Source organism: Crocuta crocuta, unplaced genomic scaffold (genome assembly GCF_008692635.1).
Source record: "Crocuta crocuta isolate KB4526 unplaced genomic scaffold, BGI_CrCroc_1.0 scaffold124, whole genome shotgun sequence".
Taxonomy (NCBI): Eukaryota; Metazoa; Chordata; class Mammalia; order Carnivora; family Hyaenidae; genus Crocuta; species Crocuta crocuta.
Window position 1 is genome coordinate 11,457,956 of NW_027551573.1, and position 72,089 is coordinate 11,530,044.

The 72,089-nt window shown below is 39.1% G+C and overlaps 1 protein-coding gene across 1 annotated transcript; it reads left to right on the forward strand.

Annotated features, from left to right (window-relative positions):
• Positions 1-5,816: 5,816 nt before the first annotated feature.
• SHCBP1 (SHC binding and spindle associated 1) lies at positions 5,817-32,845 on the forward strand. The gene is made up of 13 exons (XM_077751307.1): positions 5,817-5,930; positions 8,847-9,014; positions 9,192-9,307; positions 10,741-10,949; positions 15,879-15,971; positions 18,922-19,155; positions 19,242-19,410; positions 19,715-19,835; positions 22,997-23,128; positions 23,764-23,882; positions 29,511-29,597; positions 29,974-30,115; positions 31,698-32,845. The coding sequence occupies exons 1-13, from the start codon at positions 5,822-5,824 to the stop codon at positions 32,021-32,023; spliced, it is 2,025 nt and encodes a 674-aa protein (XP_077607433.1). The 5' UTR covers positions 5,817-5,821; the 3' UTR covers positions 32,024-32,845.
• The last annotated feature ends 39,244 nt before the right edge of the window (positions 32,846-72,089 follow it).

The window sequence follows — 72,089 nt, forward strand, 5'->3', positions numbered from 1 at the left end:
TTGGAGAACTAAATGCCTGACCTGTTCTCTGCAGAGTTTTGAAGATCAGGATATAAGCGTCACTTTTACTTGATATATATTAGACAAATATAAATAAATAAATAATAAAATAAAAATATATATGTATAAATACATTTATATCTATCTACACATATCATGTAATATGTATTTGAGCCATACGGCTAAAGTCAAGATTTAAAAAGCCCTGAACTGGAAGTCCAGCAGACCTTGGTTAGAGTCCAGGCTCCCCCATTTATGGATCCTTCTGACTTTGGGCAACTCATGAGAACTCACTGAACAAATTTCCCCTAGGTAAGTATCTCATACTAGTTGGAGAAGGGGAAAGAAATTGGGCAGAGGGCTGAGGATCAAATGAAATCACTCTTGTAAATTGGAAAACACTGTGCAAATGTGGGGTGTGCCTGTTAGTTTTACACAATCTATGTAGGCAGGTAGCAGATGTACCAAAATACCAAAGTCCCTCTACAATGCATCTCCATACAGCAGCCAGAATGCTCTTGCTAGAGCACCAGTCAAATCACCTCTTTTTCCCTGAAGCTCATCAATGCCATCTTATTACATGTTGAATAAAATTTGAACTACTTATGAAGGATGGCCTTTGAGGCTTTGTTACCCCAGCAGTCTCCTTGCCAGCCACTTCCTCACACTCTGTGCTGAAGCCTCAAAGATGATTTTCTGTCTATGCAACACACTAAATTCTCTCTTGCCTCAGAGCCTCTAGAGCTGGGACTGTCCTCTCCTTGCATCATCTGATTCTCCTTCCTGAGTTTCTGTGTCTTCCTGAATATCCTGCCACCTCCTACCATGACTGCTTTTGCCTTATCCTGAAGGTTTCAGCCCAATATCTTCCCCTCAGTGAGGTCTTCTTATGCCTCCCAATGCAAAGAGGTTCCTGCTCTGGGATTCTCTCTCCTTGATCGTAATTGTTCCAGGTTCCGACTCTACATTCACTGGATGTTGTCTTGTTTAATATGTGTCTCTCCCACCAGACTGTGAGCTCCGTGAGGAAAGAGCTAGGTTTATTTGTTCCCTTCTCATCCCCAGAGACTCACACAGGGCCCAGAGGCTCAAGAGGAAACTTGCTGAAAAGAATTCAAGTGTTTTACCAAGAGCTAAAGAGTCATTTTCTTTTGAAAGTTTAAGCTGCCCTCTAGTGGAAAATACAGCCTAAAATTTGGACCTGGCTTTGGTTCTTTGTTTCTGTTTTTGCCAATGGGGCCCTAGACTTTCAAATCAGAGTAGCAGGACCTAGCAGGTCTCTCCCTGCAGTAGAGTGGACCTTGTGGAATACCTACCTACCCTGGGCCCACAAGGAGCTCCCTACAATAGCAGGTGGAGGGACAAGCTTTCCCCAGAGGGAATCCTCCCAGGGTCTGGGGGCTCCCCCTACCTTTCTGTGATGGTCAGAATTTGTACACTGTATCCTGATTTCTGTTTGCTTCCAGAAACCTATGCATGTGGATGTGAGTTAAATTCTATATTGAGATAGTGGGACTACAATGGGTCCCTGACTCCCAGAGGCTCAAAGCCCTCAACTATACAATGAATCACTGCCACAGAAGTGTTTCTATCCTTGGGGAAGCTAGTGGACTGGTTTGGGGGCAGAGGGCCCCCAATACAGGTAGCTTTCAGTGACCCTCCCTCAAGAAATAGGTTAATGATGAATCTGTGGTTCCAGGAGGTCACCGGGCAGCAGCAGCAGCAGGAATGGTCCAGGACCCTGGTCACTTGATTCTCAACCAGAGCCTTTGGCTAATGACATCAAAATATTACATTTATTAAAAAGCAAAATTCAATTGAAAAAAAATTAAGATCTTATGGGCATCATTCAGCAATCATGAATTGAGCAACATCCTATCTATCAGGGAGGAGCTCCAATGAGCTGAACAAAATGGGAGGCTTTATAGGCAGTAGGGGTCTATCAGGTGGATTACCTCACTAGTGCTAACCAGGAAGTTCCAGATTTAATGGTTTAAGATTACAGTCCTGGGGGAGGTTGAAACTGCAGATAAATTAGGTAATTAAGACCCAATTTGGTGATATGGATTTAGCTCAAGTGACTCCATTTGGGGCCTGTTTTCTGTCTGTCTGTCTCTTAACACATTACATATAAAGGGAGCAGTATTCATTTAGTTTGTCCCTTTACTAACAGAAGTTTAGTAATCACTGCCAGCAATAAAAAGATGAATATGGTGAGGTACTTGTCTTCAAAGAACCCATAGCAATGTCACAATTAATCTCAGAAGTTGCAAACTGATGGTCTACATATATGTTTATTTGGCTGGCACAGTGTTTAAGTTTTTAAATATTAGCTGCCAACCTTTTAATAAAGGAGATTTCTTACAAAAATCTGGATTTCTGGCTCTCTTGGAAAACAAACATGGCAACATTGGATCTATACTCACCACTTTCCATGGGACTTATACCAGTGTCCACTTCTTTACTTAGATCACTTGCCTGGCCATTCTGGACATTTACCCTTGAGACCCTCTAGTAGGAGCAGCAAGAGGGGAGCAATTAATTTTGGAAGCAAGTGAGATGGTGGGTAAATTCTTCTCAGATTGCGTGACTTTCCAGATGCTTTCTTGACAGCCTGATTGGGAGATGGTAGAGGCCATATGAGGCTGTGGCAGGGAAGGTGGGATGAGATGAGTGTCATATAAGCTGGCAAGTAAACTGCATTTGGGTTTGGCTTCATGGCACAGTGAATGTGAGTCATGGACAGTAATTCCAGGTCAAGTGTTCCAGCAGTAAGATGAACATTGAACTAACCTCAGGAGAGAAGTTAGGTTTGAAGGCCTTTGTATCAAATACAAATGCTATTGTTTGGGGACTAGGGATCTTTTTGAAATGCAGATTTCCATCCACCAGATCTGGGGGAGGGGAAGAGACTCTGCATTTCTAACATACTCCTGGTCCCTGGGCTACATTTTGAGCTGTTAGGGCTTAGAGCACTGGCTGCAATATAGTAAGCCATGGGCCAGATTTGGCCTAGGAAATAAGCTTTTCTGGGTTCCATAGTGTTTACATTTAAAAAAAAAATAGTTGTTACTTGAAAATCAAGCATTTTCACATAAAAACATGAATTTGTCTTCTTCACTCATCATTCTCTATCACATACTAAATTTTATTTTATTTTTAGTATTTTTCATAATAGACTTTTGCTTGTGTTTTTCCTGTTTGTTGTGCATTCTCACTAGGCTGTGAACTTCATGCAGACAGGGGCCTTACTTGTTTTGTTTACTCATTTGTTTACTAGTCTTCTTTGCACACAGTTTATAGTCTGTATGTTTATTATTTGTCAAGTGAATTAGCAAATCCACTCTCCTGTGTGCTCCAGTGATTGCCACAGTCCACACTCGGCCCTCTTCGCTCACTTACATTGCCTCCTGAGAAAGGTGGAGTCAGGATATGTCCTTGGGAATCCCTTAGGTTTAGGGAATCTGAGGGGAGGGAAGAGGACCAAGGGCAGGAAGGAAGACTAAGAGAGTATGGGCCCAGAGGCCAAGGGAGAGAAGACTATGGAAGTGGAGTGTTTGGCATCAGTGCTGCTTGTGAGGTTGGAGGGAGCTACTGGCCTTCAAGAAAGCAGGGGAGAGGGGCGCCTGGGTGGCTTAGTCGGTTAAGCATCCAACTTTCGCTTAGGTCATGATNAGGGGAGAAAGGCATTATAGAGGAAGAAAGCATGTATCTTAGGATTGTAACTGGGATTTAGGAAGTTTTTTTGGGGAAGAGAGCTAGTTCTGAGCCTTTGCATAGACAGAGTGTAAGGACTTAGTGGAGAAAAAGAGAGCAAAGATACAAAAAAGAGTGGGAATAATGGGTGCCATCCCAACTTAGGGTATGTGGAAGGTGGAGATGGGCCCCAAGTGGAAAGGAAGAAGGAAAAAAAATCCTTCCCTTAGGATATGAGGGTGGGGGCAGAGAAGGCAAACTCCCAAGAAATGTGTACTTCTTATAGGTCTCCATTTAGGGGAAAACTCTAAAAACTTTTAATATAATCAAACAAGTAATAAATAAAGAATTTTTCCTTAATGGACTTTACAGCAGCATAGGTATTTTGTCTCTGATTCTACAGCCTCCTGTTCCTTTCAAGAGTTTTCCAGTAGCACTGGTTTTGGTAATACCTTGATGGTTGATGAAATATTTGGTAATTGAACAAGAAGAAAACTATGTTGTCTCCAGGGCTGAGGAGGAAAGGTGAGAGAAATCCTGCCACTTTTGGGGTTTGTGGGCGGGAGGGTTAAAAGGACAATAATGAGAAAGCTAGCTTAATCTTCAAGGCCTGGTGCTTACCTTGATTTTATTGTTTTGTGTGTTTTCACCTCATGGAACTCAATAAATCTCTTCTCTGTGAATGAATAAGTATAAGGTCAGATGCTGTACACTAGAATCAAAGAAACTGTATTTCCTGGAAAAGCTAGTGGAATTAAGTGCAGGTTTCCACAGTTGCCTCCCCTGCCTCCCACTCCATTCCATTTCAGTCATAGGGATCTGAGAGGCTTTAGCCCAAGGTCTTCCTTCAAAGCAGTAAGTGGATACACTTTCCTTATGAGGAGACTGCACAGCCTGTCACAACCAGACTGTTGGCCGTCTGTGAGACTCAGCCTAGCTGGTGTTCTGGTAATCTCTGCTATCACTGGCCCATCTCAACTCTGACTAGTCAACTTGCCTGGCTGAGGGATAAAGGGGTGACTTCAGGAGTTTGGCTGGTTTGTAATCTTGGCTGGGCTGGGTTAAATTGGGCAAGTTATTTTACTTCTTGATGAATTTGTTTCCTCACGTGTAAAATGAGAATAATATTATTTCGTCTCATAGGATTTTTTTGGAGATTGTATAAAAATAATGTATGAATATACAACATAACTATAGCTAACACTACTGTATGATCTACAGAAAAGTTAAGAAACTAAATCTCATCACAAGGAGAAAAATTTTTTTCCTTCATTCTTTTCTTCTTTTATGTTTATTGTATCTATATATGAAGACAGATGTTAGAGGACCTACTGGGGTAATATTTTCACAATATTGTTATGCTGTATGCCTTAAACTTACAGAGTGATGTAGGCCAATTATTTCTCAATAAAACTGGGGGAAAAAAGAGTTAAGGTAAAGCATGCAAGGAGGGTGGGGTCTTGCACACAATACTCAAATTAGCTGTTATTGGAGATTACAGTTGGGTTTGATTAATAAATATGGTAAAGCATAATTTTACTTGCTAAATTTGACATCCTTTGAAAATATTGCGTGTGTGTGTGTGTGTGTGTGTGTGAATGTGTTGTGTGTACATAGTAAATAAGAGAGAGGGGATGGGAGGGGCTGAGAGATAATGAGGCTGGTTTGTCGCGGTGAAAGATTCGAGGCCACCTAGGCAGATACACTATTACAACAAAGGATGCCCCAAGAGGTGAAGTGATTTATTCAAGGTAATAACCACTAGTAATGGCTGAAACATGTCTAAATACTGCTTTTTGATCCCCAATTCAGTGCCTTTTCTAATAGCCATTTCCAGGCATTACTTGTTAGTGTTTCGCAAATCTTCCCAAATTATATTCCAGTTCAATTTTGTCCTAGTAAACAAAAGACCGAGCTTGGACGAGAACAACGCTCCGCTCGCCCAGTAGGTGGCGCAAAGGCGCTGTTTCCGGGGTTAGTGGAGCCTGGAGGGGGAGGAGCTCGTTCGGAAATTAGGCAACGTAAGCCTTCCTTTAATTGGCCCAAGAGCCTCGGCCCACTATCCAATCAGAAATGCCGGCGTCATCCTGTTACAGGGCTAGGCTGCTGCCCGCGGAAATTTGAAATGGCTGACGGGTTGCTGGAGGGTGGCGAGCTGGGGTCGCAGGCGATGGCTCCGCAGCCAGAGCGCATAGGCTGGGCAGTAGAGGAGGAAACACTGCCTCTGGAGAAAGGTGAGCACCTGTTACGCCGGGCCCGAGGAGCCGCCTCCTAGCGGCAGACCATTTCCGCGGGGGCCTGGGGCGTTGGGACCCTCAAAGGGCGCCTGGATCTTATTTGGGCTTCCGGACCCAGCTAGCAAGGGTGGCTGTGGTGACAGTGCGAGTCTCCGACCGCCGCTCAGAACGCCAAATTCGGGAGGTACCTTGGGCATCTCCCCTTCTCCCCGTCCCATCTGGCTTCTGCTTCTGCGAGATTGGAGGGAGTTGAACCAGGCCAAGAATTCCCAACCTGGATGTCTGGGTGTGTTTCCGGGTGTTTTGTGTGTGTTCAACTGTGGGGAGATGTCTCCTATTTTTCTTCTCCATCTCAAGGTAGATCATGAACCACTCTCCCCTTAACTGAAAGAGAAGAAACTTGAATCTTTGGCCTAGGTAGCCCTGCCCACTGAGAGTAGGTGACACGCCCAAGGTTAGAGGAGCCAATATGGGACAGTCTAAAAATAGAACCGAAGTGTAATTCTCAGTCCTGTCTAACTCTTAATGGAGATTTCCATTATTATTATTATTATTATTGTTATTATTATTATTTGTCCTGATATTTTTAAGCTGTTCAGAATTTTCCTTTACCGTTTTCAGTTGGCTTGTATAGTGGAAAGAGTCTGGTAAAGTAAGAAAATATATGTATGACTTAGTTCCACTACTAATCCCTCTTATGACCTAGCAGAAATCACTTGACTTCAGTTTTCCTATCTGGAAAACAGAGCCAACGGTCTTACAGAATGTTGAAGATTAAGTGAAATAATTTGTGAAAAACAATACTCTCAAAGTGGCGGTAAAGAATTGTGCTGAAGTAAGGTATCCTTTGCTTTTTTATATTTTGTTAAAATACACATAAAACGAATTTAACTGTCTTAATAATCTTTAATTGTACAGTTCAGTGGTATTAAACATATTCACACTATTTTGCAGCCATCACTACGGTCCATTCCCATAACTCTGTCATCTTGTTTTTTGTTGTTGTTGTTTTACAAATAGTTTATTGTCAGCTTGGTTTCCATGTAACACCCAGTGCTCATCCCCACAAGTGCCCTCCTCCATGCCCATCTCCCCCTCTCCACCCCACACCCATCAGTCCTCAGTTTGTTCTCAGCATTCAAGAGTCTCTCATGGTTTGNAGTTTAACTTCTTCTTTAACTCTGTCATCTTGTAAACTGAAACTCTATTCCTACTGAACAATAATTTATCATCCTCCTCTCCCTCATCCCCTGGCTATGATCATTATACTTTCTGTCTTTATGATTTTGACTAAGTACCTCATTATCAGTGAAATCATATAGTATACTGGCTTATTTCATTTAGCATCATGTCCTCAGGGTTCACCCATGGTGTAGCAGGTGTCAGCATTTCCTTCCTTTTCAAGGCTGAATAATATTCCATTGTTATGTATATATGACACTTTATTTATCCATTCATCCATTGATGGACACTTGGATTGCTCCCACCTTTTGGCTATTGTGAGTAATGCTGCTATGAACATGGGTGTACAAATATCTTTTGGAGGTCCTGCTTTCAATTCTTTTGGATATATACTCAGAAATGGAATGGGTCATATGGTTCTTCATAGCAACTATACCATTTTACATGCCTACAACAGTGTACAAGAGTTCCTACTTCTCTACCTCTTCATTAACACTTGTTTCCCTGATAGTTTTTCTTGTTGTTTTTTGATAATAGCCATCCAAATGGGTTTGAGGCGAAGGTATTATTTCTTTAACATTTATATATACTATTTATTTTTTACTCTTGTGATTAACAAATAATTTATTTAATTATCTTAATTTAATTGAAATAGGCATGCTGTTTTCATCTTTCTTTTATAGGCAAGGAAACTGAGGCACAGAGAGATCGCCTCACAGCTAGTGAGGTATTAATGCCCTTTGAAGTTCATGTGCATTGGCATTTGTGAGCAGTAGACCCCTGAATATACTGTGGGTCATTTGTGAAGTCAGGTAGTTCTAGTGGCCTGAACAGAGGCAAAGAAGTCAAAGGAAGGAGAAAACACATGGATCTGGGGAGGTGGGGTGGGAAGACTGCTGTTAATAACAGTCTCAGATAAGATACCCTCCCTGAAACAACCTATGGATATTATTTTGCCAGCATAAATGCTACCCTCAGCATTGCTTATTTAGTAGCCATTTTGTCTATTAAGAACATCGTATTAGACAGGATTAGATATGCCACTGGCCAAATCATGCCTTATAAAACATAAGTACATACAGCCCAAACCTAATGTGATTAGCATTTTCTAATCTTTTCCTTAGACATAGTCACTAAAATTAGTGAGGAGGAACCTAGTAGCTTTAGCAAAGTAAACCTTATGCGTTATTAAGAATCTCTCATCCTTGTTTATTGAGGGGCCATTGACAGACTGATATTGAAGAAAATAAAGAGAGGCTTCAACTAGTTTTGAGAAGGTATATAGGAAACCTGCTCCTAACTTTAATGCAGCTTTAGGGAATTGTTTTTGGAAAAAAAAAACACTATAAGATATTTGACCATTATAAGTTGCCAGCTATAATAAGAATCACAGCTTAAAGATCCTTTAAAGTAGATCTTTGGTGACTTCTAGTGAATAAAAAACAACCCTCTTCCTCTGCCTCTGTGAAAAACTGCACAGAACAACAAAGACCTAACCTATGAAAGATTTTAAGTTCTTACTGTTTCAAAGTAGAACTTGGTTTTTGCGGTATTTTCAAGTTTGGAAAACTGGTTTCTTCTGATAGTGATAAAGGTGAATAAAGCATTGCTCCCAAATCCTTGTTTATATATTTTTTGGAACTTCTAAACAAGGGTATGAAATTAGAAGCAGTCCCTAACACTGGAAGTGTCTGGGGTAGTTAAGCCTGATTATTTTTATTGTTCTTTTAGGTCTATTCCAAGATGAAGATTCATGCAGTGATTGTAACAATCATGATAAGCCGGGTACTAATTTACAAAGTTTTGTGCCTGAAGGAAAGACTCATTTCCCAGAAATATTCCAGACAAGTCAACTTTTGTTCTATGAGCGATTTAGAGCTTATCAAGATTACATTTTAGGTAAGTAGGTTTTTTTTTTTCTTCTTTACTGCTTTTATCTTTTCAGTTTACAAGTAGATTGTCTATCTCAGTCCCCCAGACTGCCAGTTTGTTCTGAGAAAGTGGATTTAAGTAGATTTATTAATTTTTCTCTGCTTTATGCAGTCTTAATTCTTATTGTGTTTATTTTGTTTGTAGCTGACTGCAAGGCCTCTGAAGTAAGAGAATTCACAGCTGAGTTCTTGGAGAAGGTCCTTGAACCATCTGGATGGCGGGCAGTCTGGCACACTAATGTGTTCGAGGTGCTGGTTGAGGTAAATTTAATTCTGTTGTTAAGACATTTGTCTCTAGCTAAAAGCACTTTCCTTCAGACTGTTACAGCCAAAGTGCTTATTTTTAATTAAAGTTTATGAGCTGATTGAAAATAGCATGTTTTTCACATCTAATTGTCATGGTGCATGGAGTGTTCCACAAATTTTAAAGGCAGCCAAAGAGGAGCTACCAGGGAATTGAGGTGGTGTAAGTTTCAGTGTCCTTTGACAAGGGGAAATGGATTATAAACTTATGAAGTGGAGGAGGTATTTGAGACCATTTAAAAAATAAAGAGCCTCATTATGAAGTCAACGGAGTTTCAATTAATTTTTTACCTTCTTAGTTGTAGCCCATTAAGTAACTCAAACCCAACAGGCATTTTAAAACTGGCCTATTTTTTTATGTTACAAATTTGTAGATATGTGGTTAATCTCTTGATAATGTGTCCCATTGTCAAAAGTAAAAACAATCTTATTTTTCAACTTTTTACACTAAATTTGCACTCTAATTACAGCTATGAATTTTTCTCAATATTTGTTAACTGGACCACAAAAAAACCTGTTCCACTAAAATGTTAAACCATGAGTGAAAATACAAGTTGTTGCTGCAGCTACTTTAGAAAATGACATCACTTTCTGCAGAGATTATGTATGAGGCAGTGGATTGCAGCTGTTCATGGGGACTCTTAAATTTTGGATTATGCTAATATCTTGGTTGCAGTAAAGGCCTATTAATTTGATTAGGATACCATCGTCACCATCCATTCTTCCATCCATGTTCAATCTCCCATCTCCATCCTGATTCATTCTCTAAGTTGTCAGAGTCATTGTTTTAAAAGAGAAATGTGCCATTCCTCTGCTTAAAACCTCTAATGCATTGCACTTACTACAGCCTTGGTGTTGGCTTTGTGGCTTCTCATTGTTTAGAGAACACAAAATCCAAGTTCCTTCCAATGCCCTTTCTGTCCTGATCTCCTTGCCCCTCTCTCTCACTTCATCTCCTGCTGCCCCCTCCCACGCCCATTTTTTCCCTTTGGTTCCAGCAAGAAATACTGCCTTTCTGCTTGCCCCAGCAGCCAAGCTTGTCTCTGCCACAGGGCTTTTTCACCTGCCTGATCTTCAGATGGCTGCTTCCCTTTCATCCTGTACATCACAGCTAAGAAGTGACTTCTCTTCACCGTCCCAGCAACACCAGACCATCATCTCTGCTAGTTATGCTTTGTCATATCCTCATCACTGTCTTGTTTGTTTTCTTCTCAATTCTCAATTACAACGTAAGCTCCATATGGGTAAGAACCAGGCCCTTCTTGTTTATTTTTATACTATGGAAGAAGGCTCCCTGTTCCCATTTCATGCTTTAAAAAATCAAAGCTATAAGTAGTGTTTTATATTTGTCTTAATTTTGATTTCTATGTAAGTAATATTTTGAATTTCAGGTCACAGATGTGGACTTTGCAGCCTTGAAGGCAGTAGTGAGGCTTGCCAAGCCGTACCTCTGTGAATCTCAAGTGAGCACTTTTACCTTGGAGTGTATGAATGAGCTCCTCGATCTGAAGGAACATCGGTTGCCCCTGCAAGAGCTGTGGGTGGTGTTTGATGACTCTGGAGTATTTGACCAGACAGCTCTTGCAATTGAACATGTCAGGTAGGAAGATAGTTGATAAAAATAACCTCATGGCCTGAGACTTCGATTGAAATGCAGTAATTCTGGTCTGCATTATATACCTACATTTAAAACTCAAACTATAAAATTGGTCATTGCAATATTTTAAAATGTTCAAAGATAGGGAATTTTTTTTAATTAAAAAGATTTTAAAAGTATTTTATATTTTCATTTTGAGATAATTTCAGACTTATAGAAAAATTGGAAAAAAAATACAAAGAATTCCCATATGGCCTTAATTCAGTGTCCTCCACTGTTAACAAAAAATAAGGGATTCTTCATTTGGTTTGTATATGTTTAGAAACTCTTAAAAGTTCTGGAGGCTAAGGCTTATGATTAAAGTACTTGAATATGAGGAAAGGAAAGAAAGTGAAGGAGGTGGTACATCATCTCTTGTACACCAATAAGACACACTTTTTTTTTAAGAATGTGTCTGGCCAAAGATGTTTTCTCAGGCCACTTCCAGGATACTTAGGGGATGTGTTCATGCCTTTCAACCTTTTTTGGCATACCTGATTTCCACTTGAACATATGCAGTCTTTGTCCCTTAAGTGAGAAGGAAAGTCCCTACCTGGATTAATTGGTATGCTTTAAAAAAATTAATTACAATATAGTTAAGATACAGTGTTATATCAGCTTCAGCGTACATTATAGTGGTTCAGCAATTCCATATATCACCCAGTGCCTATCAAAAGTGCTGTCCTTGAAGCTTAACAGAAGACCATGGGGAAAGGGAAGGGAAAAAAAATAGTTACAGAAAGGGAGGGAGGCAAACCATAAGAGACTCTTAAATGCAGAGAATAAACTGAGGGTTGATGGGGGTGGAGGAGAGGGGAAAGTGGGTGATGGGCATTGAGGATGGCACTTGTTAGGATGAGCACTGGATGTTATATGTAAGCCAGTTCAACAATAAATTATATTTTTTAAAAAGTGCTCTCCTTAATTTCCACCACCTATTTCACCCATTCCCTCCCTCCCCTCCCCTCTGATAACCATCATCAGATAAATCTTTTGTCAGATAGTTCCTGATATAGATAATTCTTTTGGGTCTTCTGTATTATAAGTATATTCACTAAGGAAGGTTGACTTTTGGCAATTTAAAAATGGACTTCTATTCCTCTAGGAACTGGGAGACTGGATAATATAATGATCATGTTAATAGCGTGGCACAGTGTCTTGTGGTTTTCACTTTTTATACCATTAGTGAGTGAACCTGGTTTTGCTGAGCTTAATTTCAATGCTCCACAAAGAAGCAGAGTGTTTGGGGCCCTGCTTTCAAGATCTTATGGAAAATTTCTAATTGTACATAAGAACTTTTAACCATAGATATTCAGTATTTGCCCAAGCAACATACATCTAAAGAACTGGCTTCTGTTCAGAACCAGAATAATTGTCTTATGTTTCTCTCCCTAGAAAAAAAAAATCTGTCAACTGAAGCCTTTGAAGGTAAAGGGATAATTGATGAGTTTAGGAAATTAGGAATCAGAGAATCAATCTTTATGAGTATTGAAGTTGGTAGAAAGATAAATATCTGGAATTAGTAATGGTATTATTTGAAGGTGAGCCTGGCTAAATTTATTCTTCATTTTGAGGACTCCAATTCTGGTCAGTGCCCAGAAAAGTTCAAATTATTAGGGTTCTTATTTGTTTTTTATTCAATGAATATTCAAGTGCAGGGTCCTGAGTTGAAGGTGAGATTTGGCTGGTGCATGAAACAGACTCAGTCACCATCACCAGGGGGCTTCGTTCTAAAGGTGGGAAATGAATCTTTTTTTTTTTTTTTNGGTGGGAAATGAATCTTAATCACACGAAGGTATAAATGTGATTGGAAACTGCAGTGAGTGCAATAAAGATTTAGAGTGTTCTAAGACTAGGTCAGATGGCTGTTACATGGTTGTCTCCTGAGGAAATGACATTTGAACTTGGGTCTGAAGAGTTGGCTAGGTGAAAGGGGTTGTAGCAGGGGTGGGGAGGGAATGGGTTCAGGAGCTGAGTGAATTTAAGGAAGTGAAAGGCCAGCCTAGCTGGGGTAGCTTAGAGGTTGTCAGGAGTCAGAAGATGCAGGGTTTCATCAGCCAATTAGTCATTTTTGTCTGTAAGAGCACTGGGGAAGCCCCAAAGGGTTTTTATTCAAGGGTGAATAGGATCAGCTTTGTATTTTAAAAGATTTATTCTGGCTACTGTGTGGAAAACAAATGGAGGGAGATGTCATAGGAAGACCAGGCAAGAGAGTGGACTAGAGTGGGGTATAGAGAGGACACATGGAGGCTTACTGAGAAGGTAGGGTAGCTGGGACTTGGTGGCCGAGTGGATGTGGGGGATGAGGAGATATAAGCGAATAAACACTGGAAGGCGTGCAGATGTGAGTGATGTGTGTGAATGCCCAGTATGATAATGGTGAGGATAATACTTGAGCTGGGTCTTGAAATGTGAATAATAGCTTACCAGGTGGAGAAGGTGGACAGCCTGACCAGCATGTCACATGGAGGTTTGAAACAGCTTGTGAAATGGGAGTTTGCATGCAGGAGGTCTGAAAAGAGAGGTGCTCTAGAGCCAGATTGTGAATCCATGTAATACTGCCAGCCTCAGGAATTTGAACTTCATTGTGAAGGCAGCAGTAGGCAGAGGTTTTTTTATTGAGTAAACGCATGCTCAGATTCTTTTTTCTTTTCTTTTCTTTCTTTCTTTCTTTTTTTTTTTTTTTTTTTTTTTGAGATGACTAGAAGGTGAAGAGACTGGCAGTCCAATCTACAAGAATTAAGAGATGGCTTTATTTTCACTGTTCCTTTCTTTTCACAGCAGAACTTCTTGACAGAGTTCTGTATAGTTGCACTCTGCACCTCCTGGCATTCCAGTAATGCTTCTGTCCCATGGTACCACTGATATTATGCTTAAATTTAGTCACCAAAGTCCTCCATGTTCTCCTTCCCAGTCATCTATTCTCTGATCTTATCTTGCTTTCCCTCTCAGTCACATTCTAGTTATATGATCATTCCCATCCTCCTCACACACACACTCCCAGTTTCTTTGTCATCTTGGCTTGTTCTCTCTTGCTCAAAACTTTAAAATGTTGAAGTTACCCAGGGATTGGTCCTAGACTATCCATCCTTCTCTCTCTTTAATCAGCCCTGGAAGCACATTAGAATTACCTTGGAATTGCTTTTGTTTGCTTGTTTTTTAATATTTTTTTATTTTTGGGAAAGTGCAGGCAGGGGAGGAGCAAAGACAGGGGGACAGAGGATCCAAAGTGGGCTCTGTGCTGACGTGCTGACAGCAGCAAGCCCAATGTGGGACTTGAACTCATGAACTGCTAGATCGTGACCTGAGCCAAAGTCAGACACTCAACTGACTGAGTCTCCAGGTACCCCTACGGATTGTGTTTTATAGGAGTAGTCCAACTAATACATGAAGAAAGAATGATAGGATCAGAATATCACTATTTTGCACCTTGCAATAAAATAAAGATTCTAGGCAATAATCATGATTGGCTGCTAAAACCACTGGTGAAAAACTGATGGGAACTCTGTAGTAGATAGATCAGGCTGACAGCACCTGAATCAACTGGTCATTGTTAACTTCATCATCAGAAGAGATGACCAGATATCATACGCTACCTGATGGAAGTACATTGTGTCTCCCTTTAAGTATCCTTGCCAAAATATCTTTCCTAAAGCTGATTAAGTTTTTAGATCTTACTTTCTGTTTACCAGAAGTAAAAGAAACAGAAGAACATGTTAAATGACCCCATGGGGATGCAATCAATAAAATTCAGAGTGTGGGAAATTGTTAAATATATTGCAAGGAGAAAAGGAGAGAGAGATAATCTATAGAATAAATGTGATTTAATTAAATGCAATAGCTGACCCTTGTTTGTATCCTGATTTGAACAAGCCAATGATAAAACAACAGCAACAATAGGGGAAGAGACAAATAGGAAAAATTCAATACCGACTGGATATTTGGATGTTAAGAAATTATAACATTTTCTTGGTATAAAAATTTATTTTACAGCTACATACTAAAATTTGTGATTGTTGTATGTTTGACGTTTGCTTTAAAGTAAATCCAGTATTGGAATCGTGGGGATGGGGAGCAGAGAAGTAAGTGGGTAGGGTAGAGATGAAGTAAAATAGCTTATGTATTGATAATTGTTGAAGCTGGGTAATGCATACATGGTATTCATGATACTATTTGTTCTTGTAGATGTTTGAAATTTTCCATAATAATAGTTTGTTCAATCACTTGGGGGGGATTAAAAAAATATGGATTCTGCACTCAACCCCTTTCCGTCTCCTGCCCTTTGCAAGGGTTCTGATTTATTGGTCCTGGGTAGGTTTGGGAATCAATTTTTAAAAGCTTCCCAGGGGATTCTAACATGCAGAGCCAGGTTTGAGAACTGCTGTTTTATATTATGTCCCTAGATGATCTCATCTGTTGCTTTAAAGCTATCAGTATTCTGACAACTCCCAGATTAATGTCTTTAGCCCTGATCTTTCCCTTGAGCTTTGGGCTTATATATTCATATTTACTCTTGACATCATCCACTTGGAGGTCAGATAGGCATCTCAGTTCAAACATGGAGAAACAGAGCTGATATCAACCCCAAATCTTTTTCTCTCCCAGTCTTTCCTATCTTAACAAATGACACTACCATCTACCCAATTACAGATGGTCAATAAGTAGTTCTTATTATTTAAAAAAGGTGATAATGGAAACAGTGTTGTAGAAAAACTTCTTTAGCCAATCCAGAAAAGTTCTTGTATGACTCACAACTATCAAGTCTAACATTTATGCAGCATTCTGTACCATTGCTGATACAGTTGTTGTGGTTTATTCTTTAAGCTTGCACCCCTCCAGAACCCTAATACTGAGCCAGTGATTGAATTTGAATGATATGAATTTCCTTTTCAGGTTTTTCTATCAAAACATTTGGAGAAGCTGGGATGAAGAAGAGGAGGATGAGTATGATTATTTTGTCAGATGTGTTGAACCTCGGTTGAGGTTGTAAGTATTTATTAGTGACCTTGTCTGTGTTGGAAAAAGAGCTATCCATGGTTTATTTTATCTGTCTGGTGTATGTGTACTCCAAGGGCCCACACATAGTAGCAGGCTGCTCTGCAAATAGGATAACCCGTTGACGAGTTATTAAATGAAACTTGTACAAGTGCAGAGAAACCTATTTTTAGTGTTTATACACTGAGTCTAAAAGCAGAGTTCACGGACACTGAAATTAAACAACTCATTGTTTTGTAAGTCTGAATAAAACTCAGTTTAGTGAATGTGTTTAAAAGAAACCCAGTGTTAAATTCAAAGACAATTGTTTGAAAAATAGTGAAGTTAGTTGAATTATAGAAGATTTCTTTTGCTTTAACTTTTTAAGAGTACTTTAAAAAATATTTGGCTTTATTCTAAGTTCCTACAGTAAAACACACTAGGCTAAACTAACAATTATCTCAGGATGAAAACAAGGTCAAGTTCTTGTCCTTAAATCTTATTTGACAAATGGATAAAAATACTAAACAGTTAATATTGGTGGTGCATAAAAATTTCCTAACTACTGAAACACATTCTTCTTCTAATTTGTCATATTTTTAAATGGAAAAACACATTACAAAAAATCTAACTTAACCATACAACATACATAGTATTCAGATTTACACTAGATGGTACTCTAAGACCAGGTAATTTTCTTGTATTCATAAGTGGTAGTTTAATAGGCAGTGCTGCAATAAGAATAAAATTAGAACTTGCACTCAAAAAAAAAATTGTAGAAGGTGATTTTTTCCCCTATGTGAAAGGTGATTTTGTTACATAGGTAAGACAATAAGTAATCCTTTACTTTTTTCTGGAACCCAATTAGATTTAGTAAGTTTCTCTTGATTTACATAGTAAATAATAAGTAAAAATATGTGAAAAGTACAGTTAATGGGTCTTCTTGGTTTAGAATTATGTGTGATTTCTATTTAGCCTTTCCAGTTTTTCTATCATGTATTTCCTATTTTCCCATAATATATTCAATAAAATGCCAGAATTTCAATAAGTTTGCATATTTTCTAGTTTTGTTATGCTTGCTCTTAGAGAGCAATGATTGGTTTTGATTGAAGTGAAATGTAATGGTAGGTGAATAATATGTATTTAGCAAATTTGATCTTTACTTGGAAAAGACTATTCTGATTTGACAGCTTTACATGTTCAGACGAGAGATGATTTACATACATACCTTTTACATGCCTGGCAGATGGGAAAGCATAATGGAGGAATTTTGCTTTCAGTTATGGAGAAAAAAAAACTATGGTACTTGATGGGGAAACTAGAATGTTATCAAATGTAGGCAGACTCTTTAAAAAGGTCCCTGGGCAAAGAGAGGAGTAGCGTTATCACTGTGCAAGATTTAAAGGGAATCAAACCATATTGTCTTGATTTTGCACTGTGAGGTAAATATTTTTCCTTTTTAATTCAAAACACTGTACTTCAAAGCTTATGAGTCTGAGACACAGATGTTGGTTCATTGCTTCCAGACCACAAAGTATCACTTTAATGAAAAGAAATAAGCTGATTGGCATGGATATTGGAAATGCTAAAAACTTATTTTAAAATTTGAGTCTTAATCTTTATAACTTAATAGACCTGATCAAGCAGTCAGTGGTTTAGTTCCCAATTTTTTGTTTGCAAAGTGGATTTCTAGAATATCTTTAAATGAGTATGGATTAACCAAAGCAGACAAAATCCTTGCTTTTCAAGCTTCACCTAATTTACTTACTTGAAAAGTGGAAAAAGAATATTTTTTATTCATTTTAAGTACTGTTTGAATGTTAACTGTAATTTCATGTAAATTTGTTTAGGATGTGGTTCTGTTTTTCCCCCTATCTTATTTAGAGCATGACTAAGTTAGAGAAGCATCATCTAAGGCAATAGTTTTCAACCTTGACTGCACATTAGAGTCCCCAAGGAACTTTTAAAAAAAACCTCTCTACTTCTAGAGACCAATTTAATTGGTCTGAATGGGAACCTGAGTATTTGTATTTTTAAAAGCTCCCCAGTTATTCTAATATGCAGCCAAGGTTGAAAATTATCTTCTAGCCTCAGGCATAGCTAGTCAATATACTTTTAACTGAGAAATAAAGCAATTATTTTAAAACACGAGGTAATGACAATAATATTGCAGTTTATTTTCAAATCCATTAATTTCATATGCATTAACTTGATTGTACATTCATAAATTATTTCATTGCATCTAAAAATACTTTTTGTTCTGTCTATATATTTGAGAAGGTATACAAACTAATAATAAATTTTAAGTGCCAATAAGGTTATCCAGTACAAGGTTATTTTGTTTTAATCATGCTCTAGTTTAGTAATGGCAGCTTTATGTTTTTTTCTGAGAATCTCAAAGGCTTATGTTTTTGAAATACTGTTATAATCTTCCTAAGGGAATATTCAGCATAATTTTGTGCTGTAGTGCTTTAAATGTGAGGAAGGACTAGATGACTTCAATCATTTTTATTTTTCAATCTTATAAATATGGTAATCTTCAACATTGTTATGAAACTACTTGAGATACTTCCCTTCCCAGCCACACTCTCAGATTGCCTTCTGACATTCACTTATTAAGATTTTGAACCTAATATATGAGAAAATAATTTTTATTAAATAATGATTACAAATTGTGAAACATGAACTTTCAGTGTTTGTAAATCACAAATGCTTGGATCTGAGGGCAAAACCTAGCAACTCCCCAAAGCAAGAAAAGCTAGTGACTTTAATAAAGTGGTCCTTAAAACTTTGAATAGCTTCCACTTACAATAGAGTACTTTTCAGAAAGACTTAACATGTACTGAGTTATTGTATTATAAAATGCTTTTCTTCCTGATCTTTGAGGACTAACTGCACTGCTTTGATGATAGGAAAATGTGTCAGAAAGACAGTGTATTTCAATTTGCTTTTAAACTTTCAGGCATTATGACATCCTTGAAGATCGAGTTCCATCAGGACTTATTGTTGATTACCGTAATTTGTTGTCCCAATGTGAAGAGAGCTACAGGAAATTTTTAAATCTGAGAAGCAGTTTGTCAAATTGTAACTCTGATTCCGAGCAGGAAAACATCTCCATGGTTGAAGGGTTAAAATTGTATTCCGAGATTGAACAGTTGAAACAAAAGCTAAAACTCATTGAGAATCCTTTGTTGAGGTATGTGTGTCTTTGTTATTCTTAGTTGGCATCTTTTCTAACAAGCTATCTTACTGAGAACTGATAGGTCTATTGGTTTCTCTAAGATACGTGTTTGGTTATCAGAAGAATTCAAATATCCAAGCAAAGGGCATTCGTCCAAATGGTCAGAAGGTCACGCATGTGGTCTCCTCCACCATGATGACTGGTCTGCTGCGGTCTCTGCTCAGGGACAGGCTTTGTCAGGAGCCTTGTAAGGAAGAAACAGAAATTCAGGTAAAAGGAATTTTTTGTCCCAGGTGGCTTTTTCTCTTCTAATTCATGCCAGATTTTACTGAATTCTACAAAGCATTTATAAGAGCTTCCCAGAGTTGATTTATTGTGAAATGGGTAGTAGTGAGAACCCTGCTTTTCATCAGCATTAGTCACTTACTGAGCATGTGTTGGGTTCAGTGCAGTAGCCAAGGAGATATTTTTAAGTATGTGTTTTTGGCACTTTGAAAGTGAAACATGAGGGTAGCTAGATGATATGTAGGTTGCTTTTGGGGGTGTATATTTCCAATATGTTGTTGTTTTCTAGTTCCATAGTGATCCATTGTCTGCTATAAATGCCTGCTATGAAGGTGACACTGTGATTGTTTGTCCTGGCCATTACATGGTACATGGCACATTCGCCATTGCTGACTCCATTGAGTTGGAAGGTGAGTCTGGAATATCATACAACCAAACTGTCTTGCATGATATGCTTAAGAAAACAGTAAATCACTGATCTTGTTGAAGCTCCAAGAATATAATTAATTCCATTGGATTTCAAATGAATTGCCTGAAAATATTTTGAGTATTTAGGGGCGTCCAGGTGGCTCAGTCGGTTAAGCTACTGACTCCTGATTTGGGCTCAAGTCATGATTTCACAGTTGTGAGATCGAGCCCTGCCTTGGCTCTGTGCTGGGTGTGGAGGCTGCTTAAGATTCTCTCTCTCCCTCTGCCCTTTTCCCACATGTACCCACCCACCACATGTGTTCTCTCTGTCTCTCTCAAAAAAAAAAAAAAAAAGAATTTAAAGTGTATGGGGCATTGACTCAGTGTTTGAGAATCTTGAGGTATGATTTTTTGTGGCATTATATGTGTTGGGAAAACAAGCACATAGAGGAAAAAAAGACTGCTAGGAGGAAGCATATTTTCCAGATTATAGGTGGTTTATGGAAAGGAAACTTCATTTCTAGAATAAAAATTTTCCCTAGGAATATTCTTTTGAAGTTTATTATTTTTTATTTCCTGCCTACTCTTATTTCTTATATGTTACAGATATGTTGATGCATGGTTTTTGTTTTAAATTTAACATTTTTGCATAGGTGTAGGTCCAACTTGAAAGTGGACCAAAAATAGTTATTTTATTCATTCTTTAAAAGCTTGCTGAATGTCAAATCCTACTTTGTATCTTGACCAATGTGTACTTTTGAGAACATTATTGTTGAAAAATTCTATTAAAAATAACTTTTTAGCTGTCATAATCTTATTGTACATTTAGAGTGATTCCTAAAGTTAGGTTACTTTACAATTGTTCTTCTTGGTCCTGTTTATTTCTATAACATGTCAAATTTAGACGCATCTGTTCAACTATTTATCAAAAGAGCTTCAAGTTAGCAATAAAGCTTGTAATGCCAAAAATCGTATATCATTTTGGGACTTGTGCAGCTGTTCACAAACTGCTTAAGCTATGTTCTTTATCTTTATCTTGTCAAAACTTCTTAATGGAAGCAAGGCCGGGAGTTTAATCTCCTGCTGTTCACTAGTATATCACTTCACCCCCTTTTTTGTTTTATGTATGTAATTTTTGTTCTTTCTCCTCTCCAATATTTGATATATAATAGATGTGCGTGTATAAATAACACATCTGCAGGATAAATCACTACAATAAAAACACTTTATTTTTTGGCATAGTGAAAATAGCATTGATATTATAGATTGTATGGTGAATAACCGTTCTTCCTAGATTGGTGAGGAAATTAATAATGAAATTACCAAATTGTCATAAATAACTATATAGGATTCTGAGAATTAAGTGTAAAAAATGACTATAGATTTGCTAATAGGGGGCATTTCTGAGAATTTGGGGAATCAGGTGGTATATCTAATGTGAATATATGGAGTAATTGTTCATGAATAAGATTAAAGCTTATATGATAGCATATCTGACTGATCTATAGCTAATAGTTATCACAAGAGATATATAATTGTGTACCTACCACGTGCAGGGTGTTAACAGCACCTAGTGGGGTTTTTCTTTCTTGTTTAGTACATTTGGTTAAGTGATGGTTTTATGTTTTAAACTGCTATGAATATGTAGCTTGTTAATGTAATAATCTTATTTTTTTCTCAATATGGCAATTCTTTTTAGTTTTTATTTATTTTTGATGATAAACATAATGGTTATTGTAGAAAATGTTCCAACTACAGGCAGACACAAAAGGAATCAGAAAAAAAAAATTCTTATAATCCAGTCATCCAGAGTCCCATCACTGACATCATTCCCAAGTATGGAGTCCCCTTGCATTCTTCTCCAGTGCCCCTGAAGGCTTGTCTGTGTCCTTTGAGTACAGAAAACTTTATTGGTTTTGCCTGCTTAATGTAGTGACTGCTTTCATTTACTCAAGCAAAGCCTCATCTTAGACATTGAGAGTTAGTTCTTACAGCTTTTTTCTATGTGGTTCTGTTTTATTGTGAAAGTCAGGCAACTTCTCTAGTCTTCTGATACTCCAGTTTTTTGCAAGTCCATTCAGAGTTCTGGCCTGCATTATTAGTTTGGAATTTGTAGAGCTCCACTGGTTTTTTTGTTTTGTTTTGTTTTTTTGTTTTTATCTTTTTTAATTTTAAATATTGTCAAGTTGGTTTCCATATAATACCCAGTGCTCATCCCCACAAGTGCCCTCCTCCATGCCTGTCTCCCACTCCCCCTCCCCCCACACCATCAGCCCTCAGTTTGTTCTCAGCATTCAAGAGTCTCTCATGGTTTGCCTCCCTCCCTCTTCCCAACTATTTTTCCCCTTCTTCTCCCCCATGGTCCTGCGTTAAGTTCCTCCTAATCCTCCTATACGTGCAAACATATGGTATTNCACTCTTGATTCCCTTACCTTTGGGGATGTGTCAAGTAAGAAATTGCTGTGGTTGAGGTCAAGGAGGTTGTTTCCTGCTTTCTCCTCTAGGGTTTTGATGGTTTCCTGTCGAGCTCCACTGTTTTTTATTGGTTCACAAGGTAGACCTGTTTTTTCAATAACTGAAATTGTTTTAAGTCCCTTTGTCAGGCTCTAAGTCAGTTTAAGAGAATACTAAAATTTTAAAATCTTTAGAAATGCCTGGTATTTTCAAACCTAATGTGTATTAGGATAATAGGATTTTAGAGTTGGGAGAAAAAACTTGTAAGAGTTAAATGCATTTTTAGGACTTTTTGAACCAGCTGTGAGTATTTAGGATTTTTTGTTTGTTTGTTTGTTTTGGGGTTTTATTTTATTTATTTATTTTTTTACAAATAGTTTATTGTCAAATTAGTTTCCACATATGGATTATTTATTTTTATACAGCAGGTTTTTTTTAAGCAAATTTAGTGCTGAGCTGGTCTGAGATAGTTGATAGGTTAGTCTTTCTGATACAGGGGTAAATTGAGGAGTAGTTGTTATTAAAAAATGTATACCCTGGTTTAAATTAAATAAGATATGTGGAGAGATTAGATTTTACTGAAACGCAATTTGATTGACTGGTCTCAAATATCATTTGTAGTCATTTGAAATAGAGAAATCTACTGTAGCAGTTTTGTGGTTAGACATTTCCCCTCACCCATCTTAAATGCTCTTGCTGTCTTCCTTAGGATATGGTCTGCCAGATGATATTGTGATAGAAAAGAGGGGCAAAGGAGACACTTTTGTGGACTGTACAGGTGCAGATATTAAGATCTCAAGCATAAAATTTATTCAGCATGATGCTGTAGAAGGAATCTTGAGTAAGTATCTGAATATTTCATGTATTATTTTGTTCCAAGCTTTGAAGGAAAACTTTACTTTCCCTGGAAGATGCAATTTAATAAACTTACTCTTGAATATATGGAAGGCTGATTATTTATTTATGTACATAACATGATGACTTAAGGAAGCTTACTCTAAAGTAAAAAATAGTTCAGTCTTTTCTTGAAAATTTGTTAGTTTAATATTGGTTTCTTTGTGATCATTTTTTTTCCTTTTAATCATTACAATATTGTGTTCTTTGTAGTCGATTTAGCCCTAGACTCAACTGTGCTGGTATTTGTTTCCTAGGATCTATATCCCCTTTCTAGAATTGGCTTCCTTTTCTTCTCCCTTCCAGGATACTCATGAAAGTTACCTTCTGATACTTTTTTGGTAGTGAAAAGTGCTTTTTAACTTGATCTCACATTTCTGAGATCAATTCATTCTTTCTTAAGAATGTTGCTTTTAGAATTTTAGTCATTGTTTTGTAAATTATAAATTTGTAATTCCAGTAACAAAGTTTAAATGGCAGCTAGAGAAATATATAGACCACCTAATAATGTCAGCTCTAGGCCATTTCTAATTTGGAAAACACACATTATTTAAAGCATTTGATTGCATGTTTTCATTCTAGTCATTCACCATGGTAAGACCACATTGGAAAACTGTGTGCTGCAGTGTGAAACTACAGGAGTCACAGTGCGAACATCAGCAGAATTTTTAATGAAGAACTCGGATTTATATGGTGCCAAGGTAGGATAATCTCTTGTCTTTTGGAGAAGAAGTTTAGGCTTAAGTTCTAAGTAAGTAAAATGTGGGACTAAGATGTAAAGGTGTACACTCCTGTTCTCTTTCCTCAAAGAAGTTCAGACACTTGTATATACTAAGTCAGCCAGATTCAGTTGTGTAAGGAAGAAAAATAAGAAATCTCACAGTTTCTCTAGGATAGCTTTGAGACTTAGACCCTTCACATTTGTTAATTTTGTAAACAAGTTTGTAGCAATTGAAGCTCAGTTGCTTTTTATAAAATAGACTTTTTATTTTGAGATTATTGCTGACTAATGTACTGTTGTAACAAATTATACAGAATGGTCCTGTACATATACTCTGTACTAGTTTCCCCCTAACTGTAACATCTTGGAAAACTGTAGTACAGTAGCACAGCAGGGTAACATGATTCAGTCGAGTATTTCCACCACTCCAAGGATCCTGCATATTGCCTTTTATTTGTTTGTTTGTTTGTTTATTCTTTTATTTATTTGTTTGTTTAATGTTTATTTTTGAGAGAGACAGAGTGTGAGTGGGGGCGGGGGGTGGGGCAGAGAGAGACGGAGACAGAATCGGAAGCAGGCTCCAGGCACAGAGCCGGATGCCAGGCTTAAACCCACCAGCTGTAAGATCATGACCTGAGCTGAAGTCAGACGCTCAACCAACTGAGCTGCCCAGGTGCCCCTGCATGTTGCCTTTGATAGCCATATCTGCTTGCCTCTCCTTCAGACTTCTTTGATTACTGTTAAACTTTAGCTTCTTCTCCATTTCTATTACTTCATCATTTCAAGAATGTTATGTAAACATAATCTAATATATAAATATAACCTTCTGGGATTGGCTTTTTTCACTCAGCACAGTTCTCAGATACTTCATCCAAGTTGTTGCAGGTACAAAGCGGTTGTTTTTTGTTTTTTGTTTTTTTATTGCTAAGTAGTATTCTGGCATATTACAGTTTGTTTAACTGTTCACCTGTTGAAGGATATCTGGGTTGTTTCCAGGTTTGGGCTATTGTAAATAAAGCTGCTGTAAACATTTGTGTACAGGCTACTATGTGAGCACTTTTCATTTCTCTGGAGTAAATGCCCAGGAGTGTACATGGTAGCTACATGTTTACTTTTGTTTTTGTTTTTTTTAAAGACATGGCCAAACTGTTTTCCAGAGTAGTTACATCATTTTACATTCCCATCAGCAGTGTTTGAGTGATATAGTTTCTCCATATCCTCACCAGCATTTGTTTGTTTGTTTTTAGTATGTTTAATTTTAGCCATTCTGATAGGTATGAGGTTTTACTTTCATTTACCTAGTGGGTAATCATGTTGAACATTTTTTCATATTCTTACATGCCATCCTTATCTTCTCTTCAGTGAAACGTCTATTTATGACTTCTGCCCATTTTCTAATTGGATTATTTATTCTTTTTTACTGTCGATTTTGGAGAGTTCTTTTTATATTCTAGATACTAGTCCTCTGGTGGACTTCTACAAAGAAAAGCTTTATATGTCAGTGAAGTCCAATTTATTGATTTTCCCTTTTATGGGGTAGTTAAGTGTCAGAGCTCTTATACTCTAAAACAGCCCTTTTGCTGTTAAGTATAAGAGCTCTTTGCCCAGCCTTAGATAATCAAAGATTTTCTCTTATTTTTTTTCCTAAAAAATTTATAGTTTACATTTTACATTTAAGGTCATGATCCATTTTTGAGTGAATTTTGGTATAAATATGAGTTTTAGATTAAGTCTTATTTATTTTTTTTACCCATAGATGTCCAATTGTAGCCACACTATTTCTTGAAAAGGCGACTCTTCCTCCAATAACTTCGTTTTGTACCTTTGTCAAAAATCATATGGAAAATTTGTGTAGACCCATTTCTGGGTTCTCCATTCCATTCCACTGCTCTGTGTACCTGTCCTTCCACCGATATCTGCTACTGTATGTTAAGTCTTGAAATCTGATACAGTGATTCCTCCTACTTTGTCTTTTCTAAAAGGGTTTCAACTATTCTAGTTCCTTTGCCTTATAAGTTTTAGAAAAATATTGTCTCTATCTACAAAAATCTTGCTGAGATTTTAGTAGGATTTCCAATAAAACTGTATATCAATTAGAGAAGTATGGACATCTTTTTTTATGTTGAGTCTTTCAATCTTGTGAACACTCTGTCTCTCCCATTTATTTTCATCTTTGATTTCTTTCATCAGCATTACATAATTTTCAGTATATAAGTCTTATATGTGTTTTCTTAAATTTGTATGTAAATATTCCATTTTTTAAGTGATTATAAATCATCTCATATTTTTAACTTCAGTGTCCATGTGTTCATTGCATCATCTCATATCATCTCATATTTTTAACTTCAGTGTCCATGTGTTCATTGCTAGTCTATGATTGACTTTTGTTTGTTTGTCATATATCCTGTGACCTTGCTAACTTTTCTTATTAGTTCTAGGAAGGTTTTTGTAGATTTCTCGGGATTTTCTACATGGACAATCATATCATCTGCAAATAGGGACAGTTTTATTTCTTCCCTTCTGATCTGTATGGTTTTGTTTCCTTTTTTTGCTTAATGGCACTGACTAGATCTTCCAGCACTGTTGAATAATGGTGGTGCGGATGGACATCCTCACTTGTTCTTGGTATTAGGGAGAATGTATTCAGTATTATACCATTAAGCATAAGGTTAATAATGGGATTTTTGTAGATTATCTTTATCAAGTTGAGTAAGTTCTCTATTTCTGTTTTGTGAGAATTTTTGTAATGAATGTGTTTTGATGTTTGTCAGATGTTTTTTCTGCATCATTTCATATGAATACATGATTTTTATTTATGGAAGAAAGAAAATGGTGGATTATATTAATTGATTTTCAAATTTTGAACCAGTTTTGCATCCCTGGAATAACCACAACTTAGTCATAGCCTATATTTTTTAATATATTGCTGTATTATATTTGCCAGTATTTTGTGAGGAATTTTTACATCTGTATTCAGGAGGGATATTGGTCTGAAGTTTTCTTTATTTGTACTATCTTTGTCAAGTTTTGTTATCAGGATAATACCAGCTTCATAAAATGAATTTGGAAGTATCCCCTTCCCTAATTTGTATTAATTCTTTAAATGTTTGGTAGATTTTTCCAGTGAAACCATCTGGGCCAGGAGATTTCTTTTTTAAAAGTTTTATAATTATGAATTCAATTTCCTTAATAGTTGTAGGGCTGTTCAAATGACCTATTTCATATTGAGTGAGTTAACAGATATGATCATAAGTTACAGAGTCCCTGTGGATGGGTGCCAGGTCTGTGGTGAAGGGCTTTCCCGTTTGGCCGCAGTGGTAGCCGTGCCTCCTGGAGCACCAGGTGTTATATGCACCATCTCCCACCCAGCCCATTAGGCCGCAAACCTGCCTGGGGAGGCAGGTGACCATTTCTTCTGCTAAGTTGTCAAATTTACAAGGATAGAGTTATTTGTGTGTCTTCCTTTAATCTTTAGTCTTTTGATATCTGCAGGGTCAGTGCTAGTATCTCATTTCATTCTTGATATTAGTATTTTGTTATAGTCTTACTGGTCCCTGAGGCTCTGTTCACTTTTCTTTTCCAGTGAATTTTCTCTGTGTTGTTCAGGTTGGGAAATTTCTACTGTTCTATCTTCTTAGTTCACTGATTCTTTCCTCCTTCTTTTCCTTTCTGCTGTTGAGTCCATCCACAGAGCTTTTTATTTCAGTTATCTTTGAGTTCTATAATTTTCATTTGGTCTTTTATATCTTCTGGGTTCTTTTGCTGAGACTTTCTATGTGCACCTTTCATTTTTCATATAAGTATGTTCATAATTGCTTATTAAAGCATTTTTATCATGGCTGTTATAAATCACTGTTGTCTAATTGTTAGGTCTCTGACATGTTCGTTTTGGCATCTATTTTCTATCTTATTCAGTTTGACACATTCCTGGCTCTTAGTATGATAGATGATTTTCCATCAAAACCTGGATATCTCGTACTGTAAGATGAGAGTCTGGATCTTCTGTTTTAGCTTTAATGACACCCCTACAGGAAGAGAGGGGATAAAGGGTGCTGTGGGTGGAGGGAGATAGAAGTCCAGGTTCCCCATTTTAGCCTCCATTGATGCCAGTTTGGGACAACTGTTTGTTACTACTGGGAGGGTGTGGAAATTCTGGTTTCCCACATGGTATCCACTGACACTGTGACCCGTGGTGGTGGCCTTGTTACCACAGATCAATGGTGACAGTCCAGACATTCTACCAGGCCTCCTCTGATACTGCTCTAGTGGAGAGAGGGAGTGGCATCTTGTTACTGTTGGGTGGGAGTGTATAGTCTCCAGTGATGCTGGTAGGGCCTTGTTATTGGCTGGTGGGAATGCAGATCCTGGCTTCCTGCTTGGCTTTCTCTGACGCTGCCCCATTGGGAGAGTTGGGGTGTCTTGTTACAGGCTTGAGAAGGTGGAAGTCTATTCTCTACCCTTGGCATTGGCCAGCATAGGCATGTGCCACTGTTTTTGTCTGTGGCGTTTGACTACTGTAGAGCTATAATTTTCTGAAAGTCTTCTGTCTTTCTAGACTGCCTGGTCTTTTGGCTAGAGAGTTCAGGCTTTTGGGGAGGCTTTTCTGGTCTGTGTCTGGTGTTTATGGATTGCCAGATTCTTCAGCTTCAAGTCTGGGGGAGAAAGCCCAATTGGCAGATTTTTTTTTTTTAACCTAACAGAGAGTTAGTGTATAGTGGGCCATCTAGGCACTACTAGATGTTCTTGTATCCCCTAAAGGGGGATTAATAATAACTATTTTCTATTGGTATGCTACTACTCTTAGAAAAAAAGCCTCAACATATAAATGGTTAATACCAACTCTTCATGCATGATATTGTGTACTAAATTATTCTAAAAATGATTCCTTAAATAACTATAGAGATTTGAGTAAATTATTTTTACTTCCCAAAGTGCTTAGTATAGTTTCAGGAAATAAGTTATTCCTGTTACTGTTACTTAATTGGTACCATGTGGTCCCAAGGGACAATGTGAAAGAATTGTGCCATGCATGGATCTTTCTGGTTACTTTGTATTATTGAGCCACTTGAATTGGTTGGTAATTTTAACATGTGTGTAATAGTGGAGGCCGTTAATTGTTCAGCTCATAGAAGTGATTTTTAAGTTATGTTGGGATGTTTTAAAACTGGTGTGTTTTTAAAAATTCTTTCTATCCTTAAATTGCAATATTTTACTAGACTCAAATACCATTCTCCAACTAATTTAGTATCTCAGAGAGGATGTTTATTTTGAATAAGTGAAAAATTGGTAAATATTCTATCTTTTTCCTTTGGCAGAATCAGAAAACTGACTTGTCCAGAATGAAAGGGAGTGGAACAATAATCAAGTGTTGATAATCTTAGCCAGTGTTTTTTGTGTGTATCTGTGTGTGGTTTTTGAAAGTGATAAATGATAGACAGCTTGCTAGAAATGGAGCAAATGGAAATGTTGATTAGAAATATCTAATAAAACTTTCTGTAAAACGCTTTGTATTTGTACTGTGTTAAGGTTTAAGAAATGATTAATAAATCTTCTCTTTTAGTCTTGCCTTAAAAAAACTGATTGTGATACCTTGAAATGTAACTTGTAGGGTGCTGGTATAGAAATATATCCTGGGAGTAAGTGCACCTTGAGTGACAATGGGATCCATCACTGCAAGGAAGGGATACTCATTAAGGTGAGTGCACCTGCTAAAACACCCTCTTTCAAAAGGTTAGAATAGTTTCATCTAAGAAATAATTATGTTTTGTTGAATTCCCAAGTTGAGTTCTATTGTTTCTGGGTTTGAAAAGCACAAACAGTACATACATCTTAAAAGTCATCTTGATATCAATAGTTGGTGATTGAGGGTCTTTTGTGAGAATACTTTGCTGTCTATAGACCTGCAGAAATGACAGAGGAATGCTGTGTCATTCAGAGCTCAGACTGTGCTACCACATATTAATAAGCTTAGTTTTCTACTTTTAGAATAGCCTGAAAAAAGTGAGAAGATTTTTAAAGCAGGCAGTGTTGAATGTGACAGTTCCTTAAAACATTTGTTTTCAATGTCATAGGACTTCTTAGATGAGCATTATGACATTCCCAAAATATCCATGGTGAATAATGTCATACATAATAATGAAGGTTATGGTGTTGTCTTGGTGAAACCTACAATCTTCTCTGACCTGCAAGAAAATGTCCAAGATGAAACTGAAGGTATGTTTTATTTAGTGATTTTTAAAAATAAAAATGAGATTCTAGTTTACTTTATTTCAGCATTAAACTCTGATTAAGCATCTGAGTCTTCCTCTTCTCCTTAACAAAGATAACTGGCATATGCTTAGATATGAAGATAAAGAAACTTGAGAAGGTTGTAACATTATAGAATCTCAGGGTGAAAGAAACTTTCAAGGTCAACTAGGTCACCTATTGATTCAAAACCCTGGTATGTGGTTTCTGTGGTACTGCGGTTCCCTTCTTAACATGCTTGGCTTTCTGTGCCTTTATAGAGTAAAACTGGGCATTTGATAGCAATGGTAGCTCCTGCTGGCATTTGTTAAGGATGGAGACAGAGAAATGCATGTGCCTGTATTTACTGGAGGGGATCGGGGAGTTTGTCTCTATTTTTTATTGGCAGAAGTAAATGCCTCCCTGTCAACTGTCTTTCTTGGCAGCAAAGCTGAGCTCAGTAGGAAATTCGTGGCTTTCAAGCCTTGACCCAGATTACTGTGAAATCTCAGTCAGAGAGGGATTAGGCATTGGCATGGATGAGTGGCATGGGTGAGGAAAATAGTCCTCATCATCCATCAGGATCCACTCTAGTTATATGAGTTCTTTTTCTTCTCACAGTACTGTAGGTCAGAAGGCCAGGTGGGCCTGGTTGTATTATGTGCTTAGGGTCTCACAAGGGTGAAATTGAGGGGAATGGGCTTTGATCTGAGAGCTCTTGGTGGGGGAGGATCTGCTTCTGAGCTCATTCATATTGTTGGCAAAATCCATTTCCTTGAGATTGTAGGACTAAGGTCTCCATTTTTATTGCAATTGGCTGAGGATTACGTCAGCTTCTAGAGGCCACTGTCCAGTCCTTGCCCAATAACCCCCTCTGTCTACCCAACCTTTCTCAAGAGAACCTTGCTTAAGACAAATTTTGTTCATGCTTCAAATCTCTCATGTTTTGAATTTCTTCATACTTTCCTCTTCTTCATCTAGCCAGAAAAAAACCCAACTTTTAATGGACCCATATGATTAGATTAGTGGCACTTGAATTATCTTCTTAAAGTCAGTTGATTAGTAACCTTAATTACATGTGCAAAATCCTTTTGCCATTTAACAATCCTGAAAGTAACACCAGGGGGCTGGGTGTCATAGGGGACATCTAGAATTCTGCCCCTCAGTAAGCATTCACTTCTAATGCTGGCATTAGCTGCTAGAAGGAGAGTTCCTTTGGGAAGAGTGGCACTCTTACAAAATCCTTGTGTCTAGCTCCTAACACCATGCTTAGTAGGTAGTCAATATCCAGAAGAGGTATGTTGAGTGAATGAGATTCTAGGATAAAAAGAGAAAAGAATTCAAAATTGATAATCCTGTATGAGGGTCAGAAAACCTTGGTACAAAGACTAAGACAGCTGTTCACTGAAATACTTATGGCAAAGAGTTTGTGGAATCCAGTCAGACGACAGCAGAAATCCTTGGCAGAAAAAACTTGAAAGCTCTAATTAGAATATAGAAATATATATGCTTTTTGTTGGGTTATTTTGTATATTTTACTGTATTTGTTATAATTTGTTTGTTTCTCCAGAAAATAGAGCACTTAAAATTCAGACAAGTGAGGAAGCAGATGCAGTGGAAAGGGTGGATCTAGAAGAGCTGATTCAGTGTGCAACTGGCAGAATGGAGCTTTATGCAAGATCCAACCTTTCCGAGCAAGTGGAAGGTAACTATGAAATTGTAAACGAACTAGTTGCTGCCTCCACACAGAAGGGCCAGATGAAGAAGAAAAGGTTGAGTGAACTGGGGATCACACAAGCTGATGACAACTTAATGTCACAGGAGATGTTTGTTTCAATTGTGGGGAACCAGTTCAAGTGGAATGGGAAAGGGAGTTTTGGCACATTTCTTTTCTGACCACTGTGATGTAAATAGATAGCAAAATATTGGATTTTGCACATGCTGCCCTGAGAATCACTGCTGCTATCATAGTTTGCTTCATGTCTGTATTTTATGCTTGATAAATGTACATCTATTTCTGTCTGCAGGTGTTGCACATGAAACATTCTCTCCTTATATGGTAGGTCATAAAAACATATAAAATAGAAAATATTTGAAGAATTCTTATCTAGAAAATCTTGCTTTCTCAAACACATAGTTCTCCCAGATTATTAAGCCTATCAGTAACTTTCTAGTGTAAATATACTTTTAACCTAGCACTTCAAAGGAGAAAGTCAGAGAATGCAAGATGAGTGCACAGAAATGCAGTAGGTATCAAATGTCAAATATGCAGTGTTATTACACTTGTCTTTTTCTCCTAATTATAGCAAGTCCGAATTCCACGCTATATTTGTATACTTGTCTTAAAATAAGTTTTTATGATTAGGAAGTTATCTGCATAATCAGACTTATTGAGAATTTGAGTGGGATGCATTTTTATGTTAAACTATGTAATCATCAAAATAGTAATAGATAGCATGGCAGTATTGAAACGGATATGTTTATTCAGAGCCAGTGCGTATATAGAACATTTTCACTGTTGTTGAATATGAATGATTAAAAAGAAGGTGTTTTCTTTGACCATAACAGTATTTTGATCAGATTTCAAATATCTTACACATAGTGGTTACTTTACAACCTATATCAGCTCTGTGTTCTTGAATATCATATTGTAAGACACAGCTTTTAAAGATATTTATATTTTTACGAAGTATATGTGACATTAATATGCTTACTGATTAAAATTAAAATGATGAAATAATAAATTGACTCTTGTTCTATTTTTCCACATGCATTATGGGCCATGATAGGCACACAATATTTTTATATATTTTTAGTGTTTCAGAATGAGTGTTAAACTTTTTCTTCAGTATGGTTGTTTCTATTTTATTTTTTTTTCTTTAATAGTGTGTTGTCAACTTGGTTTCCATATAACACCCAGTGCTCATCCTAACAAATGCCCTCCTTGATGCCCATCACCCTCCTTCCCATCTCCCCCACCCCCATCAGCTCTCAGTATTCATGAGTCTCTCATGGTTTGCCTCCCTCCCTCTCCCCAACTATTTTTTCCCATTCTCCTCACCCACGGTCCTCCGTTAAGTTTCTCCTAATTCTCCTATATGTGCAAACATANATGTGTCAAGTAAGAAATTGCTGCAAGTGAGGTCAAGGAGGTTGTTTCCTGATTTCTCCTCTAGGGTTTTGATGGTTTCCTGTCTCACATTCAGGTCCTTTATCCATTTTGAGTTTATTTTTGTGTATGGTGTAATAGAGTGATCTGGTTTCTTTTGCACGTTGCTGTTCAGGTCTCCCAGTACCATCTGTTAAAGAGACTGTCTTTTTTCCATTGGATCCTCTTTCCAGCTTTGTCAAAGATTACTTGGCTGTACACTTTTGTGTCCAATTCTGAGATCTCAATTCTATTCCATTGGTTTATGTATCTGTTTTTGTGCCAATACCACACTGTCTTGATGATGACACCTTTGTAGTAGAGGCTAAAGTCTGGGATTGTGATGCCTCTGTTTTGGTTTTCTTCTTCAATATTACTTTGGCTATTCGGGGTCTTTTGTGGTTCCATACAAGTTTTAGGATAGTTTGTTCTAGCTTTGAGAAGTATGCTGGTGCAATTTTGATTGGGATTGCATTGAATGTGTAGATTGCTTTGGGTAGTATTGGCATTTTAACAATATTTGTTCTTCTGGTCCTTGAGCCTGGAATGTTTTTTCATTTCTTTGTGTCTTCTTCAATTTCCTTCATAAGTTTTCTATAGCTTTCGTCATACATATCTCTTATATCTTTGATTAGGTTTAATCCTAGGTATTTTATGGTTTTTTGTGCAATTGTGAGTGGGATAAGTTTCTTATATCTCTTTCTGTTGCTTCATTATTGGTGTATGAAAATGCAATAGATTTCTGTATGTTGATTTTTGTACCCTGAGACTTTGCTGAATTCATGGATCAGTTCTAGTAGGCTTCTGGTGGAGTCTGTCAGGTTTTATTCATTTTTTTAAAAAATTTTAATGTTTTATTTCTGAGAGAGAGAGAGAGTGTGAGCAGTGGAGGGTCAGAGTGAGAAGGAGACACAGAATCTGAAACAGGCTCCAGGCTCTGAGCTGGCTATCAGTACAGAGTTCGATGCAGGGCTCGAACCCATTAACTGTGAGATCATGACCTGAGCTGAAGTCGGACGCTTAACCGACTGAGCCACCCAGGTGCTCCAGGTTTTCTATATAGAGTATCATGCGTCTGCAAAAAGTGAAAGTTTGACTTCTTCTTTGCCAATTCTCTGCCTTTTATTTCCTTTTGTTGTCTGATTGCTGATGCTAGGACCTCCAGCACTATGTTAAACAACAGTGGTGAGAGTGGACATCCCTGTCGTGTTCCTGATCTCAGGGGGAAAGCTCTCAGTTTTTCCCCATTGAGGATGATGTTAGCTGTGGGCTTATGATAAGTGGCTTTTATGATGTTTAAGTAAGTTCCTTCTATCCCGACTTTCTTGAGGAGCCTCAGTGTGGTTGTTTCTTATATTTGACTAAACTATTCTTATTTTTCAGATGCTACTAACTGTGGAAGAGTTTATGTTGGCTATATTGTGTGACCATTGAAATGCTTTTATTTCCCCCTCGTTTTAAATCCTTTTGCAGAGGTAATGCTCATTAATTCTGCATCAACTTGAGCCAAATACTGATTTAAAAACCATTTATTCAATGTTTAAAAAATTCAAATTGGTTTTCCAATCAAATTTCCATTTTATCTTGGGGTTTAGATTTCATATATTCTCTTGTAACTTGCTGGAGTGTCAAGAGAATGACAAGTAGCAAGATAAGTAAAGTTAATACCTTCTTTGTTCCTTTTTATAGCATTATGGTTTTTAGATTTCATTTCTATCTCAGTTTAAAGCTAAACTTACATTCATTTTTTTTTTAATTTTTTAATGTTTTATTTCTAGGAGAGAGAGAGAGACAGCGTGAGCAGGGGAGGGTCAGAGAGAGAGGGAGTCACAGACTGAAACAGGCTCCAGGCTCTGAGCCGGCAGTCAGCACAGAGCCCGATGCAGGGCTCGAACCCACGAATCGCGAGATCATGACCTAAGCGAAAGTCGGACGCTTAACCGACTAAGCCACCCAGGCGCCCCTAAACTTACATTCATTTTAATTCATATGATAAGTTATTAGTGAGTAGGCCTAATGCATTCTTATTTTTTTTAATGTTTTTTTTTTTTATTTATTTCTAGGAGAGAGAGAGAGAGACAGCATGAGCAGGGGAGGGTCAGAGAGAGAGGGAGTCAGACTCTGAAACAGGCTCCAGGCTCTGAGCTGGCAGTCAGCACAGAGCCCGACGCGAGGCTCGAACCCACGAACCGCGAGATCATGACCAAAGCGAAAGTCGGACGCTTAACCGACTAAGCCACCCAGGCGCCCCTAATGCATTCTTATTTAAGTTACACAGAGTACATTTTGCCTCGGTCGTGAAGAGTTGAACACCTTAGATGACTTAGTACAGAGAGTAAAGAGAAAGCTCTGAAGGATGTGAATTTGACATTTGAAGTGAAAACACTGACCTGGAAAAGAGACTGTCTTCAGTGTTGACTGAATTATCATATGTCCTGTCCTTATGGTCTATTAGCGTGACCTTAAATTCATTGCAGGTAGCAAAGTTCTGTACCTTTATCTGAATATTTTCTTTGAGATTCTCTAGAAATATCTCCTTTGGTTTTCTATTCTGTAATTATGTCATAGATATATACATGAATGTATTTTCATTCATTCAGCCATAGGTCATTTATCTCAAGTGTGTCTATCCCACTTTTCTAGAACTTCTGCAACTTCTAGTTGTAGGAGGTTGAAGAAATATCCACTTTCCAGATTTGGCTCTTGAGAGGGGGGTTGAAGAAACTTACCTATAAAATTTTGATGAGCACCTAGGAGTAATCCCTCTTACGTTGCTTTGTAATTCAATTTTCTGTTTTTCATTCTCTTACTTTCTAGGGAAAAAATTCCATAAATTTATATGGAAATTGATGATTAGGACTTGATGCAAATTTATACATAGTATTTAATTTTATAACATTTTATTCTGTGGTTTTAAAAATTATATGTACAAAATTTCTAAAGTCTTATATGTGTTAAAGAGAACATTCTCTTTTCCCAGTTTTTGCTGTTAATAGAAAAAATATATATCCTTTAAAAACAATACAAAAGGCATAGTATATAATGTTCTGAAAATTACTTTTGCTGCTTTCTCTTAACATATTATAGAAATCTATGTCTATATACAGATCTATCTCAGTCTTTTTATTGACTGTGTTATACACCATTGTCAGATTTCTTCTATTTATAAGTGATTAAAAACCCAATTCAGACAGGCTTAATGAGGGTTGGGTCCTGGAGCCAGGAGGTCTGAAGACAAGAGCTGATATGGGGCACAGTTGGGTGGTTCTATCCTTTAATTCTGCGTTTCCTGGTCTTGGCTTCATCTTCAGGTTTGCTTTAAAGTAAAAAAAAAAAAAAAAAAAAAAATCCTTATTCATGAGTGAAAAAAATATTTGGACTTGTATTTATTTGGTTACTATCATTGATTTGATGTTTTATCATTAACTATATTTTCATGTATCTATTTTTCTGAAAATTGTTCATATCCTTGGCCTATTGTTCTGTTGGGTGGTTTGACTTGTTACTGATTAATAGGAGTTTTATTTTTTTTTTTTTTTAATAGAAGTTTTAAATACTGCATTTTTTTAATCCTCTATATTGCAAGTATATATACACACATATATATAGTATACATATTACATATAAACATACTTAAGGTTATATATAAGAATATATACTTGTATGTAATATATATATTACATGTATTTTATATATATATATAAAATAATTTCTTGAGCTATCTGAGCTTTATGTTTTACTGATTTTTTAAAGTTTTCTTTGTAGTCATATCTACTCTTCTAGGTCTTGTGACTTGTTTACATGGAGCTTACCTATAAGCATATTAAAAAAAATTTTGTATTTTAGTACTTTTATAGCCTTGTTTAATTAATCTTGTTAATTAGTTAATCTTGTTTTTTAAATTTTTTAAATGTTTTTAATTTTATTTTTGAGAGAGAGACAGAGTATATGCTGGGGAGGAGCAGAGAGAGAGAGAGAGAGACCCAGAATCCGAAGCAGGCTCCAGGCTCTGAGCTGTCAGCACAGATCCTGATGTGGGGCTCGAACTTGTGAACCATAAGATCATGACCTGAGCTGAAGTCAGAAGCTTAACTGACTGAGCTACCCAGGCACCCCTAATCTTGTTAATTAATCTTACTTCAATTTACATTTCTAATCCATTTGGTTTTGTGTGTGGTGTGACATAGAACTCTTTTTCTCTAAATGGTTAGTGAGTTCTCTCCATACCATCTACTGAATGGTTCATTCTTTTCCCACTTACTTGGAATCATACCAAATTCCCCTGTTTGTCTACTTCTGACACTCTGGGTTAAATACTACTGGCTAATAATCTCCAGCTAAATGTATATTCTGTTACCAGGATCCAAATCACTAGCACTCAATCAAATGTGACTGGAAAAACTGTTTTCTCTGACTACCCTCCATATATCAAGGTGTTTTCCTAGTGAGATAACTTGAGGAAAATGTAGTCTCAGTCCCACTCCATTCTTATTTTTCAAAACCTTCTTGGCTATTGAGCTCATTTTTTAAAATCAGCTTTTATTGGCTTTTCTGATATGAAAAATTATCAGTTTGGGTCTTGACAATGTCCTTAGTTATGTAACCACCACCACAATCACAATATTGAGTGTTTCCATGATCTCTAAAATTCCCCTCATTTTCCTTTGCAGTCGATCCTCTACCCCAACCCTTGGACCCTGGAGATTATCAATCTGCTTTCTGTCACCGTAGTTTTGCCTTTTCTAGGGTTACTTATAAAAAGAATGACTCAGTAGGTAATCTTTTGTACCCATCTTCTTCAGTTTTGCATAATGTGCTTATAACACATTTATATTGTTTCATGTGTTTGTTTCTTTTTATTGTTGAGTAGTTTTCCATTGTGTGGATAGTTGATGGGCCACATGGGTTGTTTGTGGTGTTTGGTTATTATGGATAACGTTGCTAAGACTATTTGGGAAAAAGTCTTTGAACATATGTTTTTATTTTTCTGGGGGCAAATACCTTTGAGTGGAATTGCTAGGCTGTATAGTAAGTACACATTTTACTTTGTTGGAAAATCCCAAATTGTTTTCCAAAGTAACTATCCCATTTTGCTTCCCTACCATCAGTATATGAGAGTTCTAGTTGCTTTACATCCTTGCCAACACTTGATATTTGATATATCCTTTAAATTCTAAGTGTTCTAATGGGTATGCTGTGATAGCTCATTGTCCTTTCAATTTGCATTTCCCTTATGATTAATGATGTTTAGCATCTTTTTAATGTGCATATGTGCCACCTCTTTTTCCTCAGTGAAGTGTGTATTCAAATCTTTTGCCTTTCCTCCCCCCCCGCCCNGTCAGGTTTGTGTTATCGAGTTGTAAGTTTTGTTTGTTTTTAATTCTGGATACAAGTTTTTATCAAATATTATGTTTTGCAAATATTTTCTTTCTATCTGTGGCTTGAGTTTTCATTTTCTCAACAGTATAATTTGAGTAGCAGAAATTTAAATTTTGATGAAGTCCAGTTAGTTTATTAATATTTTCTTTCATGGTTTGCGTTTTTTATGTCTTATCTGACAAATCTTTTTTTTTTTTTTGCTGCTTTCTTTTGGATTAAGGGTTTAAAAATATTTTTAATGGATCCATTTTACCCTTACTATTGGTTTATTAGCTATACTATTTTTTTTTAAGTTGTGCTCTAGGGCAATAGTTACCAACCACAAGCAAGTTTGCCAAAAGGACATTTACTGTTTTTCACAGCTGGGAGTAGGGTGCTAATAGCATTTATTAGGTAGAAGCCAGGGATGCTGCTAAACACCTGATAATACACAAGACTACCCTCACATTTTGGCCTAAAATGTCAAATGTGCAAAGATTGAGAAATCCTACTTCAGGACCAGGCTTAGCAACTTATTCTCTAAAGAATCAGATAGTAAGTACTTTAGGCTTTGTATGACATATATGGGTTTTGTTTTTGTTTTTATTTTTTCAGTTTATTTATTTATTTATTTATTTTGAGAGAGACTGAGAGAGTGAGTAGGGGAGAGGCAGAGAGAGAAAGGGAGAGAGAGAATTCCAAGCAGGCTCTGTGCTGTCAGCGTGGAGTCCAGTGGCGGGGCTTGAACCCATGAACCGTGAGATCATGACCTGAGCCGAAACCAAGAGTCTGATGCTTAACTGACTGAGCCACTAAGGAGCCCTTATATATATGGTCTTATATCTCCTTTCCACTCTTCACACACTCTGAACCGTAAAAACCATTCTTAGTTCTAAACTGTACAAAAATAGGTAGCGGGCTGGATTTGGCCTGTGGCTTGAGTTTGCTTGAGTTTGTTTACAACATACATGTACTACTTTCAAATAATATTTTATCACCTTATATGTAAGGTCTATTTTCCACTTCTATCCTTTGTGCTATTACTGTCAGATATTGTACTCATACATATGTTATAAGCCCTTCAATATTTTTGCCTTAAACTACTATTCAACAAGATTTTTAAAATATGTCTTATATTTATTAACATATATACCATTTCTGGTGTTTTTTTTCATTATTTTGTGTAGATCCAAAATTCTATTTGGTGTCATATTGTACTTGAATAACTTCCCTTATCATTTCTTTTGGTACAGATCTGCTGACAGAATTCTAGCACTTGTCTAAAAATGCCATTTTGTCTTCAATTTTGAAAGATGAATTTTGCTGCTTAGAGAATTCTAAATTGACAGTTTATTTCAGCAATTAAGGATGTTGCTCCATTGTCAGTTGGCTTACATAGTTTCTGACAAGTAGACTGCTGTTATGTGTCTTTTTCTCCTGGCTATTTTAAAGTTTTTATCATTGGTTGTCAACAATTCATTATCCTGTATTTTGCGTGGACTTCTTGATGTTTATTCTGCATGGATTCATTGTACTTTTTCACTGTGTGAGAGTTTTTCTTTTTCCCAGATATTGTTTTGTCTTTCGGTTCTTTTCTTGACTCTTAACACATGCATGTTACTCTGTTTTATTTTGTCCAATGGGTAACTGATGCTTTATTCATTTTTTGATCTTTTTGTGTTTCATTTTGGATAGTTTTTATTGCTGTGTCTTCAAGTTTACTAATTTTTTCTTCTACAATGTTTTAACTGCTGTTCATCCCATCCAGTGAATTTTCATTTCAGATATTATATCTTTTATTCCAAGAGGGTGTTTTGGGAGGACTCTTTTTAATATATTTTCTTTCTATTTTCATCATGATCATATTCTACTTTCTTGAACATGTAGAGCATATTTATAATAGCTATTTTAGTATCCTTATTTATTAGCTTTATCATCTTGTGGTAGGGTCCTCTCCCTAAGAAAAGGAAAAAAAAGGAGAGAAAAATTCAAGGTAATCTGGTTATGTGCCTATCTGACAACATCCCTCATGACCTTGTAAACTGAGACTACTTAATCAGGCTACATGTTTGTCTGTGTGACCATATGTGGGAAACAAAGAAATAGAAAATGTATAAAAAGCTATGCCACATGATGTTTGGTGCTCAGTTCTTCAAGTATGAACCCAACTGAGTGGTGCTGGCATGAATGAAGTTGCTTCCTAGAAATTAAAAACCTAGTTGTCATGATGTGTGTGCGAATCCTGCTACAATCTCTATTTCTATTGATTGATTTTTCTCTTGATTATGGATCATATTTTCTGGGTTCTTCCCTGTCTCATTATTTCTGATTAGATGCTGGACATAATGAATTTTATGTTATTGCTGTAATTTGTTTTATTCCTTTAAGTAGTGTTGGAATTTTTTCTGGAATGCAGTTATTTGGAATCAATTGGATCCTTTCAGTGTTTGCTTTTAAGCTTTGTTTGGACAAGACAAGAGCAGCTTTCATTCTAGAGCTAAATTATCCCCACTTCCCCCCATTTTTAGGATTATATCTGGTGCCCTGTGTATTATGAGCTCTTTTCTATCTAGCTGCTAGGAGTTAATTTTTTTTTTCTCTTATTCTTTTCTGGCAGCTTTTCCCCAGCCTTGGGTAGTTCTCACACATACACAGGTTGGTACTCAACCAATATTCAAGGGGACCCACTGCAGGTTTCTGGAGCTCTCTGTGCCTCTCCCTCTTCTGGTATTCTGCCTTGGAAAATTCTGGCTGCCTAGTCTCCTAACTCTGTTTTCTGCTTCTTTAACTTCATGAATAAACTGGGGTCTGTTTCCCCTCCCTGTACTGAGGCCTGAAAACTGACACTAAGCAGAAAGCTGTTATAATTATAGAGCTCCCCTTTTTTGTTTTCCTTTTCAAGTATCACAGTCCTGGGTTGCCTGTCGTCTGATGTCTGGAAAGCCATTGACTCATTTGTTGTGCCCAGTTAAGGCAAGAGGGTAAATCTGATACTTGTTATTCAATCTTTACTAAAACTGCAAGTCTTTTTGGATCTTCCTGGTTGGAACCATTTCTAAAGGAAGTAAGGGACTCTGTTAGCAACTAATTGGTAATCAGCTCAAATTTCCAAGTTTCTTTAGCTCATTTCTGTGGAAATCTTTGCTAGAATGTTTGGTATTTGACCATAAAAACATTTTTGGAATATTTAACTAAAGGGGAATGTGGGTGGGTGGTATCATAAGGCATTAACTCTTTCAGCTGAAAACATACACATTCCAGAATCTTACCTACCCCTAATTTGATTTACTTATAGCCAAACTTAAGAGTTTTCTGCATTCAGGCTTATTTGTGTGGGTAAGGTGAAGGCTCTGGTTGGCAAATAACATCGTACCTTACTAAAGAGCCTGTGTGGGGGCGCCTGGGTGGCTCAGTCGGTTGAGTGTCCGACTTTGGCTCAGATCATGATCTCCTGGTTTGTGGGTTTGAGCCCTGCATTGGGCTCTGTGCTGACAGCTAGCTCAGAGCCTGGAGCCGGTTTCGGATTCTGTGTCTCCCTCTCTCTATGACCCTCCCCTGTTCACACTGTCTCTCTCTCTCTCAGAAATAAATAAAAACATTAATTTTTTTTTTAAAAAAATAAAGAGCCTATGTGAGCTCACCATGTGTACATACTTTGGAAGTTTAGCTTTTACTACTTTCAGGCCAGGTGGGCTGACAACTTTCTTACTGCAATATTGGAAATAATCTTGGTGTGTAGCTCTTTAAAGTCCATTTTGAATAAAATTGGACCAATTTAGCAAGCAGTTAAAAACTAATTAGAATCTTTGCATTATTTTCATGGGAAGCATAACACCTTGCAGTTTCTTGTGAATGTTCCTGCAAAATCAAGTATCCCTAATTTATAGTTGGCCCTTGAGGTAGAGGCACCTCTCTAGATAATGGCTGATGATATTTTCCATCAAGGCTTTTAGGAACTCTCATGCTATTTTATTTTAGATCTCTTAAAAAACTTTTCTGAAGGTGTTAGGCATACTAACAGTGATGTGGCTTTTGGTACGTTAATAAAGTGCTCCAGCACTAAGCTTTTCTTCATTGCTTACAAGGTACCAAATGAGCTGCCAAGGAAGATGAGCAGACAGTTTAACACTTTCTAAAGTAATATTAAGTTTTATAGCACTAGAAATCTATTTAATTCCCTGTCATTGAGTCTAAAATGCATTTCAAATCTGTTGTCATTGGTAAAATGCTCACAGTCATTGGAGAATTATTTTTGACTTGGTGTTTATATCTAAAATTTGCTAGTGAGACAAATCCTCTCCAGTGCTGGAGGAAATTAACATTTTGGCTTTTCAACATAGTATCGATATTAGGTTAGAGTTTATGGTTCCCTGGGGTCTTTCAATCTTATGGGTTTAGAAAGGCTAAGGGATTTCATACTCCTTGTTTTTGGAAATTCACATTGTCTTGGTCACAGAGTTTTCCTCTAAAGCCAATATTCTGTTCTTTTATTTTTTTTTAAATTTTTTTTTAATGTTTTATTTATTTCTAGGAGAGAGAGAGAGACAGTGTGAGCAGGGGAGGGTCAGAGAGAGAGGGAGTCACAGACTGAAACAGGCTCCAGGCTCTGAGCTGGCAGTCAGCACAGAGCCCGACGCGGGGCTCGAACCCACGAACCGCGAGATCATGACCTAAGCGAAAGTCGGACGCTTAACCGACTAAGCCACCCAGGCGCCCCAGGCATAGATAATTTTTAAAAACACTTCAGGAGATTCTGATGTGCTGGGAGGATTAACCACTGGTGTAAGTGGTGATAGACAATGGGAATAGTACCTTAATACTTTTAGGCAATAACGGTGGTTGGCTGTACCTGCATTCTTTCTTTTTTTTTTTTTAATGTTTTTATTTATTTCTGAGAGAGAGAGAGAGGCAGGGGGAGCAGGGGGGGGGAGGGAGAGAGGGAGACACAGAATCTGAAGCAGGCTCCAGGCTCTGGACTAGCTGTCAGCATAGAGTCTGACGCAGGGCTCGAGCCCATGAACTGTGAGATCATGACCTGAGCCGAAGTCTGACGCTTAACTGACTGAGCCACCCAGGCGCCCCTATTTCTTAACACTGTATAAGTGATGGGCCTGATTAATATTCTAGTCTAGAAACAGATCTGTTAATCCTTGACCTAACTCTTCCACAGATGTTACATTATTGCCTGGTGGCCATGTTTGCAGAAAGTCAAGAACCAGTATCTATAGTTGCATGAAAAGTCCTTTTTCCCAACTTTTACTACCTGACCTTAAGCATGTGAATAATCCATCTGAATGTTTTCTCATTTGAGAAATGGGAATAATATAGCTTTGCTGATGTGCTTTTTCATAATAATTTCCCAGTATTTCCCCAGCGAACTTATCTGGAGAATGCTCTTTATAAGGCATTCTGCTGGGTATTGTCAGAACATAAAGAATGTGTAAAACACAACTAACAACTCCTGTTTTCAAGGAATTTTGTAGGTAGGGAAACCCCTAGAAAAATGTCACATACTATCTCACATTAAGTGCCAAAATGGCCAATTAAAGTCATACAGAGGAGAGGGCTCCGTAGACTGGGTGGTAGGATGACCAGCCCATCCATGTCTGCCTGGGAATTTCCTGGTTTTAGCACTGAAGGTTTCATGTCCTGAGAAGTGCTTCCATCCTGGGCAGACCAGGCAAGTTGGTCACCCTGCTGTTGCTAAGGCTTGACAGTGACTGGAATGTATCTTAGAGAGGGATTTTAGGCATTGGTAAAAATAATCATTGTCTCTACTAAATCTCAACATATCCCACTCTGCTGCCCGCATGACCCAACAATTTTATTTATTTATGTATTTATGTATTTATTTATTAAAACAGTTTATTGTCAAGTTGGTTTCCATATAACACCCAGTGCTCATCCTAACAAATGCCCTCCTTCATGCCCATCACCCTCCTTCCCATCTCCCCCACCCCCATCAGTACACAGTTTGTTCTCAGCATTCAAGAGTCTCTCATGGTTTGCCTCCCTCCCCTTCTCCCCCACTATTTTTCCCCTTCTTCTCCCCCACGGTCCTCCATTAAGTTTCTCCTAATCTTCCTATACAGGCAAACATATGATATCTGTCCTTCTCTGCCTGACTCATTTCGCTTGGCATAACACCCTCAAGGTCCATCCATGTTGCTACACATGGCCAGATTTCATTCTTTCTCATTGCCATGTAGTATTCCATCGCATAGATAAACCACATCTGCTTGATCCATTCGTCCGTTGATGGACACTTAGGCTCTTTCCATGTTTTGGCTATTGTTGAGAGTGCTGCTATGAACATTGGGGTACATGTGCTCCTATGCATCAGCACTCCTGTATCCCTTGGATAAATTCCTAGCAATGTAATTGCTTAAATTTTCTTATTTAAGAGAGGCAGAGAGAGAAAGTGTGCAAGGAGGGGAGGGGCAGAGAGAGAAGGAGAGAAAATCCCAAGCAGGCTTCATGCTGTCAGCTCAGAGCCAGACATGGGACTTGATCCCATGAACCATGAGATCATGACCTGAGCAGAAATCAAGAGTCTGATGCTTAACCGACTGAGCCACCAGGTGCCCCAATGATTATACTTATTATTTATTATCTATAAATGTTTATTTATTTATTTATTTTGCAAGAGAGGGAGAAAGAGAGAGAGCACATGAGCATGCGCAAATGAGCAGGGGAGGGGCAGAGAAAGAGGGAGAGAGTCTCCAGGAGGCTCCACACTGTCAGCACAGAGCCCAATGCGGGGCTCAATCCCATGAACCTTGAGATCATGACCTGAGCTGAATTCAAGAGTCACACGCTCAAGTCACTGAGCCACTCAGGCGCTCCTATTTAGCTACTCTTGATAGACATTTAAGCTATTTACAAATTTTCACTATTATATTAGGATATAATAGTGAACATGCTAAAGTGAACACTTGTACCCATTCATCACTGTGTACTTGGCTGATTATTTCCTTAGAACAGGATTTTTTAACCCTGGCTCTATTGCCACTTCGGCCTGGACAATCTCTTGAGGGGAGCTGTCCTGTGCATGGTAGGATGTTTAACAGCATTCCTGGTCTCTTTCTGCTAGATACCAGTAGCAGCTCTCTAGTTGTGACAACCAAAAATGTCTCTAGACATTGCCAAATGTTCCCTGGGAGAAAAAGTTTCTTTCATTGAGAGCCATTGCCTTAGAATAAAGTCCAATAACTAGCACCAAAGGGGATGCACAACTCCAAGGTTTTACTTATGTGCTCCAAATTAAAGACTGTGGGAGATTATACCTTGGTGTTGATGAAGGTGTGGGGGAGCAGGTATCCTTCTGTACTGGTGGGGGTATAATTATTTTTAAGTTGAATTGAAGTTTACACAACATACAGTTACCATTTTAAAGTGTACAGTTCAATGAGATTTAGTGCATTCACAGTGCTGTGCAACTATCAGTTCTCTCTAGTTTCAAACATTTTCATTATCCCAAGAAAAATACCTATTAAATAATCACTTCCTGTTTCCCCTTTAATCCATCTACTTTCTGACTCTGTGGATTTGCCTATTCTGCCAAATATTTATTTTGCCAAGTAAATAAATCACACAACATGTGACTTTTGTGTCTGGCTTTTTTCACTTAGCATAATATTTTTTAAAATTTACATCCAACTTAGTTAGCATATAGTGCAACAATGATTTCAGGAGTAGATTCCTTAATGCCCCATTTAGCCCATCCCTCCTTCTGCAACCCCTCCAGTAACCCTCTGTTTGTTCCTCATATTTAAGAGTCTCATATGTTTTGTCCCCCTCTGTTTTTATATTAGTTTTGCTTCCCTTCCCTTATGTTCATCTGTTTGCATAGTAAAGTCCTCATATGAGTGAAGTCATATGATATTTGTCTTTCTCTGACTGACTAGTTTTGCCTAGCATAATACCCTCTAGTTCTATCCACATAGTTATAAATGGAAAGATTTCATTCTTTTTGATTAGCATAATCAAGTTTCTTCTAAGTTGTAGCATGTTATCAGTACTTCTTTTTATGACTGAATAATATTTCATTGCATGTATATATCACAATTTGTTTATCCATTCATCGATTGATGGTTATTTGGTTTATTTACAATTTTTGGCTATTATGAATTATGCTGCTACAAGGCACATACATTTAAATATTTTCAACCTATCAGATTGACAGAGGTTAAAAACATCATTGAGATATTTTAAATGTCTTTGTTATAAGTGGCTAGTAAATGTGGTTAAGGATATTCAGATTCCTTGCTGTGGACAATAGCAGCCATTTTGATGTTTGTCCAATCAGTGAATGTGGAAATACGTGCTGAGATTTTTTTTGTCTGGTCCTGTGTAAGTGTTGGGGATGGTGGGATTTTCAAAACAAGCATAGAGTTGTTTATTACTTTACTCACCTACTGCCCTTACCCTCCAGGAGTTTATTCTCTGGAGTTGCATGGGGGACAAAAATTCTGAGTTTGATTTGTTATTAAGCTATTGCTTATGTACCTCTTGGCCTTAAACATCTGTCATGAGGCAGATGATCATCCCATGAATTATCCCAATGACCAAAGTTTCACAAAATTCATTTCCTCAAAGTCGCCAGGTAGAATAGCCTGCAGACATCACATTTGTAGAATTCTGGGCAGCCATCTTCCATGCATCAGTGGAACTTGTCAGCTGCTTTAAAAAAAATATTCTATTGTTTTAGAAAGAATTTCAGTTTTACTTCTGTGGAGAAAAAAACCACCTTAGAGTTCAATGTTACATTAAGGATTTAGGGAAATAGGATACAAACCTTGGTAGTGGTTCGTTCACTCTTTGCTAGTTCACTATTATATACTTCAGTATATGATAATTATAATTTAAAGAGAGTCAGATACTGAATTTAATATATTAACACTTCCTATATTTGCTTACTAGGGTTGCCATAACAAAGTACCATAGAATGGGTGGCTTAAACAGCAGACATTTATTTTTTTACATTTCTGGAGGCTGGAAGTCCAAGATCAAAATATTGACAAGGTTGATTTCTTCTGAGGCCTCTCTCTTTGACTTGCAGATAATTTTTTTCTCTATGTATCTTCATATAGTCTTTCTTCTCTGCTTGTCTGTTCCCTAAACTCTTCTTATAAGAGTATTGGTCATATTGGATTAAGGCCTTCCCATATGACATCATTTTACCTTAATTATCTCTTCATTAAGGATCCTATCTTCGAACGCAGTCACATTCTCAGGTACAGGGATTAGCACTCCAACAGAAGAATTGGGGGGATACAGTTTAGCCCATACTCTTCCTAATGTGAACAGTGATTAGAAGCTGTATAGAATGTATAAAATGTTGGTACTAGAAAATCTTCAAAAATAATACAACTTTATCACTTTCAAGTCCATTTAATTAACTTTAAACTATCTACCTCAAAGTGTTGCTAAATTGGGCTTGCTTTATTAAATAGATCTCTTATTTGGGTTTGCTCTATTATTTATATTTAAGATGAAGAGAAAATAGATCTGCCAAATAGGGTAACCACTCCTACCACAGATATTCTTTATTTCTTTTTATTGAGATATAATTCTCATATAATAAAATTCACTCTTTCAAAGTGCGCACTTCAGTGGTTTTATTATATTGTCAAAGTTGTGCATTCACCATGGCTATTTAATCCCAAGATATTCATTACCTCCAAAAGAAACCTGTACTCCTTAGTAGTCACCCTTGGTCTCTCTCCACCCAACAGTAGTCACTTTTCACCTGCTAATGACTAATCTACTTTCTGTGTTCTGGATTGGCCTGTTCTGCTGGACTTTTCCTATAAATGGAACCATATAATATGTGGTCTTTTGCATCAGCTTTCTTCCACTGAACATAATGTTTTCAAGGGTCACCACACTGACAAGGGTCAGTATTTCAGTGGGTTTTTTTTTTTATGATGAATAAAATTCCATTTCATGGAAGCGTCACATTTAATTTGTCTATTCATCAGTTGATGGATACTTGTTTCCACTTTTTGACTCTTATGAATAATGCTACTATGAACATTCATGTGAGTGTTTTTATATAAACGTTTATATAAACAATTATTTTCAATTCTCTTGGATATATACCGTATACTGGGTCATATGGTATTTCTATGTTCAGAGATAAGGAGCTGCCAAATGGTTTTCCAAAGCAGTTCCACCATTTTACATTCGCAGCAGCAATGCATGAGGGTTCCAATTTCTCCACATCCTTACTAACTTTTTTTATTGTCTATCTTTTTTATTATTATAGACAGGCTAGGAAGCCTGTCTTTAAATTTGCTTGCAAAGCTTTATTCATGGTACTGTGGAGGCAAGCACCTAACTCCTGATTTGGAAGGCACAGTCCGCTCTGTTTTGTTTCCTTGGGAGAACCTAACTTCCTATCATCCCTTTCCCACTTCCCCTGTGTGAGTTTTGTATATGCAGCAAACAGTGCTCCTGAATCAATAAGGAGTTTACCCTGTTCTACTGTCTCACCCCTCTCCCAATTATGCAGTTTAACATTGATTTTTTCCCCCTCCTTCTAGGCATATAAAGTACTTGTAGCTCTCTTTTTAATGACAAATCAATTCCAACACCTTAATGTTACAGACTTAGGAGAGCTGTTGAGTGTAAAGCTTTCGTTCCATCTTTCTGTTTAAAAAGCTTGAGTCATCCGTGATTGATGGAGGACATTACTGAGAGAAGTTAGCACCATTTTGATTTATTTTGTTTACTTTGAAAATAGTTTTCTCACTTGTCAAATTAATTATGAGAAACGAATTGTGGAGTGGTTGGGGAGAAAGGACAGAGAATGCCAAGGATCAGAGTCCCCTCCTTGGCTGAGGATGGCCTCTGCAGGGCCTGCCCCTTCCCTCCTGCTGGCACCCAGGTGTGAGCTGCAGGTTCCAGGGCACTGACTCCTTGGCTGTGTACTGTCAGGAGGGGCTGGGGCTGGGGAGAAAAAGCATTTGTGTAATTTTCTGTAATGCTTTAACTCCCAATTGCCTCACCTCAGGTTCTTTGTATACCATTTCCTCATAGCTCAAGGTACTCTTCCTTCCTAGCATGTAAATAATTGAATATTGTAATAAAATATGTTATGCAATATCAATGATACCTCCATACCAATAGCATGGACTATTTTTTTCTTGATCATGGCTGAATCCCCAATGCCTACCTCTGTACCTGTTACTAGTTGATGCTCACTATTTTTTGAGAATAAAAGGAATAAATGTCATGAAGATGAAACAGTGCACAGTATGGCATCTAATCGTGATGGGAGAGGGGGGTGGGGTGCAGGGTGGTCTCTGAAGAAATGAAGGATGAGCAGGAGTTAGTAATCTGGGTAAGAGTTTCAGGGAGGGGAATTCTAGGAACAATGGAAATGAATGAAGTCACAGAAGCAAACATGAAGTATTCAGTGCCTAAGAAGCTGGAGCCCTAGGGAGTTCCAGCACTTAGTGGACTTGTCTTTTTCTGACATCATTTTCTGCAGGATAATCTATGAGCCACGAGACAAAGGGGATCCTGGAATTTGGGTGCTATAAAGAATCTACAACCCCAAAGTCAGGGGAGTGGTGGATGGCTTCAGAGGGCTGAGGCCTGAATGCTATCTACAAGTGATACTGGTGAGTTAGACTGCAGAGGGCAGTTTCCCTTAACTGTCCCAGTGAAGTCCACGGTTGGGAAGCCTCTGCTGCTGTCTGTCCTAAAACTCCTTCCCTATAATCCCAGGGCTTTGCCTTTGTCCTTTCCCAACCAGAAACAAGGCAAGGCTGATCCTTATGGCTCATTCAGCTTGGGATTTGATTCTTTTGTCACTATCCTGCAGCCTCCTTGCTCATCCCCCCTTCCTGGTGGGCTACAAATGCAGGTAGGTGATTTTGCTTCCCTGGGGAGGAGGCCCCCAAGGCCATCCTGGCTCCTCTTCATGTCTGAGGGCTGCTGGCTGTCACCTCCTGTTGCCATCTGCAACACTTGGCTTCACACTTGCCTGTCCTTTGTGCCTTTCCCAATTTGTCATTATTATTTTAGTGATAATAGAAAGACCACTGGGAGTAGAGGCAGCAGGCAGCAGCTTTTACAGTTGATTAAATGCCTAAAGAACTAAAAGAGATATGGACTGGCTTGCCCTTTGCTCACCTGAAGCCTGTCACATGTCATCTTGCCTTTGGTTTCCTCTCTGGTGGCTCTTGGTGGCCACAACCCATCTTACTCACAATGCAGACACTTGCTCTAATTAGGGAACCTGGCTTAACATTTCCCTTAGTGTAAACATTTTGAAAACAGACATTTGCAAGTATATAGTTTCTTGTTTCATGTTGGCTTGCAGAGCATGTTAATACTTCTGATCTCTAAGTGGAAAAGCTTTTAAAAGCACCCTTGCCTAGAGTGAAGGCAGAGAAACGGTGACACTCTGGCTGAGATGTGACAAGGTTTTGGTAAGTGAAAATTAACCTTTAGTTTGATTATCTCATAAGAGAGAAGATAGCATGCATTTAAATTTGCCTCCCAGAAAATTACTGCTTTGTCTGACGGGATTTCCATTCAGTGGTTCACATGGGCATAACTATGGTGTTTGCTCACAGTAGAGAGAGGGGCCACCCCCTGCAAAATGTTTTCATCTTGCTCTATGAAGGAGCTGCTATGCTGGGTGCTTCCTGATTTCCTACAAGATGGTCTACTTGTATTCTCTACTGCTGTGTGAGGTTGAGTGTCCTGTGACAGAAATTGGATACTCTGAAATCTAACCACTCTCCTTGTGCATAATTTGCTTTTTTGTAAAGTCTCTTCATTCATTCAGAATTGTCATGTTCCCCTAGTACATCTGAATAATTGAAGTTTGACGTAATTGCCATAATTCACAGCTTTACAGCAATTTAGAAGACAATTCAGAGTTGTGTGCTTCATATCATACAGAAAGGTCCAGATGACAAAGCTAAGAATGCAGTAAATTTTAATTATGGTGTAGGACAGTCCCTTGGTGTCTGGGGAGGTTGAGGCATGGCCAGGCAGATTGCAACAGTTAATATGGGCAAGGGGGACACCAGGCATTTGTTTCACAACAAGAGGAATCAGAATGAGACCATTTAGAAGCATTAACATGCAGGCAGCACTGAGTAGAAATTTCTAACCAGCTTTTGATGTCCACAGATGAGAGGAAAGTCCTCATGGGCAAGAATTAAACTTCTGAAAGAATGGGAGATGAAAGAGAATTACAGAAAGGGCCCCCACATCCTTTGGGCAAGGAACTCTTGTTTTACACAGATACAGCTGTGCACAGTGGCACCATTTGTGGATGCAATGCCCAAAGCCATGAAACACTGCAGTTCTGTTGTCCACTCTGGCAGAGTGAGAGGAGCATAGCCTGAGTCATAGGACTGGCCTGGGAGGTGCAGAAGCAGCTGGACAAATAAGCAAATAGCTGCAAAGGAAGGATGGAGGGCACCTGGATATCAGGAAAGATATGCAACCCAGCTCCCTCAGGTCTGTGCCAGGAAGAAAGGCTGGGGTGGTTTCAGAGCCACATGCAAGGAGAGAGTCAGACATGGATGGAGCCATATAAGCTGGCCTGCTGAGTGCAGGGCCCAGGGGCTGCAAGATGCCATGGCAGGTACAAAGATGCACACCTTGTGGGGGATCTGGGATGCTGATGCAGGTGCAGGGCAGTGTGTCAGGGATGCTGAGGGCCGAAGTACCCAAAGAGATAATGGAATGCCCATCTTTTAGAAGCTGGCACTGGGGACAGAGATGAAAAACACCATAGGCCTTGCTTTCAAGGAGCTCAGAGCCAGGGTGAGGGACACATGCAATACAAGATTGGAGCTTAAATAAAAATACATTTACTGATAGTGATAGTCTTCATCATAAGATTTAACCCCCTGGGACAGAACCCAGCTCCCATCTATGTGTTGGGAAAGTGTGGGTGTCTGTCCTTCCTGGACCCCACAACACACCCATTTGGATGACCTTGTCATTCAGAGCTGAATCATGGTTGCACTTGATTCCAAAGATGGAAGTTTAACTTAGTGAAAGTTTCCTTACTTTCAGGTTTTACTTTTTTTAAGGCTGAAGACTTTAAATCCTTTAGTTCATTCTCATAGGCATGTGATTCTAAGCTAGTGATTCTAAACCTGTATGTGTTAATGGACCCTTTGAAGATATTACCTAATCCACTCAATTGTGTGTTTTTGTGCCTGTTTGCGGGTGAAGCTGAGACTCTGATGAAGTGGTGGAGTGAATATGAACTCGGGGGAGACCCTCGATGGACCAGTGAGATGAGGCAGGGGAGAGGGAAGTACGTGAGAAATATGCAAGTAAATACTGAATTTTGTAAAGCTTATTTTTCTGTCTGGGAGTATACCAGTGGTAGAAGAGGGAAAGCTTAGTCTTCAACAAAACAATTTCCTTCCCCTTCCCCAGGCCAAGTCTCTGGAAGTGGTGGAAAGGAGAGTCACAGAGGAATGGTGGAGGGACCAGGATATCCTATGGGGGGAGGAAGAGGGCTGGAGAAGGAAACAGCCCCCACATCAAGGACAGGGGTGTGGAAGGGAGCAGGCTCAGCAGACCCCAAGGGCACCCATCCCCCACTCATGGCCTGAGGACAGTCCACTGCCTGATGGGCCAGAGGGCTCCAGATAAATGGACCAAGTTTGGGGGCCTTGGACACCTTGGGTGCTGGGATTGGGTGCTGACTAAGGGGAGCAGAACAGAATGGCTGCTTCTCCCAGGAGTCCAGCAGTGGTGGGGACTTCAGGGTCACATTTACCTACACTCTGAGAGGCTTCCTTCTCCTTCCTAAGGACTTCACTGTGGTTCATGGACTCAAGTTAACCCCCAGGTAATCTGTGACCCTTGAATAAAGGGTAGCAAGAAGTGTGGGCCACCTGCTGGATGCCAGGCAAGCCAATTACCACCCACTTTGGACTGATGCACTTAGAAGAGAGGGTTACTCTAGGCAATTCTTTTGTTGTTTTTAAAAAAATTAACCTGGGGGCACCTGGGTGGCTCAGTCGGTTGAGCGGCCGACTTCGGCTCAGGTCATGATCTCACAGTTTGTGAGTTTGAGCCCCGTATCAGGCTCTGTGCTGATAGTCTGGAGCCTGCTTCCGATTCTGTGTCTCCCTCTCTCTCTGCTCCACCTCTGCTTGTACTCTGTCTCTCAAAAATGAATAAACATTAAAAAATAAAAAAAAATTAACCTGAAAAAAGTCATTCAAATATCATGTGATGTTTAAAAAATAAGAGAATACTGAAGGGAAAATGAAAATCTCTTGTATTCTCACTCCTTCAGGAATAATCATTCTGAACATTTGGAGGTTTAACTGACTGGACTTGTTTGTATTTATAGGAACAGTTAAAAATCAATGACAGTGGAGAAGACTGGTTCCTGCTGTTCCCCCTGACAGCACACTTTAGGTTTGTCGTGAATCATGCCACCTCCTTGCGGGACGGGTGCAGCCCTCCAGCAGACGAGTGTGTCATAATTCCCTATGCTGGGCAGTTAGCTTGTGGTTAGCCTCTCACTTTTACAAACAGTGCTGCAGTGAACCTCACTGCTAGCTGAATTTCATTTCTAGGAATATATTTAAAGGAAATATTTAAGGAAAGGTGCAAAGAAAAGATTTTTTTTAAGGCTTTGGATACATATCACTAAATAACCTGGACAACTTTTTGGCAAACTCCCACCCCCAGCAGATGTACATGAGTCAGAATGTGACTGACAGCCTCAGAGGAAGACGCCCAGGGATTTTGTCTTCCAGGAAACTATTACTCACATGGTTTTCAAGAGATTGCAGCTTTCCTCTCCTTTATCTGGCACAACAGAAACAAAATGCAACAATAGCAATAACAACAACTTGAAATCGGGTATTTAACCTAAATAGCTTTCCCTGTTGCCTGCTGGGGATGAAGATCTGCTTTATCGGGTATTAAAATCTTTACTAGAGTTTTTACTTAGATTTTGACAATGGTCTCAAGGGTTACAACTAACTTTCCTGAGCCTGAAGTTATTTCCTGAGCCTGAAGTTATTTCCAGAGGGACATGGGGTAGAGACTTTTGGACCAGGGGGGTGGGGGAGGACCTTCTTCAGAGAGCTTCCTTTGTCTGTACCAAAACTACATGAGCCACCTGCCCTTCCACCCCAGTCACCCAGATCATACTGTGTCTTCTTAGTGTGTGCCAGTTAGCAGAACTTCTGCTCTCATCCATTAAAAACATAAAAACAGATTAGACAGAAGTTCTAGTCCAGCACCTAGAACTTTACCTGATACAGAGTAATCAACCAATAAATCATTGAAAAGGTGAATAAAACCCATCCCTTCGTTTGTAGCTTTGTTCTTTGTTGACTTTCTGTGTCCTAAAGTGATGTAGGGTATAAAGTATGCTGAGGAATGCCAACAGAGATGGGTGGATTTGGCCTTTTCCAAAATGAAAAGCAATCTGACATAGACATTTCTAAGGTTATGGATAATTTTTCTTGCCTTTTAAAACATTTTATGTCTGGGCTCTGCCTTCTGGGTGCAGCTTTCTGAAGTTTTCTCTCTTTGTCTTCCCTCAAGCCCAACATCTCAGAAAACCTGTGCAGGTAGGGCAGAAGGTGGGAAGGGGAGATGTCAGAGTGTCCAGAGACACTCATCTCTGAGGTAGAGAGGCTCCTAGTGCTGCCTGTGTGGCGAGGGTGCCTATACCCCAAGTATAGGCAACTGAGGGTTTTGTGCTGTGAGTAGGGGTGAAGGAGAGCCCTGGAAAATAGCCTGGCTGGTTTTCCACCAGTGACGCGGATGCTCAGAGGAATCAGGGCAAGCCTGGAGGGCTTACACTCCAAAGACAGAGGGTTCATTGCTTCATCTCAACAGTGGAATTAGATGATAAAACCAAAATGGAAGTGGAGATGGATGGAAGAGGTGGGAAGAGCTCAACATCATCATGGGAAATTGCATATTGATCAAATTGAGGAAAAGAGATTTTTAATAAGGAGAAATAATTACCCAGTGAGTCACGTATCCGACTTTCCTGAACATTCAAGCCAGTCTGAGGCCAGAACGGGAAACAGCTGGCAAACATTTTAATCAAGCAAAGGTAGTTGCTTTGCCCCCCAAAGAGGGAACTCTTTAATTAAGTCCTGTTGCCTTGTTTATCAGCAGAAGTAAGAAACAATCTGGCCACCAGGATAGAGAGCAGCTTCAGAGAAACCCAGCAGTGCATGAAGACGCTGTTGCACCTGGGAAGGGAGATGGAGCCTGGGAACGTTTCAGGACAGATTCCATCTGAGCCACAGGATGCTATTATGATAAATATGGCAGTGTCCAAGGTGGGTCAGGGTTGCCACAAGAGGCAGTCATACGCCCTGTGGTGAAGGGCTAACCCCGGCAGAGTCCTCCATGTTCTGCGGACTTCTTACCTACATGGATGCAGGCCCTGCAAGATGGTCCAGTAGCTGCACCCATAGAAGGCTTGGTCACTGAGATGAGAACCGTAACTTCCTTTCTTAGGCAGAAAATGAACACAACTGTCTCGTTAAGTCAGCATAAATTATCATAATTTTATTTCTCATTTGTCTTCCCTTTTTCCCTTCTGGCATTGTAACAAGGGGCACAGCTGAGTCAAGGTTCAGCAGCTGAAAGAGGTGGAGATGGTGCCATGTGGTGTGCCCCAGAATGGATTTCCTGCAGGGTGTGCTAAGGCAGAAACAGGTGGCAAACTGCAGGCTAGTCTTTCCCTGTCCCTGGAAACCAAAGCCTGCCCATTTCCTTCAGGATCTTCTGGCTCTGATTACCTCTCAAACCTTCCCTCTTTTCTAAAACCATTCACTTGTTCGTTCATTCATGTGTTCATTCGTTCATTCATTTATTCATTCATTCTTGTGTATTTTACTGGTAGTGAATTTTCATCCATCCACTTCCATCTTTTCCCTCATCCCACAGGCATTTGAGGAGAGCTACTTCTGTGGGAGCTCTGTGACCAACATGGGAACTACCCCTTGAATAAAACATTATCCACCATTCTGAACTCATTTCTTCCCTCAAGATCAGTATTATTTGGATGAAGCTATCAGACAACAAAAGGAAATAAAAGGCAAACAAGAAGTCAACTTCATTTTTTTGCAGACAACATGATACTCTACCTAGAAAACCTGACAGACTCCACCAGAAGCCTAATAGAACTGATCCATGAATTCAGCAAAGTCTCAGGGTACAAAAATCAATGTACAGAAATTGGTTGCATTTTTATACACTAATAATGAAGCAACAGAAAGAGAAATCAAGAAACTGATCCCATTCACAATTGCACAATACACCATAAAATACGTAGGAATAAACCTTACCAAAGATTTTAAGAGATCTGTATGATGAAAGCTATAAAAAACTTATGAAGGAAACTGAAGAAGACACAAAGAAATGGAAAAACATTCCATGCTCATGGATAGGAGAACAAATATAGTAAAATGTCATTACTACCCAAAGCAATCTACACATTCAATGCAATCTCAATCAAAATTGTACCAGCATTCTTCTCAAAGCTAGAACAAACTATCCTAAAATTTGTATGGAACCACAAAAGACCCCGAATAGCCAAAGTAATATTGAAGAAATCCAAAATGGGAGGCATCACCATCCCAGACTTTAGCCTCTGCTACAAAGCTGTCATGATAAAGACACTATGGTATTGGCACAAAAGCAGACACATAGACCAATGGAATAGAATAGAGAACTCAGAATTGGACCCACAAATGTACGGCCAACTAATCTTTGACAAAGCAGAAAAGAGTATCCAAAGGAAAAAAGACAGCCTCTTTAACAGATGGTGCAGGGAGAACTGGACAACAGCATGCAGAAGAATGAAACTAGATCATTTTCTCACACCATGCACAAAAATAAACTCAAAATGGATAAAGGACCTGAACGTGAGATAGGAAACCATCAAAACCCTAGAGGAGAAAGCAGGAAACAACCTCCTTGACCTCACTTGCAGCAATTTCTTACTTGACACATCCCCAAAGGCAAGGGAATCAAGAGCAAAAATGAACTATTGGGACCTCATCAAGATAAAAAGCTTCTGCACGGCAAAGGAAACAATCCATAAAACTAATAGGCAACCAACGGAATGGGAAAAGATAGTTGCAAATGACCTATCAGATAAAGGGCTAGTATCCAAAATCTATAAGGAACTCACCAAACTCCACACCTGAAAAACAAATAATCCAGTGAAGAAATGCACAGAAGACATGAACAGACACTTCTCCGCAGAGGACACCAGATGGCCAACAGACACATGAAATGATGCTCAGCATCCCTCATCATCAGGGAAATGCAAATCAAAACCACACTGAGATGCCACCTCACGCCGGTCAGATTGGCTAAAATGAGCAAATCAGGAGACTAGAGATGCTGGTGAGGATGTGGAGAAACGGGCACCCTCCTATACTGTTGGTCGGAATGTAAAATGGTGCAGTCCCTCTGGAAAACAGTGTGGAGGTTCCTCAAAAAATTAACAAGAGAACTCCCCTATGACCCAGCAATAGCACTGCTAGGAATTTACCCAAGAGATACAGAAGTGCTAATGCATAGAGGCACTTGTACCCCAATGTTCATAGCAGCACTCTCATTAATAGCCAAAACATGGAAAGAGCCTAAGTATCCATCAACTGATGAATGGATCAAGATGTGATTTATATATACAATGGAATACTACATGGCAATGAGAAAGAATGAAATCTGGGCATTTGTAGCAACATGGATGGAACTTGAGGGTGTTATGGTGAGTAAAATAAATCAGGCAGAGAAAGACAGGTACGATATGCTTCCACTTATAGGAGGATTAGGAGAAACTTAACGGAGGACCATGGGGGGCGGAGATGGGGGAAAATAGTTGGGAAGAGGGAGGGAGGCAAACCTTGAGAGACTCTTGAATACTGAGAACAAACTGAGGGCTGATGGGAGTGGGGAGGGGGAAGGGGCGTGATGGGCATGGAGGAGGGCACTTGTTGGGATGAGCACTCGGTGTTATATGGAAACCAGTTGACAACAAACTATGAAAGAAAGAAAAAAGAATTATTTGTATGAGTAGATTCGCATTTAAAACCTCTACCTTTCCCAGAAAGCTTATTAAAGATGTGTTTAAGGAAATAATCACAAAACTTTACTTACTTATTGAATAAGGTTCTTTCTCTTGGTTCTGAATGTGAGATTTGAATGCCAATGACTGAAGGTTTATTTTTAGAGTTCACTTCATGCCCTGTGCTGTAGTGCTCAGAACCAATGCTCGATGTTTGATGGCCAGGGTCATTGCCAGGTATGGAACTGCAGAACCTTGTCTCTAGAAGGAAAATGGTCTGAAAATGACATTATAATATGTGCATAAAGCCTCTGGATGAGGGAAAAATCAATATGGCCCAATCCTGACCTAGCTTTGGCTGTTTTGAGATGGAGACAGCTTGGCAAGGGGGGCTCCACTGACTATACCTTTCTCATCCAGAACCATCTAGTTAGGACCCCTGTCAATCTCCACCTGCAAAATGAAGGGTTCTGACCTCATTTTTGGGCCCTCCATGCTGTCACATCATGAAGACTAATGCAGCTCAGGAACCAGCCAATCACTGGGGACAGTAGGAACTCCAGCTTGTAAGAGTTGAAATGAAGAGTAATCCCACCCACTCAATTTGGGCAGTAAAGAGACTTGAGCCCCTGAGGGTCTTTGGAGTGACCACAGCACAAATCAGTTCTGGGACTTCCTTTGGAGGCTGATCCGTGTTTGCCATCTTGCTCTCCACTTTCTTCTGGTAGTCACAACACACACACACACACACACACACACACACACACACTGGGGTGGAGAGTCAGGGGGGGCAGAGGGACTTGGTTATATTTGTCTGACAGCAATATATAAACACCCATCTCGTCTGAGATACACTCATATTTTATATGAAAGAAAAGCTCTTTCTCCTTATGCAGTGCAATTACGCATAAATACTTCATGTCATCTGCTCTTGAAATTTTAGCAGCAGGACTTAATGCTGCTGGTTACTGTGACAACAGGCAAAGTTGGTGATTTTGAAAATTAGGGTATTATTTCATGCTAGAAAGTTTCATTTCTGTGTATGTGTGTGCATGTACATGTATGCACGTGCTGTGTGTGTGTGTGTGTGTGTGTGTGTGTGTGTGCGTGGTTTTGCTGCATGCAGAGATAGTTTATGTATAGATCACACTGTCAGAAAAGTCAAGAGGTGAGACTGTCACCATTGTCCAGGTGAACACATTGAAAAAGCCACGCACAGCATGGATATTTTCTATTCCTTGTCATATCCTTTCTTGACAGATTTATTTTTTTCTAATTTGGTAGTGGGCGCAAAGTTGCTGGGATAAAAGACACCCACACTGGGCTCAGATTTTTCTTTTATTTTTTCCTTTTTGGTTCTAAGGCTTCTCTGTGAGCTCCACCCTCTTGGGTCTCCCATTTCTCCTTCCCTCACTCGTGCTGACACCCCCAGGAGCCAGTTATTGGAACACTACTGTCTTCAGCTCATCTGACACTTCTCCCACTGCTTCTCACCTACAAACATCAGTTACTAGTTTGCCTGTCCATGTTACAGAATTCCTTCCATCTTATTCCAGAAAAGCCCGTTTCTCTTTCTCTTCCCATTCTGTTTGCTATCATCATTCTTGATGTTCCCCTCTTGTGCTCATATTCTGTCTCTCACACATATCCTAATGTGGCTTGATTGTTTCTCACTACAGACAGATGTTTTCTATGTGGTGGAAAAGGTAGCCTCTGGTAGCTTCAAGTCAACATCCATTCATCTCAGAAATTCTCTTTTCTCCAGCACTTGTTCTCCTTGACTCTGTACCCCAGAAAGGACTCTGTCTGGGTTGAATCACATGTCCACTTCCGGGCCAGCCACTGCCCTGGGTAATGAGAAGTTATGACTGATTAGGCCTGGGTCACGTACACAACTGCAGAAAGGGGATGGGGCCACCCAGTCTGAAACAATAGCTAATGTGATCATCACAACAGGGGTCCTGGTGCTGTGAGAACTTTCCTGCTGTCTGTAGTTCCATGGGGGAGGATATTTGGTTGGTTTCAGGAGACTAAACGGGGAGTGAGGTGTTCTCTGAGTCTCCTTGTTAACTCAGGGCCGAGATTTCTTAGGGTTGGAGGTCAGTTTAGGTTCTACATAGAGATGATTGATTGAACATATGCATTAATTGGCATGTTAGTCAAGTTTTGAGAATAAACAAAAAGCAAGACTTAAAAAAGATATAAACTCAGAAAAACAAGTTAAAAGGGAAATTAAACATACACATTTTGAAAAGCACAGAGACTAGTAACTGATTTTGGTTTCCTGACTACTGGCTTAACCAGTCTCTGGTCAGAAGCAGCCTGAATTACACGGAAGAGCCAGGAAAAGACTCAGGAATTGTCACTTTCAGGTATCTCTGGAGGTGGAGGTAAAAACAGTGCTTGAAAAAGTAGAAAATCTATTTTATAAGCAGTTAGAAGAGGAAATCCTCTTCCATTCCATGGTGTTGGTGATTGCCCTTCCCACACAGGTGGGAGGAGATTTTGTTTTTCTCTCAGAGAAAATAAAACAGATGGTCTCTGGCCTGGGATGGGGAAGATACAATGCACTATAAACACAGGTGTGCTATAGTAAAAATGGTATCGTTCTGAATGTTTCTATACTAGTTTCTTCTCCCACTCAGCTTCCAGGTTGCTGACTGCCAGGCCTGTAATGCTATGGGCACTCACTGGTTTAAAGGATACTTCTTTAGGGTCTCTTTTTGGTCATTTCTTCACTGGAAGTTCTTTAGTGGACTGACTGCCTGGTTGTCCTCTAGTAACGCCTACAGTTGGTAAGTCTTACCATGTGATTGAGCTTCCAATCAGCATGTTAATGTCTTGAGCTTAAATAGACCTGAAAGCTAGGGATTAGCAGATATCTCAGGAAAGTCTCTAATAGGAAGGAAGCAATGTCATTTTCACCACACTGGAAAGAAAATAAATAATGCTGAGAACTAAAAGCACACATATGGCTCCTTCTTGATATTTCAGAGATATCCAAGTAATACCAAATAGATCAATAGAAAGAATTGAGAGTGGTTGCTTCTGGGAGTTGGGGGTATTTGGGTTAGAGAGGCAGAAGGCTGTTATTTTTTAGTAAATCTTGTAAAGTTCCTTGAGTCTTAAATTATGAGCATGTATAACTTTTTTGATCAAAGCCAGTTTGGCGATCATGCCTGGTTCCCTCTGTAGTTGCCTGGCCTGATGTTCGATTCACATTGCTTCCCTGTGAGCCAGCATGTACTATGTGGGAAGCTGCTCATTGGAAGTAACTGCTGCTGACAGATACCCCCTGACATTTTGCCTGCTTCCTCTCATCTCTACAGCGAATTACTTCCTTGTGAATTAAATATGGCTTCTCCTGTCTCATTTTGGTATTGAACATGGTTTTGAACATTTCCCTGAGTCTAGAGCTGCATGGCTCTTGACAGGACCTATTAGGAATGCTGATGGAGTATGGGGAAGGAGGGCCACAAAGTGTCCACAGGGGAGCAGGGAGATAGGAGGAGCTGGGCCCTGGCTAGGCATTTTGGGTTGTGGCTGGGTGTCCAGCAATCTGGTCTCAAGGCTACCCAAGTGAAGGTGTGGTGCTGGTTGTCCTGAGCAGCTTGACACCTTCCTCAGACTTTGGTGCCTGTTGCTGGTAGGGAGCCTGATTCATCCATGGGTCTGAAGCTCTTGGGTGGACCTTTGGGATTTAGACTTTAGTTGCTATGCCATTGGGAGTGATGATGCTCTACAGACACCACCCTCCCTCCAAGGCCTAATCCCAATACTATCTCTACCAGGGATGCACTGGTCCCCCTGCCCTGTTGAGGAGAGATCAATCCTTCCTTCTTTGTGCTCCTACATCTTTATATCTTGGCCTTTTTGAGTACGTGTCCTTTTCAAACTTATATGGGCTTTAGGAGTCCCTGCTATACCCTTCAAACCACCCCAAACTCAGTGGCTTGAAACAACAACCAAGACTCTTGCTTGAGTCTAGGGGTCAACTGGGCATCTCTGCAGATCAAGGCTAAGCTTAGCTAGCCACTGGGCTTCCTCAGGTTCTGTGGTCAGTTGGGGGCCATCTGGAGACTGAGTGGTCTCACTCTCATGTCCGGAAGTTGGCACGCTTCAGCTGGAGTGACTGGAATAGCTATTCCATATGGTCTCTCATCGTCTCTAGCAGGCTAGCTTGGGTCTGTTCACATGGCAACATCAGGGTCCAAGACACAGAAAACTGACACTGTCCCTTAAAGTCTAGGCTCAGAACTGACACATCATGTCTGCCACATTCTGTTGTACTATGGCAGTTGCCAGTCAGCCCAGCTTTAAGAGGTGGGAAAATAGAATACCTTTTGATGGAAAATAGAACACCTTTTGATAGAAGTGGCTGCAGTGTGGCATTGCAAAGGCCTGGGGGCATGGAGTGGTGAAGGACTGTGGCTATTTTTGTAATCTACTACAGCAGAGTATGGTAAATGAATAATGGTTTTGAACACTTATAGCAGTGCCTGACATATGTCCTTTATATGAAATAATTTCATTGTGCCTCCGTTTCCTCATCTTTAAAATAGGGATAATAATAGTACTTACTTCGTAACATTGCTGTGGGGGATTAAATGAGTTTAGAAACATGCCTAGGGTCATGTGTCTGGAAAGTGGTGGAGGCTCTGGGACTCAATACAGGACAGTGATTGTCCTATTCTTTTCTGTCTTTTACATGGAACTTGCCTAGGGCCTGGCACAGAGCAGACCCTTCTAAAATATGTAGCTAATTGAATAAATATATGCAGAAGTGCCACAGCTGAAAAGAGTACCTGAGAATTTGCAGAATGTCTTTCCGTTCCACATTTTTTTGGTTATTTAATTAACAACAACAACAAATAATTTATCACTGATAGGGACAAATGACAGAGACAAATGGTTCCAGAGAAGCAGAGAGGAGGGAGGCACTTCCTCATTTGAGGAGGAAGAGATGGAGCCTTCCCACCCCATTTCAGCTCAATGTTTTGTTCACTTTGATGAATGTGCCAACTTCCCCATAAAGCCTTCATGTGTGACTTCAGTCCAAACTGATGTCACCTTTCAAGGTTTCACACAATTTATTACCTCAGATGTCTTCTGACACTAACATCCCCAAACAGAAGCAGTATCAGGCTAGCCTATAACATGACACTCTGTGTGCCACATTCTAGTATAGTAAGTTACATACAATGTCTTTTAGTACATATGCTTATTCACTTACCCACTTGTAAGTTGAATTTTAATTTATCAATTCATTATTCATGCACTCACAAATCTATCATTCCCTCCACCAAATGAAGCTACATATAGCCCTGCCTCTATTACTTTAGCCATGCCTTGATTTGTCTACTTATCTGTGTTCCCAGTCATCAGTTTATCCACTTTGCATTCAACCACCTAGCTATTTTCCTTCCAAACACCTGTTCAAACTTTCCTACCTCAATCTCTTTCTTCCTCAAATATTCTATCTATTCCTCAATCTTATTTATTTATTAACATGTCACTAGTCACTTTATCCATTCATTTGTCCTTATACCATCCATCCATTCATTTGTCCTTATACCATCCACCCATTCAAACCTCTGTATCCATTTTTCCTATATTTCTATATAACTTTTTAGTAACACATCTGTCCACATATCTCTCCATTCCTCTGTTCCTTAATCTAATCCTTCTTTCCTCTCTCCATCCTTATTTATCCCTGATGTCAAACTTCCATACATTTATCCATCCATCTATCCTTCCACTGGTCATCTGTTCTTTTTGCCTTTCATTTTTTATCCTCCGTTCCTTCTTTCATCTATTCATCCACCCATCCACCCATCTATCCATCCATCCTTTCCTCTATACTTATGATATCATAACGAGAAGACTGTATTCTAGGCTTATTTGAATTAATATTCTCATAAGAGGAATTAATGGGGGCATTAGGGTGAGGATTTGGGAATAAGATTAAGAAGGGTAGACAGCACGTTTGGCTGAACTTTTTGTGTGTACATATGTGTGGCTGTGAAGTTCGGGGGTGGGTTATGTGTGCTATGACAAGCATCACAAAAAAATCTTAGGTATAATGGGGCACCTGACTGGCTCGGTTGGTAGAACATATGACTCTTGATCTTGGGATTGTAAATTTAAGCCCCACGTTGGGTGTAGAGATTACTTAAAAATAAAATTTAAAAAAAATATTAGATATGGATATATATTCCCCTAGTAATCAGGTAATTATAGCCAAGTAAGATAAGAACTTTGGTTACATATTTCTCTGATTAGACTTTAATCCCCATGAACACAATGAATATGTCTACCTTGCCACAACTGTGTTCCAGTAGTTTTCAGAGTATCTGGCCTGTACTAGATAGTTATTGAATCTGTTTATTAAATAAAGAACGTAAGGTCTATGAACATCTTCATCCTCCATCCTCAGTAAAGCATTAAGAATTATTTAGCAAAATCTAGTGTGGGATGGAGGAAGATTCTTGGTCAGGAATGGAAAGAAAGTGGCCCTAGCTTTCCTCCAACAAACAGAAATTCTGTTGTGGGGGGATGACTCAGGGCTGCTCTATGACTTTCATTGTTACATTTAACAACTATGTTGGTATAAGACAAATACATATGTTTACTAACTAAAATTTAAATAAAAACTTGAAATAAAAAAGACAATATTATATATTATACATATACATAATATTATGTGTTTTCTTTTTTTTTTTTAGTATTATACATTTTCTTAGACTTAAAAGTTTGGTTTTTTTCTTCTGACTGAAAAACACTTTTGTGTGCCTCTTAACAGTCTTGTGGAGCCTAGGCAGGGTGCCCACTGTGCCTAATGGACACATGGACTTGGAGTAGCATGGACAATGCAGTTTGGGCTGTAGCAGGAGGCCAGGACTTCAGAAGCATTTGCCAGTAATAGCCCACCTCTTTATTTCTTCTACTGAAAAAAAGAAAAAAAAAAAAAACAAGCCATTTCAGATGCCCTTCCTGGTCCACCAAAAACATCCCACTTTTATGAAGTCTTGGGCAGCTAATCCAAATAATAAGTATTAGTTTTTGTTGTTGTTGCTGCTGCTGCTGATGATGAAAGTAATGACAATGATTTGTTTATTATGTATCAGGCACTGTGTGAAGTGCATTTTTCAAACCTTTCATATATTGTAGGAATGTACTAGGGAAACACTGGAACTTCAATGTGTTTAACTGCGCGCTTTGATTTCTGAGACTTGGCTCCTCTATGGTTGCTCACCAAACACCCACTCCCTCTTCTTTCAGTCACAGCACCTTCATATCTCTACTGGGAACTTTTCCTTACTCATTGAGTGCAGTCTTGGGATTGTCAAGTAGTGTGGGCACATGACCCTAACATGGACAATTAGATTAGTTTTTTGGAGACTTTGAATCCTGAATGAAGTAACGCTAGAATGCACAACAGATGCGGGCCTGTTTTTGGAATGAATGAACTCTGTCAACTATTGCATACCACCTACCCCAGCCCTTCCCTGTCTGTGCAACACACTGCATGGTTCCTGTTCCAATGAAACCTGGTTCTCTAGCTCAGATGATTCTTTCTTTAATTCAAATAGAAAAAGTACTTAGAAGGATGTTGGGTTGCTCAGAGTCAGTTTTCTTTGTTTGCCATCAAAGAACCTTAATGGATACAGCCCCTAAAGGAGACATAGTTGTAGTGGTTGGAATTGTTGAAAAGAAACCCCTGTGACCAAAATGGGATCACTTAGGCCAAGTCACCAAACTGGGGCTTAATACCTAACTTAACTGCAGTTTCACCCTCCCCCAGAAATGCAGTCTTTACTAGCCAGTTATGAATTTTCTGGTCAGCACCAATAAGGTAATGTGTCACATGACTTCTCTATCCCCCAAAGGAAGATGGGGCAATCCACCTAGTAAGACTCTTGTTCCCAACAGAAATAAGTGACCATGCCTTATACACAGAAATAATCATTTTTCTGTGTATGACTTCCTTTCCTGCCTTTAAAAACCTTTCCCTTTCTGTAGCCCTTTGGAGTTCCACTCATGGGATACTGTCTAATTCATGAATTGATTAATAAAGCCAGCTGGATCTTTCAAATTTACTTGATTGAATTTTTGTTACTTAACAGAACAACGGTGCATTTTTTTCTTTAACAACAAAAGCTGAAACTCTGCAGAGCTGAAGCCTAAGATCCTATTTAGCTAGAGAAGAGTTCACAGCAAACCTCCTGAGCTAACACCCCAGAACAGGAAGATAACTTTGGAGCTCAGTTTATTTCCATACAAATGGGATTTTAAGTCCTTATCAGGGTAACAGAAACAAAAAAGAATGTCATACAGACACATTTAGGGTAGCCTGGTTAATTCCTTCTTCTTTTGGAACAACTACATTATCAAGATTATGCTTCACTGCCTATTAGACTTGCTTCTGCTGGGAAGCAGATGAATTGATTTTGAACTTCTTCTGTGATACGCTTAGTGCTTTGTCAGTAAAATTACTGTAATATCTTATGCCATCTGTCATATTCCCTTCTCACAGCAGGAGCCCTCTCAAACCACAAAGTTCTCAAGCTGAATTTCAATCTTCAGAGTGGTTAGTATTCCAGCCCACATTCTGTGGTGCTCTGCTGGCCGGCTGGGGATGGGACTGCCAAGTTAATGCTGGCCTGGTTTTTTTGTTTTCACGTGAGAAGCACCCTTACCTTGGATAGTTGGGGCTGGAGACATTGATGAGCTGAGGCAATTTTGCATATATCCCATTACTGGAGACCTGGAGGCTTTGAGGTAGCTGGGCTAGGACTAGGGTGAGTTGGGTGGAGTGAGGCATTCACCTGGGGTTGCAAAATGTAAAGGAGTTTCAAAAAACCTCAGCAAGGACAGATAATATTTTAATGTGATATTTAAAGCATTAAAATTAATGCAAAAAATTTATAATGAATAAAATACAAAATACAAATATTTCTGTAAAGTCAGGGTCAAGAAAGGCACTGTGCCATCATCCTGAGGCAATAAAGAAAATCAGTGGGGCTGTTCCTCCATTCCCCACTGCCACCCCTCCACCTTTCCAGGGCATTTCTGTACATGGCCAGTGCTTCCAGCCCTGCTTTGTGTGTTTCAGCCATGAACCTGAACTGACACAGTATTTCAAAGTTGGTCTGCAGCTTGGTGTGGCTGTGGGTATCTTACTTTGCCATCATGTGTAAGTGCCAGTTGAACTAGATATAAAATTCTGAGATTTCTCTCATCACTTTGAATGGATGAAAACCAATTGCATTTGAGAGTTCCTGTCCTATTACTGTTCATATTTGGGTGATCTGCCTTTCACTCCACATCTTTTAAGGGCTGCTCTTTGTCCCTAATGTTCCCAAATATCAATATATTTTTGTGTGTGGATTTTTATCTATCCCTTTTTTTAAATTTTTTAAAAATGTTTTTTATTATTTGTAGGAGAGAGAGAGAGAGAGAGAGAGACAGCGTGAGCAGGGGAGGGTCAGAGAGAGAGGGAGTCACAGACTGAAACAGGCTCCAGGCTCTGAGCTGGCAGTCAGCACAGAGCCCGACGCGGGGCTCGAACCCACGAACCGCGAGGTCATGACCTAAGCGAAAGTCGGACGCTTAACCGACTAAGCCACCCAGGCGCCCCTTTATCTATCCCTTTGAGTTCTTTCAATATATTAACCTTAGGTCCTGAATATTTCTTTTAATTTTGGAATTTCTCATTCATTATTTTCAAAAAGCATTTCTTCCTTTCTCTTGTGTCTTCCATGTAGGTCTTCTATTACATGGGTGTTGATCCTTTTGGTTCTGTGTGCCACATCTCTCGCATTTTGCATTGCTTTATTTCTATTTTTTTCCTGAGAGGGAAAGTGTTTCTAAGTGTCTCTAAGTCAGTGTTTCTCAAATTTGACTACATATTAGAATCACCTGCGAACTTTCACTACTGCATGCCTCAAACTAATCAAATGAAGCTCTCTGGTGGTGAATACTTTTTTGTTGTTATTTTTACTTATTTATTTTTGAGAGAGAGAGAGCAAGAGTGCAACTGAGGGAGGGGCAGAAAGAGAGAAAGAGAGAAGTAGAATCCTAGGTGGGTTCCATGCTCAGTGCTGAGCCTAACGAGGGGTTTGATCTCACAACTGTGAGATCATGATCTGAGCTGAAATCAAGAGACAGATGCTTAACCAACTGAGCCACCCAGGTGCCCCTGGTGGTGCATACTTTTAAATCTCTTAGAGAATTCCAGTGTGCAGCCAGTGTTGAGAATCATGTCAGTGCTTCTCACACTTTAGCGTACATGCTTATCACCTAGGAACCTTGTTAACATGTGTGTTCAGATTTGGATAGGTCTGAGAGTTTCCATTTCTAACAAGTTCCTAGATGCTGTTGCTGCTGTTGGTCAATAGATCATATTTTTTTGTTGGAAAATTCTATATGACCTACCATTAGCCACCCTCCACCTTCATGGAGCTTGGAAACTGGACAGGGAGAAAGCCAGGCAATTGTGGTGGAGTATGATAAATACTACGGAAGTTGTTCATGAGGCAAATTGTGGGGACATCAGTCCCAGGCTTGTGTGTATGATTGGATGGTGTAATCACTATGAGCATCATAGAAGACTTGCCTGGAAAAGATGATCTCAAAGCTGATACCTGAAAGATTACAGGGAAGAGTCTTCTTGGTAAAGAAAATGGCACAGGCAAAGTCCAGAAAGTCAGAAAGAGCACAGTGTGTTTGGAAAACCAGGAGAAGGTGGGTCTGGGATTAGGAGGAAGTGAGTAGGGCAGGGTTATGCAAATACAGGGCAGATTTTGTATTCATTTGAACTTTTGATATTTTATTCAATATGAATTTCTTTGCATTAATTCTGATTTTTAAACATATTGCATTAAAGTATCGTTTTTCTTATTTACTGAGGTTTTGCTGCTCCTTTCAATTTTGCCCCTGAGGTTAGTGCCTCACTTGCTTTACCTTAGTCCTAGTAGCTGGCCTTGGAGCAATATAGATTTCTGAGAGGCATAAGTAGTAAAAGATGAAGCTGGCATAGTACAGAGGCCAGATCTGGAGAAACTGTATGCCTCATTAAAGAATTGGGCTTTATGTCTCAATTCTGCTTGAAGCTGTCCAGTGGTGCATGGTTGCCCTTGAAGAGTCCAATTTGGCTTTGCAAGGATCACACTGATTACAAGGGATTGAAGGGAGCAGCCTGGAGAAAAAAATTCTTCCTTGTTCCACTGACTGTTTCCAAAAGAGACCCTTGCTTCATGTTCTGGTGGCAAGCTGTCTGGGCTTGGATGTTACCATCCTCAATGGCACCTACGTGTAGTCCTTATTTCTCATTATCCATTTTCCTGCAATGTGCATATAAGGTGGATGCAAGATTAGCTCATTGATTAATGGATCTTTGGGAGCCCCATCTTTCTCACACTGCTTTTTACATTGCAGAGGGTCTGTTAAAAGAATATCAATGAGGTTGTTAATGTAGCAAACAGGATTTTCTGGTGGAACCAAAGCTTTGAGAATCAATAAAACATTAAAAAAGGTTAAACACTTTATTGGATAAGTCAGAACATATTCTTTAGTTAATGATACAGCTTTGAGGGAAAGTGGAATATGAAAAGGCAAGGTAATATCACTCTGTAATGGGAAAACACCACATAAAAGGACTATATTATCAGTCTGACACTTGAATTCAGTGTATACACTCATTATGACTAAATTTGGAATAGCAGGATGAGGTCTCCACAGAAAAACAGCAAGATAGGTGGGAGATAAGAATGCCAAGGGGCTCTGGTGCTTTCATTGGTTGTGTGACATCTATGCCTCAGTTTCCTCACTTGCAGATGGGGCTAATGTACCATGTTCTGCTTCCTCATGGGGATGTTATGAAGATCTGATGAAATGAAAGTTATCAAATATCGTATGCATGTTACAGTTTTTGTCTATAATCACAATAAGTAATAATCTCAGGGAAGAATCTCTGAGCATGAAGAGGAAGTGGAGAAAGAAGCTACAGAGCAACGCAGCTGCACTGGTAGGGATCCCTTGTCTGGAAGCTCTGATTGGTTCCTTAATGAATAAAATTGCTGCTTCCATTCATTTTCTCTAGGATTCTTAGGGATTTCTTATGCACTTCCATCTACAAGATCTCACTCCCTTTTCCTGGAAAGCTTTCCTCTCTCCTTTTTATAGAAAACCCCACCCATCCTTAGGGCCCAGTTAAACCATAAGAGTGGGGGTATGTTCCTATCCATCTCCCCCGCCTCCCCAAAGCTGGGAGGGGTTTATAGAAGCATGACAGACCTTTTAAGAGTAGTTGACTCTAGTGACGTTAATTGGAAAATGTAAGTTCTTATTTAAGACATTGTTCAAGTGTAGAAGTTGCAAGATTTCTTAGAAAATAAAACAAAAAACCCCCACAGGCAAGTTGGAAAAAACGCAACATCACTAAGACTTCAGCTATGCCTTGCCCCTCCTAACGCTATCCCTCTGTGCCTATGAAGGGTGAGGCTCAGTACTCTCCTGCCTCCTCCAGGAAGCTCTCCTCAACCATTCCAGTCCACAATACCTCTGCACTCTTTAGGCACTTGCTGTTTGAATTTCACAACTTAGCCCTGAAATTGTCATGGTGCTGAATGAATCCCTGTGGTTGTCCAAGCACAAATCTTGGTTTTCTAAAGGAGACTGGGAGTTCTCTGAGGCAGGACTAAATCTTCTCTTATATGCAGTGAGGCAGGGCCAGGCCTCTCTAAGCACATGTTAAGCAATGGCCTAAAAGAACTCTAGTCCCTCCAATGACTTTCTACTGAAAAAGGTACTGGAAGTATTGCTGCTACAAATCATAGCAGAAAGGTGGAGCTACCTTGTGATGCTGGAACATGTCAAGAAGCTGACTTCAGGTTGGGAAAGCAAACAGGGACATGGAAAGGCACTTCAGCTTTGCCCCTAATAAGACAAGGATGAGATAAGCATTAGGTGCAACAAGGTCTGAAGTTGAAAACAGGAGGACAGCTGCAGAGGAAGCTGCAGGATAATGTGAAAAGTCCTGGGAGAATGCAGCTGAGCATGTGAAGAAGCATGAGGGAAAGTGCCTCATTTCTGGATGGAAGAGGGGCTTAGAGGTGAGCAGCCTGCCCAGGATGGGAAGAGTCTTGAGATGCTGCTCAGCCTTATGTTCTTCTGCTTTAGTTCCCACTGGGTGCCCAGGTTTGGTCAGCTTGTTTAAAGGCAGGACACACCATCCCTATGGGTGGGGTGCATTCATTCATTTAGAAACACAAGTGATGTACCAGTGAGCAAAACAGACACAAATTCTGCTGTCAGAGAGCTCACGTTCTAATGGACAGACAACAAACAAATAAACAAAAATAAAGTGAAATAAGCTCAGTGTTACAAAGGAAAGA

Bases quoted from the DNA above. Each gene is read 5' to 3' on its own strand.
- SHCBP1 (XM_077751307.1), top strand. From the start codon at position 5,822: ATGGCTGACGGGTTGCTGGAGGGTGGCGAGCTGGGGTCGCAGGCGATG. The intron at 10,950-15,878 runs GTAGGAAGATAG...TTTCCTTTTCAG, and splicing joins CTTGCAATTGAACATGTCAG to GTTTTTCTATCAAAACATTT. The intron at 23,883-29,510 runs GTAGGATAATCT...TGTAACTTGTAG, and splicing joins CGGATTTATATGGTGCCAAG to GGTGCTGGTATAGAAATATA.